Source organism: Crocodylus siamensis, chromosome 2, assembly GCF_052110815.1.
Source record: "Crocodylus siamensis isolate JL-2025a chromosome 2, ASM5211081v1, whole genome shotgun sequence".
In the NCBI taxonomy this organism is placed as follows: Eukaryota; Metazoa; Chordata; order Crocodylia; family Crocodylidae; genus Crocodylus; species Crocodylus siamensis.
In genome coordinates this window covers 67,070,835-67,125,791 of record NC_143396.1, presented here as the reverse complement: position 1 = coordinate 67,125,791, position 54,957 = coordinate 67,070,835, and the positions used below count along the sequence as shown (strand labels likewise).

General features: G+C 41.8%; 3 protein-coding genes across 8 annotated transcripts; 2 read left to right on the top strand and 1 right to left on the bottom strand.

Moving 5' to 3' along the window:
* The first annotated feature begins 1,617 nt into the window (after positions 1–1,617).
* On the top strand, positions 1,618–4,866 carry ANKRD37 (ankyrin repeat domain 37). Its single transcript, XM_090036095.1, has 4 exons — positions 1,618–1,933; positions 2,372–2,463; positions 3,185–3,414; positions 3,764–4,866. The coding sequence occupies exons 1-4, from the start codon at positions 1,769–1,771 to the stop codon at positions 3,784–3,786; spliced, it is 510 nt and encodes a 169-aa protein (XP_089892221.1). The 5' UTR covers positions 1,618–1,768; the 3' UTR covers positions 3,787–4,866.
* Positions 4,867–36,051, bottom strand: UFSP2 (UFM1 specific peptidase 2). 4 transcript variants are annotated; one of them, XM_090036089.1, is made up of 12 exons: positions 35,943–36,051; positions 32,396–32,474; positions 31,236–31,419; positions 31,080–31,146; positions 30,544–30,701; positions 29,315–29,507; positions 27,036–27,182; positions 17,235–17,399; positions 15,298–15,422; positions 13,052–13,128; positions 11,950–12,074; positions 4,867–5,181 (listed from the first exon to the last, which is right to left on the bottom strand). In XM_090036089.1, exons 1-12 carry the CDS (start codon positions 35,982–35,984, stop codon positions 5,095–5,097), a joined length of 1,449 nt encoding a protein of 482 aa, XP_089892215.1. In that variant the 5' UTR covers positions 35,985–36,051; the 3' UTR covers positions 4,867–5,094. The 4 variants fall into 4 exon arrangements, with proteins under 4 accessions (XP_089892215.1, XP_089892216.1, XP_089892218.1 ...); XM_090036090.1 differs by having other exon boundaries at positions 30,544–30,698; XM_090036092.1 differs by lacking the exon at positions 35,943–36,051 and having other exon boundaries at positions 31,236–31,417.
* A 127-nt stretch (positions 36,052–36,178) lies between these two features.
* On the top strand, positions 36,179–54,323 carry CFAP96 (cilia and flagella associated protein 96). 3 transcript variants are annotated; one of them, XM_090036085.1, is made up of 8 exons: positions 36,179–36,425; positions 37,316–37,486; positions 39,308–39,527; positions 45,355–45,492; positions 45,606–45,681; positions 46,731–46,910; positions 48,672–48,844; positions 52,380–54,323. In XM_090036085.1, the coding sequence occupies exons 2-8, from the start codon at positions 37,390–37,392 to the stop codon at positions 52,420–52,422; spliced, it is 927 nt and encodes a 308-aa protein (XP_089892211.1). In that variant the 5' UTR covers positions 36,179–36,425; positions 37,316–37,389; the 3' UTR covers positions 52,423–54,323. The 3 variants fall into 3 exon arrangements, with proteins under 3 accessions (XP_089892211.1, XP_089892209.1, XP_089892212.1); XM_090036083.1 differs by having other exon boundaries at positions 37,290–37,486; XM_090036086.1 differs by having other exon boundaries at positions 36,179–37,178; positions 37,290–37,486.
* The last annotated feature ends 634 nt before the right edge of the window (positions 54,324–54,957 follow it).

Below are 54,957 nucleotides of genomic sequence, written 5' to 3'. Positions count from 1 at the left end.
TGTGGTTGTCGAGCAACTGTGCTTCTTGGCAGCACCTGCTGTGTGTGCATGTGCGTGTGGGGGGAGGCAGGAACTCTCTCCGGCAATGGAGACAGGTCCGTACACCGAATGTGACTGCATGTATGTGCTCACTGTGTGCCAACATCTAAGAGTCTCAAAGGCTGTAACAGAGGAAGTGAAAGCAACAGTTCTGGTTCTGCAAGGGTGAGTTTTAGACGGCATGAACCTACAAGGGAGGAAAAGCTGGGATGTGCACAGGGGCAGATCTAGGGGCAGCATGGTGCACCCCTCTTTGATTCCTGCTCCACCCAAACTTTAAAACCAACTGCTTGAGAAGGGCAGTGACATTTCTATTCAGGGAGAACAAAGGAAGCCAATCAACTTCACAGCTCAGAAAAATCTACCTGCTTCCTGATAATGTAACTCCACAGGTATTAATGACCCTCTCTCTATAGGGGGCCATGTGTCCTCAAGAGCGCTGGTTCCCCCCTTGACAGTGAGTACTCCAGCTGGTAGGGGGGCACAGAGACCACTAATGCCCCTCCTGAAATTGGCTCCACCAGTGGCACCTCAGAGGCCCAAGAGAGCCAGCACTGCCGCTGCTGCTGGCAACCGGCTGCTGGGGGAGCCCCCCAGACTCGGGAGGCACCAGTTGCCCATGCCTCTCTCCTTTCTAATGGTCTTGATATTCCACTATCCTTTCTTCTTAAATTGTGCTATTAACCATTCCTGGGCACACCTCTCTTCTGTTTCACAGCCCTGCAGTCTGTTTTTAACTCTAGCTACAAACCTTAACTCAGGTGCCTTCACACTAACTCAGCTGCTGACCCGACTGACAGCAAATGCACTGCCAAGATGATTAGATTTTGTTTTACAAATCTGAATAAGAGAAGTCCATTTAACTGTAACGACTAGTTATACTAGGTAACTATGACACAATATCTGGGGGCTATTGTTTTTGCCTTGTCTGCTGCCTTTTTTTCTAACTGAATAATTATCTAGCAAATGAGTGCCCATTCCACTAATTTGGTTTTGCTTTGATCTTTAACTGAATAACACAAGGCTAGGCCGTTAGCATATTAGTAAAGCTTCTAGTTTCTCTTCTAAGGGGGGACAAAGAAGCTTGGGGTTGTCTGTGAAGAGCCCCCACAGCAGCCGCACTCTCCCTTTTGAAGTCCTGTATCCTCCCATGGCGCTGCAGCCTTCTGGGGTCCCGCCCCCCGGCACAGCCAGTCCAGCTTGATGGCAACTTTACCACGGTTTGGCTATGGATGATCCTGCCTCAGGCTAGGGGACTGTGCTGTGTCAGGGCCGAGGGCACTTTACGCAGAGTTTCAATTATGGCCCAGCATCATAGCGGGGCGCTGGCAGGGGCCTCAGGACGGCAGCCAACCCAGCCCCAGCTCAAAACAGGGCTGTCCCCAAGTCTCGCCCCAGCCCGGCTGTCCGGGGAGGGGTGACGCTGCCTCAGGAGGGGGTGGCTCAGCAGCCTTCTCCTGCCAGCCCCGCTCCTGTGCCCTCTCCCGGCTGCCGAGCAGTGCAACAGGACACAGCCCCCCCGCTGGCGGGGAGCCCGGGGCGGCGCCGGGGCCCACGGGAAGCAGCCGCCCCCTCCCTCCCACCCTGCTGCAGCTGCCCCGGCCGGGGTGTGCGGGACGTGTGGAGCCACCCGGTGCGTCATGGCCGCGCTGCTGCGGGCGGGCCGCCCCACACGTGCGCCTGTGCTCGCACCGCCCCGGCCCCGCCCAGCCCGGGCGCAGAGCGGGCCATGCTACCGCTCGGCTGCGGCGCGGGGGCCCTGCTCCAGGCGGGCTGCAGCGTGAACGCGCCCGCCGACGAGTCGGGCCAGTCCCCGGCGCACCTGGCGGCCCGCGGGGGACAAGCCTCGCTGCTCCTCTGGCAGCTGCGCACGGGCGCCGACTCCAACCAGCAGGTAGCCGCGGCCGACGCTCGCCTCTGCCCCCCGTGCGTCTTGCTTTGCTCCGGGTCAGCCTCTCTCTCCCCCCCGCTCCTGCCCTGCTTGCAGCTGTCCTCGTGGCCGTGGCGGGGCAGAAGCCCGGCGTCGCCCCCCGGCTGCCTCTTTCCTCGGGGCATGGGCTGGAGGCTGGGCGCGCCGGCAGGGCTCGATCCCCTGCGCTCCTCCCAACGGGGCTGACGCTTGAACCGTGTAAAGATGAGCCCTGAAAAAGTAAGGGGAAGCAGGAAAAAGGAACCGGCTTCAGCCTTAGCTCGCGACAGGCTTTTAGACCCTTTCTGGACTAATGATCACCCAGACTAGTAGCTTTAGATATTGATGGGAAAAGCTTGTAAGCGTTTCCTCCCTCTTAACAGAAGCTGTCTTCTTTTTTTGTTTTGTTCCTTCCGTGTTTAGGACTGCCTTGGGGAAGCACTAATTCATAAGGCAGCTAAAGTTGGGAGCCTGGAGTGTCTTGCTTTGCTGGTAGCCAGCCACGCCAGAATTGAGTGAGTAGACCGCTACATCCAATGAATTCATGGGTTAGCCTTCAAAGCACTTGTTCTGCTAGGGTCTCTAGACATGAACACAAAATGAATTTAATGCAGAAATTTCTCATAGATGTTTAGGGTCAGAAGGGACCTTAGTAGATAGAGTCCAATGCCCTTCCCTAGGCAGGAAAGAGCGCTGGGGTCAGACAGCCCCAGCCAGGTGCTTGTCCAGTCTCCTCTTGAAGACCCCCAAGACAGGGGAGAGCACCACCTCCCTTGGAAGCCCATTCCAAGTTCTTCTGTTCAAACTTTGTATTTGGTCCATAAGCACAAGAGCAACCTGCCTGTGCACACTTATGTTTAAAAAAGATAAGTAAAAAAAAAGTGTAATCACAGTAGCTGTTATATACACACATAGTTTAATTGTACTATACACACACAGTTTAATTGTACCTTTTTAGTTCTGGTTTAGAGGAAAAACCTCTTTGCCACAGCTGTTGGGTGGAGCTTAACCAATACATTATTCCTTTAGTAGATAAGCTTTGCATTCCATCTCCTATTTTTGTGTTCTCAGCCATTTTTTCTTCATGCCTTATACCTTAAATACTTTCCTGTTCCAATTTATCTGTAACTTTATTTCTGTTCCTCTCAAGATTTTAGCTAGGAATTATGGTGAATGCCTGGTCGTAGGCACTCTAAATTTGAATTGACCGCTAGCTGTTCATTTTATGTGTTTCAGCCTGTGCAATAATGATGGGCAGACAGCAGAAGACATAGCGCTGGCTGCTGGATTTCTGGAATGTGCCAAGTTCCTCACAACAATTAAACATACTCGGAACATGAAACTGAGAGAACAATCTGGCTACTCCTGCAGTGACAATTGTCGGTTGCCAAGAGAGGCTCCAGCTGGTCAGAAAAGAGAATCTGGAATTAATGGACCAATAAATAGGAAGAGAAGAAGATTAAATGGTATGTAGCTTATGGCTTTATCTACCTTAAATATTAAGACACCGTGGGCTAGGATAAACCCAAGTTTATACTTGCATGCATTACTAATTTTTGTAACAGATGTATAGTGGTGGTAGTGATGCTTAGACCTTTTCCTGTGTGTTTACACAAAGATGACTTAAGCTCTGTAGAAAAAATAAATGATCTGAGGAGATATTTCCCATAGCAAAATAAAAATGGTTACATGAAGTCTCAGGTAGCGATATACTGTTATAGAAGTTGTTTTATAGTTGAGGAGAAAGCTTACAATTCTGTGTTTTAATTCACATGAAGCCTTTTTTATGTAAACTTCTTAATTTTATTTGACCAGATCTTGTATCCGACTGCAACTAGGGAAACCTGCAACTGTGAAAGGACTCTTTAAGAAGAATCTGAAATCTGCAGACATGGTATTGGACTATAAACTAAGCAGCCCAATATAAACAGTTATGCTATCCCCTTCTGAGAAGGAGGAAACACTACTTTTTTTTTTACTTCTTGGAGAAGACCGATTGTTTTTCTAGAATACTTGTATTCATACAGCTGTAAATGTGTATATATGTATGTCTAGACTACTAATATGTATAGCATACTCTCTTCTTGGCTGTCTCCTTTAAGTTTACAATACTTAGCACTTAAACTGTTTTCCTCTACCCCTCCTATACAAAGCACTGTATACAAGGTAATAACAATTAGAAAAATAACACTGTGTACTATAGCAGCTCTACCATCTGTCATGTTTTGTGGTACTACTAGATGCTGTTGAAAAGTTGCCATACTTCACTATGGAGCCAAAGCTAGTCTACTCAGCTCTGTCCACCGTAATCAGCAACAGAAATATTTTTCATGTAAGTAAAGCAATGACAGTTCCTACTGACTCAAGAGCCACTTCAGTAATCGCAAGGAGACACCCTTTCTGTCAACTGTGGCAGCTCAAAGAGAAACCTCTAGTACAGGCCAACAAGGAAAATATTTTTAAAACCAATACACCTCTTCAGTGTTTACTAAATGTATGTATCAATTTGTCTTGAACTACTACAATTAAATAGCTAAATGTATAGTAATGCAGCCTCGCTGGTTAATCTATAACAATGCGGAACTATTATTATTATGTATGGCACCCCTAGCACTTGTACCATGACTGACAGCAATAGGTCACACATTCTATTATTCATAATTCTGGGAAAACCCTAGCCAAAGCATGCAATAAAATAGTTTTCAAGAAACTGTAGGTGATAAGGTAAAGAGCCACTTGCAATCAGGAGCTGCACTATATTATGTATCACTGCTAAAGGTTGAAGGAGCAGACACAGACTTTGTAAAACACTGAAGAATGCTTTGTGCTGAAAAATGCTTTATGAATAAGTTTCTCTTAGTCCAGCCAGGTGGAAATGGAAAGGTCAGCTTCTTAATAAAAACAGAATTAAATACAAATTATTTTTCTTCACTTTTTAAACATTTTTATTTACAAAAGCTTGCCTAATCTCCACAGAAAATATTCATATATTATTTGTACTTCAACTTGGCTTTGACTGGCAAAATACTATTTCAGCTGAAAAGAAATGAAGGTTTTCTAAAAACCTTGTGCGTTCATTTTAAACAAGCCAGCTCTAACTATATTGACTAAGAAGTCTGGCTTAACATGATTTTTAGAACTGGAATTTATATTGTTTTTGGTCTCTGAGGTAGGCACAGGTTATAATAAGCATCTTTGATCCAAAAGTCTGGACCCTTCCATCCACACCAACCCTGTAAAGAAAAAAGCAAAGTAAAATTCTCTGTAAGACAGGTTTACAGCCAAAAACGCCTTGTCATTATGTCTGAAAATTTTCATTATGCCTACACTGAATTAATTGAACTACAAAGTTTCTACTTTCGATTGGCCCAACAGCTAATAAGCTGATTAACCCCACTTGCTACTTTCTGTTCTGATGATGATGATTTGAAATGATATATTATGTTTCTTTTTTAATTCTGTATCAAATCAAGTACTGTCAAACTATGTTTTCAAAAACAGACAAGTCTACTTTGAAACTTCTTGGAACTTTACAGCTGTCAAAACTTACATGTGAAGTTACTTTTTATCACATGAACAGTTTTATTTAAGTTATTGAGACACCTCACTTTCTTAAAACTGAGCATGAGTAAATACCTGTGGGGCTGGAGCTGTAATTTGTAATTACTAATTACACCAAATGCAGAAATGGAGCCTACAGACAGAAAGCTAGGTACCAGAAAGACAGAAACATTAGGCATTTCAGACACCCAATAGGAGCGTCTGGTCCTGAGTGGAATCTAGATTCAGGGCACAGGAGAGCTAGGTACCTTAAAAAAGCATCCAAAGCAGCTAGTACTCCAAGTAAGAAGCCACCTTAAGTTAGCATGCTCAGTGTGCAGCTGATGACAGCTACATCTCCCATTCATATGCAAATCATGACAGCAGTCAGTGGTAGCCCCGCCCCCTGCTTCGCCCTGCCACTGATTCCCTTCACTGCCAACTGATGATAGACATGGGAAGCAGCTGAAGTAGGGGGGCATGAGAGTGCCTGATTTTACTACTAGGGGGTGTAAACCCACAATGTTTGGGAAATGCTGGTAAAGCAACAGTTGTAGACAGAATGAAGAGAAAATACTGCACTTCTCACAAACCTTGTTACTACTTCACCAAACAAATTCAGCTATTTGAATGCCTCTTAGGCAAGTGCTTTTCAAGGTAGTTCAGATAACCATGGATCTATTATATTTTATTATTTTAGTTAACTATGAAATGTTCAATACCATGACCAGACCAGTCTCGGGTCTTGAAAAAAGTCTCCAAAAACCTGCTATGCTAGTGAGGAGCAGCTATAAAAGGGGAATAGAGTAGTGTGGGTCTCCGTGACTTGCCCAAATTTAGCTTCTGGGTAGAAAGAGCAGGGTGGGATTCTTATCCAGGTGTTTTTTCTGGGCCCTAGTCAGGGCTATCCTGTTTTTTAACTTGAGCTCCTATTTAAATAGGTTTACTAAAGCTGAGACTGCAAAAAATATGCTCTCACTCTGTCTCCTGAAGTCCAGAGCCTTCTGATGCCACAGTGAATATACTACTCTGGAACCCTTCCATTCTCACAGCCTCCCATTTTTAAGATCCCTTTCTTACTGAATAGTTCCAATTCCTGCCCCTCCTCCTTGTAATTCTCTGGAACAACTACGGCGTGACTCACAGTCACCCAACCTGCAGGATGAACTGAAGTGAAACCCACTGATACATTTCACTCTGCTACAACTTGGCAAAGCTAAGAGAAACAGCGAAGACACCGAAACTGCCAGTCTGCAGATTCAGAACACTATTACATGGTTAACTTCTGAGATATAAAGACTACACAGTTAAGAGCCAAATGATACCCACAAAGTTTTGTGGGTACTTGCTCAAATTGGCTTTAAAAAGAAAAAGTCCTTCAAGTATTCTCAGTCTCTTATAATCTTCCAGTTCTTTTGCACTGCCTGAGAGAGTCTTTGAAGGTTTAACAGCTTCTTTCTCTTAAGGAAGGATGTTTAGCTAAAAGGCTTGTTTCATACCCCATTTCAACATGGAGGGGGGGAGGGGGCTAAAGGAACCTTTGTGGTTTTTTTTTCAGTTATGACTCCAAGATCCCTTTCTGGCTCCGTGCTCTCAAGAAGGGAGTTTCCCATCTTATAAGTGTGCTGCTGGTTACTCCTGCCCAAGTTCAGCACCCTGCACTTGTCAGTGTTGAAACGCATCCTGTTTATGTTAGCCCACTCCTGTTAACCTATCCAGGTCTTGCTGCAGTCTTTCCCTCCCTACTAGAGTGCTCACCTCACCCCAAATTTTGGTATCATCAGCGAAGTTAAACAGGTTGCTTTTCACCCCGTCGTCCAAATCGCTGATGAAGAAATTGAACAGTGCAGGCCCAAGGACCGAGCCCTGGGGGACTCTGCTGCCTACTTCCCCCCAGGTCAAATATGACCCTTCAGATTTTACTCTGAAGTAAAATTACATCTGCATTCATGGCAGATGTATGATCAGCTCTGTTGTGGTAGCTGTGAAAGCACTACAGAGTCAAGTATAAGATCTTAGGGGTATAGCTAAGACCCCTAAGATCTTATACTTAAGATCTAGTGGATATTTCTGACCCTAGTAAATGTCTTGCAGTAGCATGGAATTTTCCTTCTTTATTTGGTTACTTGATCCTAACTTTTTTTTAATCTCATCTTTACGCACCTTTATACAGATAAACAGAGGTCAGATGCAGATACTGATGCCCAAAGTCCCCACAATGAGAGGGATGTCATTAGGTATGACATGCCCACATGACCCCAGCTAGTGTACCATACCAGCAGGAATTAGACCTCAAAATGCCCAACTGCCAGACCATCTCCTGGAATCCTCAGCCCTGAGTTTGATGCCTAGGCTTGGAACAAGTTAGAAAAGCAAAATACCTGAAGATGCCCGTCACCCAGACCTGGTAAAAAAAAATCCTGCAAGATCCCAAATCTGGTAACTGATTTAAACCCTGCATATGTAAGTAAAAAGCATGTGACAAATGCCTTAAGAAACAGGTGTTGAGGTGTTACAGACAAACATTTGTCCACCATGCCCAGCATCCTGCTTCCAGCTATGACCAATCTCTGATACTTCACATGAAGCCAAAAAAAGGGGGGGGGAGGGGCCTAACTGCAGAAAGGAAAAAAAATCATCAGTCATTTCCTGGTAACTTGGGCAAAACAGTTCTCCTCAAGGCCAGGAAGGAAACAGATGAGCAGGAAAAATGAAATTCACAGATTTCAAAGCCATAAGGGATCACCAAGAACATCTAAGTCATCACTCCTTTCCCATTTTTTGTACATAGGGCAACAGTTTCTCTCAGAAGCCAGAATAAAGCACCTCTGTTAAGAAGGCAATTAATCTCATGTTAACAACTCCAAGCAACAGTTAATCTACTGCCTCTTGAGTAAGCTGTTCCACTATCTTATTACCATCCTAGGTAGGAAACCTTTCACTCTGAGGTTGAACATATTTAACAATTTCCCCAACACTGGATTTTCTTACCCTTTAAGTTGAGCTCCATAACCTTCACTCTCTGAGGCATGTTTTGTAGCTCTCTGGAATATTTTTGTGGACCTCTAAATGTTTTTTTTGGCCCACTCAACCTGTGCACTTTACTTCCCTACTCCTACTTAATATTTCTTTTTAATATAATTAGTTATTACATTAACCTGTGTTGAAATGATTTATAACAATCCCTACATCCTTTTATAAGTCACCATTTTCCAAAATGGAATTCCACCCTGGTCCACTGCACCTTGCATTTAATATTCATTACATAAAATGGATGGAATATAGTAGAGAAATTTCTATCCCATTGGGAGCAAGGCCCCATACTAGAACCCATGGCCTGCTGACTTCAAGAGCAGCATCCATCTCATTGAGATGCACCTGCTAGCTTCCTCCCTTCCCCCTGACCCCATGCATCTCCCTCTCTTGACTCCCCAGAGTGCCATCTTTGAATGGAGGGCTGGAGAGGTGACTAGATAATGCCTAGCCTGTGACATGATGGCTACAGGACTGTACTAGAGCACTGAGCAGTCTAGAACCTAGTTTCCTGCTTCCTGGGTGAGTGCCTTAACAATTAAGCTACTGAGATAAAGCATGGGAGAACACCCCCCTCAATACCTCCCAACACAATTAGTCATGAGGATTTGCCAAGCAGTATATTATGACTTATGCATGTCCAGTCTACACATGTATGTAGCTACATACCTGCCTCTCCAGTGGGCAGCTTACTGAACATATTCAGTAGCTGTGTGGACAGCTAAATGTCCATACTTTACAATTCTATTACTTGTGTAATATGCAAGTGCCAAAAACACCACTTCCATGTCTGGAAAACTGTCATTTGGGCCCATAAAGGGTAACAGAATTTTGTCCCTAGCAGATATGTTACATCATCATCTGGATTGTTTATAGAAGTATTAAATAATACAGAATAAATCCTAGGGGAACCCTAAATAGAAACAAATCTAACCAGTCATATTTTCCAATTGAGTTGCATTTTGAGATCTGTTAGTGACCTATCTATTGTCTACTTTATCTAAAGCAGTGGTTCTCAACGTTTTTAGACTCAAGGCACCCCTTGTTTGACTCAATGCACCCCACTGTAACTTTTGTGAATTGAGCAGTACTCCATTAAAAAAATTAGTTTATTACAGAGCATATCTCATTGAAAGGGGACCAGGCAGTGGGGGTGGGGAAGTGGCCAGGCAGGCAAGAGCCTGAACCTGCACTTACCTCCTCACACTTCAAAAGATCTTGTGGCACCCCAGGGTGCACTGGCATCCTGGTTGAGAATCAGTAATCTAAAATGTCCCCATTAATTCCCTATAATGCAATCTCCTTAATCAAAATGTCATATGGCATAGAATCAAATGACTTGGAGAAATCCAGATATAGTACTGAATATCAGCAGAATTGCTCTTATCAACCAGATTATTCCTGTCTGAACAAACAGGTTTGTTTGACAAGTTCAGTTTAATAAAATTACGCTGACTGGTATTAATATATTTTTGCTTTGCTTCTAATTTCAAAAGTGTGCCAAATGATCATGATTAACCTCAGATTAGCTGGTGATGACTACAGTTCCCTGGGTCATCACTTCTATTCTTCTTAAACACTGGAACTTCACTGGCAGTCCTCCATATTCTGGAATTCTTCTATTTTTCCAAGATTTGCTAAGTGATACATCAGTGGCATAGGGAGCATCCAGCTAGTTCTTTATAACGTTTAGATTAAAATATTTTTAAATGTTAGCAGATATAATTTTATATCCTTCTTTATTAAGAATGGTAATTTTTCTACTCCAGCAACAGCACTGTATTGGGATGGATACATCCTTCTTTTTCATTCTAAATACAGAACACAAATATCTGTTGAACCACTTCTTTCTTTAACATCACCACTTTCAGTGTTACCATCTACAGCTAACAATACACTGATATCTGAACTTGGACTTTTAAACATTTCTTATTATTTCTTAATGTAATTTGCCCTTGATATGTCATTGATTCTTTTGGCTACTTTTATTAGTTGCCTATGTATTTTAGGAACAAGGTTTGTTTTGGTGGTACCTTTTACTGGACCAATTGTAAAGTTGGGAGAGATGTTAAACAAGCTTTTGAACATAAAGCATCTTTCTTCAGGTCTGGTCTCAACCACTTGAATAGTACTCTCTCTCTCTCTCTCTATATATATATATATATCCTCTACTTTGTATTCATTGCCATTTATTTTTACCTTCCCCCTGCATCTTTTATTTTTATTTATATTTATACACACACACACGTTTAAAAATTATCTATGCTTTATATTATATATGCTATATATATTTAGTTTTATATATAGTATACACCCACACACAACATATATAATATAAAATATAACCGTAATAAGGCATTTATATATATGTGCACATATATAACATGCATATATATATAGTTTTATCACCGTTTCCACATCACCTTTTTTATTAAGGTGGCTCCTTACCAGTTTCTTGGCTATGCTTTGGTCATATCCATTTGTATTGGGGGACAGACAAACTTAATTGGGAAGGAAGGGGTGAGAAGCGATAGTTTTGGGTCTTTGAACACTTTGCTCTTTTTAAAAGTATAAATTATTTGTCTTAGTGTAAAAAAAAGATGGTTTCCTAATTTAAGGTAACATTTCTCCAAAAATACTGGAATTAGTTTGTGTATTAAATTATGACAGATCACACAAACACACATTAAAAATGTAGCAGCACTGGGACTGTTCAGTCTGTAGGTAAGTAAAGAACATTTTTACCTACTGTGAACTTAACTGTTCTAATCACCTCCACATTTCCTTTTGCCAATTTAAGCTCCAGAGGTCAGGAGCATTTAAACCAGTAGTTATCAACCTTTTTGTACTCTAGGCAACCCCTCACTGGACTCAAGGCACCTGCCTCATCCAGCGCTTATCTGCTTAGTCTATCTGTTTATCTCCTAACACTTTACTTATCTCCTCACATCTCATGGAACCCTTCAAAATATATGGAGGCACCCCGGGGTGCCCCAACATCCTGGTTGATAATTACTGGTCTAAAACTGTATGTTAAACCGGTATGTGTGCTCACCTGACCTACAGACTGGTTGTTATAGACAGGATCAGCATTTCCCTCACAGTAACAGCTCACTTCTCCATCTAAGTCTTGAGCAACCTATGCAGGGATGACTTGTACATAAACCATTTAAATCTCAAATTACTTCCTTTTCTGGCTAAAAAAAAAATTGCTTGCATGCAAGGATGTGAGAGAGAGAGATTTGTGTGTGTATAACATATAATAAATTGTAAATATATCTAAATGTTGTACACTAAAGAGTTTTAAGAGAAATTAAATTATTCTGTCAAAAACCTCAATCTCTTTCAATATTGGTCATATTATGTTAACATATATAGGTTGCAAAAAACCCAAAATGAAATAAAACAAAACAACATTAGGCTCTCACCTTTTCTAAGATAACAGTCAGATCTTCTGCTCCTGTGTAATGTGGGTCTAGAATCAAAAATTTTATGTTTCCTGTAATCTCATTCCATGCCACTCCCAGGATTGTGTGAGCCAAAACACCTCCACCTGGATTAAAAAAGTATATTAAATAATTCAGAACTGTATTCTTTGATAGACTTGCATTTTATCTTTTGCTTATCAATGTAAAGAGAGGTAGGTAGCTGTGTTAGTCTGAAGTCAGGCAGAAGTCAAAGTAGAGGTACACCTAATAGACTAACTGAATTAGAGATGCTTAAGCTTTCATGAGCGAGAGCTCACCATCAGATGCTATCATAATCATGCTATCACAGCATCTGATGAAGCAAACTGTGGCTCATGAAAGCTCTGATTCAGTTAGCCTATAAAGTGCAGCTCTACCTTGTCATTTGGGTATGTTCATGCTTTAGGTTTGCAGACATAGACCTAGATGCAGCTTTCTTCTCAAGGGTATTAAAAAAAAAATCATACTGAAACTATAAACATAGCCAAACTGAGAACAATATTGTACAAAAAAAAAAGCAGAGCTTACTACAAAAAAGAAATTTAACATATCACTAATTTGGTTTCTTAAAGTCTCTCCCATGTCAGCACTACCCAATATAACCCTCAGCAGCTCTATGGGATAAAGATAAGAACTTATCAAGTATACTTGTTTTGTCCAGTCTCTGTAAAAAGGGTCAGTTCTACAAGGGGAAACCAGCATGAGAAAGTTCCCCAAAAATAAATGCTAAAAATCAAAACAATATGATAATTAACAAATTGTAAGCAGTAAGAAAAAAAAGATTAAAAAAAAATATACACATACATATATATAAAATTGGAGCAAATATCATTGTGCACACACCATGGTTAGCTTTTAAACAGATTTAAGATGGTATCCAAAAGGACTAGTGTTAAAGCACCAAAAGGGAAATAGCACCTGTCCACCTCATCTCCCCACCAGGAGGTTACAAACCAGGTGACCAGCTTGAGGCCAGTGTGGAATAGAAGAAACCAAATTATATTTAAGTATTCATTTTCTCCTACTGACATTTGTGAGCATTCTTCATTATCAGTATGCTTACCAATCATAACTGGAGTTCCTTCAGTCTTGAAATGATTGGCAAGTTCTCTTCCCTGAGCAGCTAACTCAGAACCCTGGCTAGGTAGGGAACACAACATTATTGTTAGCATCCTTACTAGCATCTTATGTGCAGTTAGGTTGGGGGGGTGGCTGATGAGGTATGCATGGCCCTCTGCCACTCAGAAGACACACTGCCCTGCTTTACAGCAAATAATCTAAGCGTTGTAGCATCTACAGGAAACAGTCTAGATATTCTATTGGAAGAGTCAGATTTGCACTGGAAGTGGGTTGTTAGCTGGGAAAAACTGGATACTACAAATTAAGGACATAAAACACCCAAGAATGGTGAAGACACTGGGACAAGGAAACACGTTCAGGAGATCTGATGATTTTATCTAGATCTGCACGTTTCTATGCGACTAGTAAAGTTACAAAAAACCCGCAAGTCTAGGCAGCCATCTGTTTGAACCATCACATGTTCTGGAAGAGGTGAAGTTGTAAACCCAGACTGCCCACAAGGTAAGAGCTCTGGGAAGGGTGTTCTCAAGTTGGGTGTGGGCAGGTGATCAACATCAGTCTCAGGGCCTAAGGCAACTGAGCTGAAGCCCCATTTCTGGGAACCGGTAAAACAGCATCTAGAAAGCAGGCAGAGCATCTAAAGGAAGAACGAGTGCTACTACAAGATAAAGAAAACTTTACAGCACAAACTACTGAAAAAATGAATTACTTCCCTGACATTTAGAATCAGTACCACCATGCCCTTTTAGGAGAGCTGTAGTAGAAATCAGTCTAAATGGAGACAACTAACAAGTTTGTCTGGCTGGGGTCATCCTGCATACTATATTACTACAGGCATACCTAATTTTATTGCGCTTCACTTTATTGTGCTTCGCAGATATTGCGTTTTTTACAAATTGAAGGTTTGTGGCAACCCTGCGTCGAGCAAGTCTATCGGCGCCATTTTTCCAACAGCATTTGCTTCGTGTCTCTGTGTCACATTTTGGTAATTCTCGCAATATTTCAAACTTTTTCATTATTATTATATTTGTTATGGTGATCTGTGATCTTTGATGTTACTATTGTAATTGTTTTGGGGCGCCACGAACCGCACCCATATAAGACGGCGAACTTATTTTGAAAGAAGTTCTACTGTGGGTAAAATGCTATCAAACAGCATCGCATGCTAAAGAGAACTCTTTCGTGAAAGGAAGAGTCAATCAATGCAGCAAACTTCATTATTGTCTTATTTTAAAAAATTGCCACAGCCACCCCAACCTTCAGCAACCACCACCCTAATCAGTCAGCAGCCATCAACATTGAGGCAAGACCCTCCACCAGAAAAAAGATTACGACTCGCTGAAGGCTCAGATGATGGTTAGCATTTTTTAGTAATAAAGTATTTTTTAATTAAGGTATGTACATTGTTTTTTTTAGACATAATGCATAATTGCACACTTAATAGACTACAGTATAGTGTAAACATAACTTTTATATGCACTGGGAAACCAAAAAATTTGTGTGACTCACTTTATTGCGATATTTGCTTTATTGCGGTGGTCTGGAACCAAACCTGCAATATCTCCGAGGTATGCCTGTATATAAAAGTGGAATCTAGGGGAGTTTGTAGGCATGACAGTAATACTTTCATAGGGTAGTTAGAAGACTGTGCATCCTTGCTCTTTTCCTAAAATATGTTTAGTTTAATGCCAAATTTAGCCAGATTATTGGATCTAGAAGCTAAAGTTCTTTTTTTCCCTCTATTACACAAATTAAGGACAGATACTAATAGTAAGAACTATTCATATGCCCCTAACAAAACATGATACAAATTAGAAATGAAGAAACTAGCTATACAGATGAAAAAATAAATTATTTCTCATGTTCATACACTTACGCTCTCCTAATGACATTGCCAACAAGTGCATCTGTTGAGAGTTAGTGTTTGTGATGGAGCACTGAAACTAGACACACTTCCAGCTCATGTTATTTAGGTCACTAAACTGTTTATAGTAAATGCAGACTTAGGTGCTAGTCCTGCAGGAAGCACTTCACAAACAGACATCCTGCATTTAAACAGAACTCCCCTTTCTTCACATGAAGGACAAGAATCCTCCTCTGGATACGAATTCATGACAATGTAATGCAAGATTCAATATCTCACTATTCTATATTTTTTTAAATTAGAATTCCTATGTTACTTCCCTCTGAAAAATAACACCAACAAAATTAGTAAATAATGGTAGTTACCTGACAAACAGTATTTTTGATGTTACTCCCAGTAGCTGATTCAATACAAGCTGTACCTCAATAGAGCCAATCCACTGCCGTGATCCAACAAATGCTGCTGGTTTGTCTCCAACGTCAACGAGGGCCTTTATAACCACCACCAGAAAAAGAAACAATTTGTAATAGACAGTTCTTCAGTTTCTGTCTATATTACACACTTAATTTTCATATACCATAACCTTTTTGGAACCTAATGTGTCAAAAGCAAAAACAGCTATTAAATATGGGTACGACTGATTTAACAACAAAACATCCTGTTTAAATATAGTAACAATTTGTATTCCAGTCTGGAAATACTATGTAAACACCACCTAAGAACAACGTTGCTTAATTTCTACGTATCTATAGATTAGAATACCATCTTAAATATTAGACACAAGGTGAATGCTCCCTCCTCTCCCTAAGAAGATTTCAATGCATATTTCCCATATCCCAGACACACACTTCAATCACCAAATTGTAGGGTATTCTATGGTTAAGTTCTCACTATGCCCTTTTACTGGAGCTTGTTTATGTTGCAAGGACTAATTAAATATTCACTGAATGAGGGAAGGAGACAAAAAACAACTCCACAATACAGTGCAGGGGTATCAAAGATTCAGTCTGTGGGCTGCATCTGGTGCTGCCCCTGGGCTACAGGTGACAGGTCACACACACTGAATCAGCCCTGCATACAGAGCCCAGGATGTGTACCTTGCATGGGTGCTGCAGTTGCGCACTGGCCCTGCTCAAGTGCCCACAGGGCTAGCCATTCACCTTTCATTTGGCCTGTCCCACATCACTCATCCAGCCTGCAGGGCCAGATGAATGTGACACTGGGTATTAGTGATTAGGACCTGTACTAGTGAAAGAGACAGACAGGATTGGTTTTCTGCTTCAATTAATGTAAAATAAAATAAGGAAACAGTCAAATAGGCACATAGTAACTCAGCACTATCAAGAATGAAGCACTCCTGGACTGCTGTGCCCAGAAGAAGACATTTTGACAGAAATGTTAACTTTACTGGTTAAACAGGCTTCTATGAACTCAGATGCTGTTAGGGTTAGGAAGCAATTGAACAGAGATTTTGTACTTGAGTGTCTATAGGTGTAGGCAAGCATAATGTGAATCTCTTGCCTTCTTTCATGCAGTTAGCCACATGTTGCTAAATGCTTCTTACATACATAAATAAATCACAAAGCCCTACTTTCATGAGGCTGTAAAGACAAACGTTCAATGTGTTGCTTTGGATGAATAGTGCTACTTAAACATGTACTCTTTTCTCCTAAAATGCTTACACAAGCCAATATATCGAGACATGCATATAGATTTCTCTCAAACAGTGAGAGAATGTTAATTCCAGGAACATTTAAAAAAGAAAGTAAAATCCTCTCATGCTCAATGGTAGGATGAAAAGGTATCTTAACTGATTTTAACATGATGCATTTGCCCTTCTGTCCTCACATCTTGCAAACACTGCAGGTTCATGCTTTGCTTTTATATTACAATTTGAGCATCTAAGAGAATATTAACCAAAATAAATTAAATCCAAACAGGTCTGTTTTGAACTAAAGGACAGTTATTTTTATGCCATTTACTACAAATGCACACACACATATTTTAATTATTATCATTATTATTTTTCCCTAACTTTTGTAACAAAACTTTCTACAAGTAATGCTTCTGAGGTCTTACATAACCTGGTAAGTAACAAATATGAAAAAAAATTAGAGACCAGCATCACAAATTACCATCATGGCCACAATATCACTCCAACACTACCATCACGAATTAAAACATTTAAACATTCGTTTTACAGAGCACAATAAAAATGAATGAAATACTACTAACAAAAAATTCTATAGCATTACCTATAGGAATTATGTAAATACATGTGAAATGCAGCCCATTTCTGTACCTGCTGAATCTCCTGGTGTGTTGGTATCAGTCTGTCTGTGTACCCCTGGTGTCTGAACCACGAACAGATAGTCTGCAAAGACCGATAGGCACAACCCCAGCCATTATCATCTACCCGATCCTGCATATAATGGTGATAACTATACATACCATGTACCACACACACCTGTGCAGAAAAAGAATACATCACTGAATAACAACAAATAAGAGTCTGGGGAAACAGAAAATATTCATCATTTGCTTTAGGTTCTTGTGCTGTTGGTTATCAAACTAAGGATTAGGTTTCTTAGAAACATAATGAATGTGTAAATCAGGTGTAGGCAGACCACGTTCTTTGCATGAATCTGATATCTTTTATTAGACCAACTTAAATAGTTGGAAAACAATTATTAAGCAAGCTTTCAGGTTCAAAAACCCTTCGTCAGGCTAAGGAAGTTTCAGCAGTTAGTGTGTGCTCTTCCTGGACTGCTGAAACTTCCTTAGCCTGACGAAGGGTTTTTGAACCCAAAAGCTTGCTTAATAATTGTTTTCCAACTATTTAAGTTGGTCTAATAAAAGATATCAGAGTCACACAAAAAACCTTGTCTGCCTATGTCCTTAGACCAACACAGCTACAACCTACACCCCTAAATCAGGTGTAGGACTTTTTATTTTTCCATACTCTGTAATATCTTGGAGAGTTGTTTTTATTTTTTTTTATAAGAACATGCTTTTAGTATTTTTTTTAATAATTTAATATTCATCCTTTAAAATATACCATTGATCTTTAATGGCTACCTATCATTGAAATTTTAAACAATTTTCTGTAACTTTAGAAACAGTGAAGCATAGTTTTAGTTGATATACTAAAGACTTCTGTTAGAGGAAAAATTCAAACCTAACGAATTCTAGAGGCCAGTTAAGTGACAGAATAGGCATTTCTGATCCAGCTCTAGAATAAGGGTACCGTGTACCCTGTTCATCAAAGTGCTGTGCATTATCTTAACAGGTCACAGTTACACCTGCAGTCCTTTTTGGCCAATCATTATCAGTTGCTTGAATGTTTTATTTCATACTGTAGCCCCTATTTACCATGCAAACATTTAACAAAGACATTTAGCCAAGCATTTAACAAAACACTTGTAAACGAAAATTGTCGGGTAAACTTATAAATGTAAAATGTCAGCAGCAGAACCTGAAAGAGCTGCAAGATCAGTAGAACAGATCCATGCAATTTTCTTGCTCCTGCAGGCAACCCAGGCTCAACTGCAGCTACCACCCCTGCTCTCCCCAAGACAAAATGTAAAGTGTTTGTTGTGGGAGACTCCATCCTGAGGGAGACTGAGGGGGCAATCTGCTGCTCTGACCCCTTAGCCCGGGAAGTCTGCTGCTTCCCAGGGGCCCGCATCCAAGACATTGCGGAGAGGATCCCTAAGCTCCTCCAGCCCACAGACCACCATCCCATGCTCCTTATTCATGTGGGCACCAGGGACACGGCTCGAAGCTCTCCCAGCTGGGTCATGAGGTAGCAAAACCCGCAGTTTTTGTTTTATTGCATTCACTCCCCTTCCCCAGCCATTTCTGACTTTTTCTCTCCCTCTCTATTCCCCATAGATAAGTATAAGTAAGCTAAGATGTAAGATAAGCTTTAAACATTTTTATTTTGGTAGCAAGTTTTTGGTTTTGGATATCCACTGTTTTACATTATACTATTATTAGGTTTGTATTAATTTTACTGTTGTATATTGTATTACCATCATTTTTGTATTGATTTTTATTGTTTCATATGGATATTATTATGGTTGACCAAAGTCATGTCAAGTTTCCATTTTATATGTTAAGCCTCCATCTTCTATCCTCTGCCTGGGCATCCCATGTTGCAACAGTATGATTCACTGTACCCCTCCCATGTAAATTGGTTCCCTGATGAATGAGTGTGATTGGGAATCATTGAAATACAATGGTAGCAGGCCTCTACTGAATGGCCTGTAATGACTGGGCCATCACCTCGCCTTGATTCATCCAGGAACCACAGAGCTCACCCAGGAACAGAGACAAGACCAGCATTTGAAAGACAAAAGACCCTGCAGAACCAGCAACTCTCACCATTACAGACACCCGAAACTGCACATCCCTGCATGGAGCACATGTTCAGTATGCGAGGGGCTGACACTTGCCTGGGCATGCCTCCTGTCACCAGGGTCACACAAGGTCTTAGGGGCAGTGAAGACAGACCCAGTGGGGCGCCCCCTCCATCTGGACCAGCACCATGCCACACCACCTATCCACCCAGAGGCCTTGCCAGCAACTCCCCTTTGGACAACATCTACTGGACAAGACCCCTTTCTAGCCTGGATAGGTAGATACTACCTGCACACCTCCTCCTGCAATTTGGACTCTCTCTCTTTCCTCCTGGACTTCAGTGGACTTCAGCCCCTGCACCAAGACTCTGTAACCCCTGCTGCCATTGTGTGTATGTGTGTGGGTGCAAGGGAACCAATCTGACATTGTGTCACCATCTCCCCTGTTCAATAAAACCACTGTCATTTGCAACGCTGAGTTGGGTCATGTTTTACTAAATCCCAGTCCCTTCCTTATCTTAAATTCCAGCCTCATTCTCTCTCTCAGCTCTAGTCCCCACTCTCTGCTAGTTTCCTGATCTCCTCCCAATTCCATCTCCCCTCTTCTGCCACCTCTCAGCCTCCCCTGCTCCTACTGCCTTTTCCCTGTGACTTTCTGCTACCTTTCTCTGCTTACCTGCTGCCCTGCCACCTGCTGCTTTTCTGCTATCCGTCTCTATTTTCAGGCTTCCCCTGCACCTTCTGTAATCATCCCTGCCCCTTCCCCTGCAGCTTTCCAGCTCCTCGTGGCTGTCCTGCAGTTTTTTTCACTCCCAGCACCTACTGCCACTCCCTGCAACTTCTCTAACTGCCCCGGAGCCATCCTCTGGCTCCCCACATCCAGAGCCCCTCTTTAACACTCACATTTGCCCTTAGTCCCATTTCCCCCCCTCCCCATCTACCTTTTCAGCTCCCCTGTAGCTCTGACTCCAGTCCCAGACTCGGTGTCAGCATGCTTCCCTGTTCCGCAGGCTTTGGGCCTTGTCTTTTTATCAATTAAGACCAATTAAACTAAAGTTACCCCCAAGCCTCAGTTCTTCAGCCCAGGCCCCTGTAGTCTACTGGTTCTAATCCCAGTCCTGGTAATTTTTACTTTCTTACCTTAACTTTTCCCCAGGTATCCCAAGTACATACATGCATACATACATACATATCACAATACCCAACTTAGGAACTCACTTGTGTGTATGTGTAGGTGGGTGGTATGTGTGTAAATTAGTGAATACACACACACATATAGATATAGTTATTGTGTATGTGTGTGTGGTATATGAATTAGTAATCCACATATGTGTATTAAATGTGCAGGTGTTGGTAACTGGTAATTGATTCTGTCTAAATTTGGTGCGTGTACCCTGTATGGGCTTAAACCAGTAATAGGTGTGCATGAACCTAAACTAGTTATTTTAAATGTGCATGTATCTGAGTTGCGTGTGTGTGTGTGTGTGTGTGTGGCATTGTGTGCATGATATACAATCAGTGATCTGTGTCTAACTTTTGGGGTGTATAGTGTATATGCTTGAATTGGTAATAAGTATGCATGTGCCTAGGCTGGTTTGGATGTGTATGTGCCTGAGCTGGTAGTGTGCATGTGTATGTACCTGATTGATTTGTGTGTTGGTATATGTGCAATTGTGTTACACCCTCCTGTCTAACACAGCAATACTGAGATCCTGAGAGTTGGCCTGACCCCACAGGGCAACAATGAGGTGCTACAGGGATTTGGGTGGACGGCTAAAGGGTCTGGGGGCACAGGTGGTGTTCTCTTTGATCCTCCCCAGTCTTGGGGTATGGGCTGAGGAGGGAGAGGAGGATCCAGGTAGTAAACCAAAGACTGCGGCGCTGGTGTCATCGTGAAGGCTCTGGCTTCCATGACCACAGTCTGCTCTTTGGCAAGAGAGGCATCAAGCTCCTGGAAAGAGATGGCCTCCACCTCTCTCCACTGGGAAGGAGGTTCTTCTCAGCCAGAGTGGCTAACCTGCTCCACCGGGTTTTAAACTAAGCCCGCTGGGGGACAGGGGGACTACTGCCACTGCTGACCCACTGAGCAACCCTCGCAAAGCCAGCAGGCAAAGGCACTTAAGGGAGCCCACCTCTGCCCCAGCCCTGGTACAATCTGTGAGCAAGGCAAGAGCCCCCAAGATGACACTTGCCTGCCTGTACACAAATGCCAGCAGCTTGGGGAATAAGCAGGAGGAACCTGTCCTCCTGCTTAATACTAATAATTACGATGTCATAGGGATAATGGAGACCTGGTGGGACTCCACCCATTACTGGACCATGGGTATAGACAGCGATACCCTGAACAGCAGAGATCGAGTAGATAAAAGGGGCGGGGGTGTAGCTCTCTAAGTTAAGGAAAGCTATGCGTCCCTGCAAGCTGATACTGGCGACCAGGGCGGATGACTGGAGACCCTCTGGGTTAAAATCCATGGGGAACACGGCACAGGGGACACAATGGTGGGAGTCTACTACAGACCTACCACCAAAAGTCAAAAGTTTGACCAGGAGTTCGCCCAGGAACTGGCTGAGGCCGCATACTCCAGGACCATGGTTGTCATGGATGACTTCAACTACCCAGACATCTCATGGGAGGATCACTCAGCAAAATCAGAGTGGTCGCAAAGCTTCCTATCATGCGTGGATGACCTCTACCTGACTCAAGAAGTCTATGGGCCAACGAGAGGTAAAGCGCTTCTTGACCTGGTACTGGCTACTACGGATGACCTAATCGGCGACCTAGTGATCAATGGGAAGCTAGGTGACAGCAACCACAAGCTGATCAGCTTCACCATCCATCATAAAGCCTGGAAGTCAGTCAGCAACACTGAAGTCCTTGACTTCAGGAAAGCCAATGTTGACAAGCTCAGGAGGTTTGTCAGTGAGGCCCTAAGGGACCATGACCACAGGGAGAGGGGAGTTCAGGAAGAGTGGTTGCTCCTCAAGGGAGCAATCCTTAATGCACAAGTATTCCTATTCCATCTTGGAGGAAAGGCAGCAAGAGGGCACAGCAGTCCCCCTGGCTCTCCAGGGATCTAGCAGACCTCCTGAGGCTAAAAAGAAAGGCCTACAAAGGATGGAGGATAGGATTCACCTCCAAGGAGGAATATTCTGCACTGGCCTGGTTCTGCAGGGAGGAAACCAGGAAAGCCAAGGCTGCAATTGAACTCCAACTAGCTTTGAGTATCAAGGACAATAAAAAGTCCTTTTTCAGATATGTGGGGAGCTGGAAGAAAAGCAAGAGCAACATTGGACCCCTGCTGAACCAGATGGGACAACTGATGCCCAGGAAAAAGCCAACCTATTAAATGGGTACTTTGCATCGGTCTTTCATCAGTCCCACAGGATGCCCATGCCCACTACGGGACAGGGAGGTCTGGGTGAGGGAGATCCCCTGCTCTTGATCAATGCTGACCTCGTGAAGGAACACCTTAAGAAGCTGGATACCTCCAAGTCAGCTAGCCCTAACAATCTACACCCTAGGGTACTCAAGGAGCTGGCGAGCATCATAGCCTAGCCTCTGGCATGGATTTTTGAGAACTCCTGGTGCTCTGGTGTAGTGCCCGAAGACTGGAAGAAGGCCAATGTGGTACCTATCTTTAAGAAAGGGAGGAAAGTGGATCTGGCAAACTATAGGCCCATCAGCCTGACCTCTATCCCAGGGAAGGTCTTAGAAAAGTTTATTAAAGAGGCCATCCTTAATTGACTGGCCAACACCAACATCCTGAGGAATAGCCAGCATGGGTTTGTTGCAGGTAGGTCTTGCTTGACCAATCTCATTTCCTTTTACGACCAGGTCACCTATCACCTGCGCAAGGGAGAAAAGATTGATGTCATATATCTTGACTTCAAAAAAGCCTTCGATCTGGTATCCCATGATCACCTCTTGGCGAAACTGCCCAATTGTGGCCTTATGTCCACCACAATCCGCTGGCTGGGGTATTGGCTCCGTGGTCAGACCCAGAGGGTGGTAATAGACAGAAGTAAATTGTCATGGTGCCCTGTGACCAGCGGGGTCCCCCAAGTCTCTGTCCTTGGACCCATATTGTTCAACATCTTCATTAATGATGTGGACATTGGAGTCAGAAGTGGACTGGCCAAATTCGCTGATGACACCAAACTCTGGGGCACACCTGAAGACAGGAGGGTGATCCAGGCTGACCTGGACAGGCTCAGCAAATGGGTGGATGAGAACCTGATGGTGTTTAACACCGAAAAATGCAAGGTTCTCCACTTCGGGAGGAAAAACCTGCAGCATCCTTAAGGTTTGGCAGTGCTACGCTGGCTAGCACTACAGAAGAAAGAGACTTGGGGGTCATCATTGACCACAAGATAAACATGAGCCTGCAATGCGATGCTGTGGCTAGTAAAGCGACCAAAACGCTGGCTTGCATCCATAGATGCTTCTCGAGCAAATCCCGGGACGTCATTCTCCCCTTGTACTCGGCCTTGGTGAGGCCGCAGCTGGAGTACTGCGTCCAGTTTTGGGCCCCACAATTCAAAAAGGATGTGAAGAAGCTTGAAAGAGTCCAGAGAAGAGCCACGCGCATGACCAGAGGTCAGGAAAACAGATCTTACGACAACAGGCTGAGAGCTATGGGGCTCTTTAGCCTGGAAAAGCGCAGGCTCAGGGGTGATCTGATGGCCACCTATAAGTTTATCAGAGGTGACCAGCAGGATCTGGGGGGATGTTTGTTCACCAGAGCGTCCCAAGGGATGAAGAGTTTGAATGGTTATAAACTACTGCAAGACAGTTTCAGGCTGGACATAAGGAAGAATTTCTTTACTGTCCGAGCCCCCAAGGTCTGGAATAGCCTGCCATTGGAAGTGGCTCAAGCACCTACATTGAACACCTTCAAGAGTAAATTGGATGCTTATCTTGCTCGGATCTTATGACTCCAGCTGACTTCCTGCCCTTTGGGCAGGGGGCTGGACTCAATCTTCTGAGGTCCCTTCCAGCCCTAATGTCTATGAAATCTATATGTCACTGAAAAAACCTGGTTGAAAAGACACTATCAGAATGGACTGCAAATATTCTTAAAACCCCTTTTTCTTCAGCTGTTACTTAACCTTTAGGCATACTCTACAGCTTTGAAACATATTTGAATTAGTGCTGTTCTGAATTTAAAATAAAAAAGAGGAGAAACTATAGTTTCATAGTTAGTAGGGTCGGAAGGGACTTGAGCAGATCCATCAAGTCCGACCCCCTGCCATGGCAGGAAAGAGTACTGGGGTCAAATGACCCCAGTAACGTGACTGTCTAGCCTTGTCTTAAAGACCCCCAGGGTAGGAGCCAGCACCACTTCTCTTGGAAGTTGATTCCAGATCCTACACGCCTTGACAGTGAAGTAGCACCTCCTTATGTCTAATCTGAATTTACCCTCTGCCAGTTTCTGATCATTATTTCTAGTCACTCCTGGTAGTGCTCAGGGGAACAGGGACTCCCCCAGTCTTGACTTCAAAAAAGTCAAGCTGGTCCCCATTGACTAGTTTGTAACAGGCCACTAGATCTCCCCTTAGCCTTCTGCCTCTTGTGGAGGCTGAATAGGTTCAGGTCCCATAGCCTGTCCTCATAGGGCCTGCCCTGCTGCCCCCGATCATGAGAATGGCCCTCCTCTGGACCCTCTCCATATTGTTCACATCCCTCTTGAAGTGCGGCGCCCAGAACTGGATGCAGTACTCCAGCTGTGGCCTGACCAGCATCGCATAGAGAGGGACATGTGCCAGGATAATTCTCTCAAAAAGCTTACCAAGGATTGAGGTAAGACTAACTGGCCTATAGTTTCCTGGGTCCTCCTTCCTCCTGTTTTTGAAGATGGGAACCACGTTGGCCCTCTTCCAATCCTCTGGCACCGCACCAGAGCACTACGAATGCTTGTAAAGCCATGCCACGGGTCCCGCAATGACCTCAGCTAATTCCCTCAGCACTCTGGGGTGCAGTGTGTATGTATATATGTGTATATAACAGATTCTAAAAGGTGTGGTGTATCCTTTACAATAATGCTGCAGAGGTGCAGTTCCATCTAGTGCAATGGTTTTCTCCATTTTTAGACACAAGTTAACCCTTGTCAGGCTTACCAAAGCCCTAGCTAAACTCAGCACAGCCCTCAGAAAATGCCAGCTCTTTGCTTTCATTTGTTTTTTTGACTATGGAAAAAAATAACAGAGCATTTTTTCTGTTGCAAATAACTCAGATCACAAGTCAGAATGTTTCTAACACTAAGGATTCTTATTTGAAATCTCTTGGTTTACCCTGTGAATTGTGTTTGCACATCTAATTGTGCTAAATTGTCTGACATCTCACAGCACCCCTGAAAGAATCTCCAGGCACCCCAGGGTGCTGTGACACCTTGCTTAAAAACTGTTGCTCTTCTGACTGCTGCTTTTGCCCTGGATAAGAATTCTGGCCAGAGGTCAAGGGTCTCCAGCTTTTTCAATGTACAACCCACTTCATATGAGGGGGATTGTCTCAAACTTTAATCGGCTGTGGTTTCACATTGCAGAGCAGCGTAAGAATCCAAGCAGAGCCTCTTCCAGATCAAATGATTTGACTGTGCTCAGCTGCAGCAGCCAAGGGTAGCTTTTAATTGTAAACTTACACTGAGTTCCTCTATAGTTATTCCTATAAATTTACTATAATGCAGTTAAATCCATGCTGTAGGGGAAAAAACAAACTTGCCAAATATTTTAAAAATAAAATGAACTACTCCTTACTATGACTGAAAACAATGAGATTTTTCTAGGTTCAGCTTATAATTCCAATTTGTGAAGCTTGTCAACCTACATAGAAAAAACAGCTTATATAGAAAAGGTGAACAATGACGAGTCAGATTCTGCATTATTTTAACTGCTTTGCCAGATTAATTTTGTTTTTTATTAGATATCAAAACATTTCAGCCAACTAATCAGATAATCAAGACAGACCACATGAAATGAAAGCAGGGTGGATAAAAATCAACATTTTTTTTTAAATTAAAAACCAGCTGTTTTGTTTAAAATCAGAATGTTTTTATTTAATTGTATTTTTTTGTCAAGTTTTTTTTTTTAAAAAAAAAAAACAACCCACCCCTATATATAGTTTTAATTTAAGATTTGTTAAAGCTCAAAGATATCATTATGGAATAGGGATTATAACTTCTAGCATATACTATCTGAGACAATATATTCATGTAACCTTTTTAGAAAAGTTTTATAAATAGGTCACAACAGGCCATGAACTATATTAGGAGCCTAATCTTATGGGGTTTCCAGAGATTCCTCTATAGATTACTAAAGATCAGTGCTCAGGTCGAGAACATCCCAGCATCTCTGTGATGCTTAGTTTCAGTTCTCAAACTGTGGATTTGTGTCTTGAGAGATAACATCTTAATTAACAGCAGTATATGGAGATGAGATAACAGACCTGATTATCTACCCATCAGCCCTCTTGTATCTCTGCAAGTTTGTGTATAAAGAGTCAAGCCCTTACATTTCTCTAAAAGTGCAAAGTTCCAAGAAGTTAAATGAATAAAGGATATCAAACAACAAGAATAGACTTTTTGTAGAAAACAGTGATTAAATTGAGGCTTCCTTACCACTGATTTAAATCAAATCCACCCTGAATGAAAGTGTAAAGCTGAGCATGATACTAGTTTTGTAATTTATTTGAGTTCGTTCTTATAACAAGACTTATAAAAATAAGCATTTTCCTGCACAAAACTCACCAGACCGGACTCCAGACCAGGTGGATGGAGATGCACATGTGGATTTCTGAGATACCCATCTTTATATGGTTCATCTGGAAAGTGATAAGCATTTGCTCTTCTGAAATATGGCCTATCAGATGGCAGATTGAAGAGTCCATGCAATTCCTACATACAGGGCAGAATCAAAGTAAGTCTATTTATTTTTTTACTCCAAATAAGGATGAAAATTTTTAACAAAATAATATTTTTAATATAACTGGTTAGTCATTTTTCATATAAAAAACTTCTAAAATGATTAGTTTTGAACAAGAAGGTTTTATACTAGTCCCCTCAATACTGCAACTGTCATATGTAGACTCAGATACCAGTGACAAGAGGGAATACCACAACCATCCAGCAAATGAAGATCCGTACTGTATTTAAAGTACATTTTTATGCAAATCATTAGAAATACAGACTCTCTTAGACTAGGGACAGAAGTTATATATAAACTGGTTTAAGTGATCAGAAACTGGTTTAAACTTGTAACAGAACAGAAGTTCAGTGCACATAAACCAGTTTCAAAATGGCTGAAACTGGCATAAGATAAACCTGGTTGAATGTAGTACTGGCAGTCCTTGACTTACAATGTTTCGAGTTGCAACACTTTACACTTGCAACATTTATAAATTGACACCCTGTTTCAGCTTTCTGATGTCAGTTTAGGCTTTACAACACTTGATCTGACGTAACACCACACTAGCGAACAAGTTCGCTGTGTTGCCCATTTCCCTGGAGAACATCTATTCCATGAACACTTTTTTTAAGAAAGCAGACAAGACTCCAGAAAAATCTGCAGCCAAGACTCCTGAGAAGACACGAGCCAAGAACCCTTCAAAAAGTCCAACCAAGAGCCCTTCAAAAAATCCAGCAAAGTCACCTGAAAGAAGTCCTGCCAAATCAATATGATTGCTATTTACTATATAAATACATTAAACGTAGCTATATTGCTCATCTATAATTGATTCAGTACAAAATTCTAGGGGTTTTTTTTTTGTTTTTTTTTAAAATAGGGTATTGGGCCTTGGTTCAGGAACAAATTCCCTATTTACAATGTTGTTTCCAATGGGAAAATCAGTTCTGAGTTATAACGTTTCGACTTAAGACGCGATTTTTCTGGAACCAATTGTGTCCTAAGTCCGAGGATTGTTTGTATTAGACTTAACTCATTTGAGTCAAAACTGGTTTATGAAACTCCTGTCCCAGACCTCTTCCTGGTTTAAGTTAAATCAGTCCTGGCCTGGGCTGTGCCATCTGCTCCAGAGAGCAGGGCTGGCCCCACCCCTCTGCTCCCTAGCTGGAGCAGTGAGGGCTAGCTGAGGAGATGGAGACTACAAGCACAGCAGTCTCTGCCCGTCTTCCCCCTGGCACTCAAAAAGGGATCTCCCCCCTTCCCCTCTCCCACAGCATGGACCCTAAGCTGGCATCTGGTCATGATCACGCGCCACCCCCATGCTAGCTAATGCTGAGAGGTCTCTGTGTCTCTCTCCAGTTTCACTGGGACAGGCAGACAGAATAGTGTCCACTTAGGGCCTTTTTGGAGTTAATCAACAGGTCAGCTGGTTGATGTTCCTCGTTCCTTCCTTCCATAAAGCTGTTTAAGAAGAGCTTTAACTAATGAGAAAGGCTTTCGTTTTCTTGATGGGCTGATAAACTTTGTGTTATCAGCCCCCTGCTGGCTCCCTTGCCTGTCAGGTTTGCTGAAGACAGTTTGCTGAAGAAGGGAGTGCCTCAGAGTGCTAGCTGGGGGCTGGGGTCTAGCAACACTCCTGCCCCTTGAGCAGTGAGCTGGGAAAAGCCTGGTAGCTTCTCCTTCCCCCTCCAGGCACACACTGGGCTGCAGACTGTGCAAGCCAGGGTAGGAGTTTAAATCCCTCCCTTCTCAGAGCATCCTGCCAGGACCTGGCCACATCCTCCCTCAGCTCAGCACTGTACAAGGGAAGGAAGGGCTGCTCTAGCACCCACCAGCTTCTACCCTGAGCCAATGCATGCATGTGCCTGCATCTCTTCATTTAAAGTGAGTGTCTATCTACCTTCAAAATCAGTTTAAGCCATGCAGGTTAAACTAACCTACAAAGATTGAATCAATTCAGTCTCAGGCTTTTTGAATGCCTGTCCCTAGCCTTTATGAGAAAGCATCTGATGATCTTGCAAAAACATGTTTCAAAAATCTCATACACATGTATTCAGTATTCTTTATAATCAGAAATTGGGATCTGTCTGTATTTGCTCTACATCAACTAAATGGTAGGTTTTACCTTTCTATAACTCTCCAGTTGATCATCTGGAACACCCATTGGATAGGAAATTGTTACAAGATGTCTTGTTCCTGGCAACATGAAGTGAAATTGTTCTGGTACCATAATAGATGTCGCCTTCATATATTTCATAATGCATCTTTCCATATCGGTTAGTTGTTTATGAACTGCGTTAACTAGGATATTTTGTACACTGTAAGGTATAAGGGAAAATATTTAAGAACTAGAACAGCAGCACTGCTGATTTAACGTTATAGCTCAACATCTTTCACAACCAGTTTGGTATACCTGCTGTTCTCATTTCTCTTTCAGCCCACACTAGCAGATCTGGTTGTAGCCCTGTAATGCTCTGTTCAGTTTGTTTGCATGTGGAAGCTACTCTTCAATGATTCAGTCCTATGAGCCAATTGTTTTAAACCATTTATTCATGCAAGTAAAGCTAAACATGTGCTTTGCTGGCTGCAGTCCAGAATTCTGAGGACCCTGCAGAGTCAAATGCCAAAAACAGAAATCTATGAGTCTGCCTCTGTACTCCCCTTCATCACCACCTGCAGACCAGCAGTCCCTACACAGGATTTTGAGACTGTTAATCAGAGTCACCATTCCTCACTCACACATGCAGCCCAGCATATATACTATCATTAAAAGGAATCTGGTACATCTTTGGAATATTTTCTGGCATGCTCTGTTTCTTGAAAAATGATAACAAGTCACCTTTTCCTCAGTCATTATACATGTTAAATGCTTTTTAGGGTTTTTGGAACTAATGGAGATGGAACACTGTGATGTTGGATAATAACAGGATAATCACAGATTCACACAAATTTAGGGCTGGAAGGGACCTTGTGAGATCATCAGGTCCAGTCCCCATGCACTGGGCATAATAGAAACCTTTAAGTGAAATAAATTGTAAGTATTACCACTTCAACATACCAGTACATTAACCCAGCATAAAATTGACTTTATTGTAGCTAGTGGAGATTAGGTGTCATAAAGTAATGCTCATCAAAACTAAGGAATATCTATTAAAAGCTTTCACCCAGCGTGAAGATTACAAATATTACTTCTTAGTTTGTCACAAAGTATTGTACGGTACTTTATTAACAGTTGCTAATAACCAGATAAAATCGTGGATAATGAAATTATATTATTTAAAAGCACCACTCTCAGGAAAGAAGGGAAAAAAAAAAACAAATTCACAAATACAACTCCAGAGGTAACATACTTACTTTCTCCATGTTTCTTCTGGAGAAATAGAGACAACAACATCAACTGGCAAGGTCATGCTAACGTAGTGGTGTTCTTTATTTTCCTTTTCAATGACTGGGCCTAATGCAGCTGAAGGTGATGTCATTTCCAACATAAAGTCTACATTTACTACCTGCTGCTGCAAGGAAGAGAGATGGTTACATGAACTAGCAATGCATATAGGAGATGTCCAACAATATATACACCAAGAAGGGAAAGAAAGGATAAGACAATTCAGAAGTCTTACGAATTGTTAAGGGTTTGTGAAATGGCTAAAGATAATTGTTCAAAATAAATTAAATTATTTATACATTTTTTGAACAAAATCAGGGCCAGTAACAAATGGCTGAGATAGCTCAACAGCATTAAAGACCAAGGCCCCATTCCTACATACTGGTCTATGCAGATAAGCCTGAGGATTCAATTAATTTCTGCATGGCTGCAAAGGTCCACTTGTGTGATGAATTTTAATAGCATTTTACTTGTTATAATCTGTTAATATAGAAGGAAAATATACCATGTCTTGTAATTTTTTATCCTTCTTTTTAGTAAGTTTGCGTTTGGTTTCAGCTTCCTGGTCATATCTGAAATATCAACAAAAAAGAAACAATCTATAATATAAAAATTAATCTATTAAAAGAAAAACTTATTCCTAATGTGTAAACATACTTACTGAATAAATCGCATTATCTCCTTACAAGCAGAATCATCAGTCAATTCTGAAGGAATTGTATTCATGCCACTGTTAGGCCATATGTACACTGAACTATGGCAAATTCTTAATACCATAACATTTGAGGACAGTTTGTTTGAAAGGTCACTGAAAACATATTTTAATGCCTTTTTTGTTGATGCCTCTAAAACAGAAGAAGGATATAGTTATTGTTCAGGTAACCCCCTAACTTTCACTACAAGCTACAAAACATAACAAAAACAAAAGTGTTGCATTTTGTCCTGGATGATAAGTTATAATCAGAAAAACAGCCAGGTAAATACAGTGAACATTCTAACTCCTTTGAATTAAATGGAAAAAGTACTCATTAACTTAAATGGGCCTAAGATTTCACTGAGCTATTTATTCAAACCTTTGCTCGAAGTCTTCAAAATAATTTCTGCTTATGCCACAATATCAATTTTTATGCCCACGAGGCTTTACAGAGCCAAAAATACTATTAAAGAAAGACTGAACTCACTTTTATTTTGGTTAACAAATAAGTAGTAGAAGTACTATTAAACAAACCTCTCATTCCAGACACACTTGTGCTCAGACTTATCTTTACTTTTCTGAGCAATTCCTGAAAGCCTCAAGCACACAGACAGATACTGCATTGATTTCAATGGGACTATTCATAAGTATAAAGTTATACGCATGCTTAAACCTTTACAAAATCATTGCCTATATTAATACAACAACAGAATCAAATTTTGGCCTCCATGCATCTGTGCAACCCCGTGATCCTTAATGGAATTATACAGAAGGTGACAAAGACAAAATACATATTTTGGGAGGCTTTACTGCTAATTATAATGCATCACTCAGAAAGAACACAGATTGATACCAGTGGACAGTAAGCTGGAGGGGCCCTTCCACCAACAGGGGGAGGGGGAGAAGTGGGGTGGGAAAGCAGCAAAATGAAAAATATTAAAGGAGCCACTGCAGGGGGGCACTTCTGGTATGATTTACAGAAATCCCTACCTATGAGACCAGGGGAGAAATCCTTAATTTTGGGGGAGTAAGTAAAGAAATAATTAGTCATGGTGTGGCTGGCTGATTCTTTTCTATACAGATTTCATGTTCTTTGAGAGGATTATGTAGTATTCATATAGACACACCATCAGTAGCAGCAAGTTGAAATGCCAGATCCAGGCCCCCTCTTATTCTAAAAAGTATGTCCATGGCTTCTAGAATCACCTGTGGGGAGAAAGGAAAAAGATATATTTAATAGAAACAAATGGCCTAAATGTTTATATTACTTAAGTCCCTGCAAACTTCAAGTAAGTACAGCTCACTAGGGCAGGATTGCTTTAAGAACTGGTTATAATTGATCACACCCTTTAAATCTAAGAAGCAGTTTTGAATACCATGTTAATGCCTGTTATTGCTTTAAATGACATGTTATGTTTCCTATCTTTTGCAACTGTTTCGTAGCTAAAGGCAGGACTGTAGCTGCTTTCCTTCTGCTGAGCTTAGCAGAACATACGAGGAGCTGAGTGCATCAATTTTCTATGCTGGGACACTGCAGCAGACAGCAAAAAATTGCCTCTCTGCTTGTATTGTCTCTAAGTGTTCATTTTAGCGGGGAACTTACAAAACAAATAAGGAAAAGGAATTCCAAAATCTGTGGAGCAGAAAACCAAGGAATGGCCAGTTAGCTGCTCCTAAAGAGTTTCAAAGAGTAGTCAGAGGAAGAGTTTTTAACACACTTCTCTTGGCTAACAAAAGGCTTGGCTACAAGTCTTTTGTTCAGACAGCAGGGAAGCAAACACACCCACACGCACATTTTCAATATAGCATCTCTATCAGCAGGGTGCGCAGAGAACTCAAGGAGGCACCAGCTGTTAAACAGGCCACAGTAATTCACGGAAAACAGGTGCATCCATCTGTTTGCATGGCAGAAACCTTCTACCACTCACAGAGCTGGTGTTTTTATGCCAGCCAAGAGAAGAGGTTCTTCTATCACAGGGAAAACCCATCACAGGGTAGCTGCAAGTATGGATGCATTTACAGATCTTCTGGCAAAACTGTGTGGCACAGACCCGATCAAAGCACTGTAGATTTACAGAGAGAATATCAACCTTGTGTCTTGGCCCTTCCAGTTCCATTTCAATTAGTTTTGTCTCTCACCTGAGCTGATCAGCCTTCAGCAGCAACACATACTATGGCAGCTACTACAAAAAGCAAAATTGTGCCAAGATTGAGGGCCAGAAAGATGAAAAAGATGAGTATAACTGCAGCTTCACTGTTAGAGCACTCACACCACTCATCTGGGAGGCTGGAAGCCTGAGCACCAGCTCTTGATCCAAAGATTGTGTGCATTTTATCCAATAAACATTATATATAAATGCAAATGAAATTTTACAGTATAAACTAAAATCCAGCCCCTTCTTCCCCCTGCCCCCATTCTACGTGAGTCCTACCTTATACTCCACCTAAATCCTCCTGCTTTAGGTACACAAATTCTTTTTTGGCTCTTGGGCATGTGTAGACAAAGCGGGGGACCTAAATTGAAGTGGTGGGTTTTTAAAAACACCGCTTCAATTTAGAACAAAGTAAACCCGCGTCATGTACACCTGCCTCTCTGGCGGCAGGGAGGGGAGGGCGAGCTCCCAGAAGGTGAAGCAGTCCCTGGACTGCAAGGAGGGGGGCTGGTGTTTCCCTGTACAGCAGTGCCCCCCCCCCGTGGCACCTGTCTTCAAGCACTTGGCTCTGGAGGTCCTAGGGGCACCATAGCCATGGAGGGAAGGACTGGGTCCCTACACAACTCATGCAGGCAGGCAGGTTCAGCAGCAGGGGGAGGGAGGGGGAAGGATCAGGCTCACCACTTTTTTTTCCTCTCTTGGATGGAGCCTGCCTTCCTGGGCTGCTGCCAGGCTGCCTGAGAAGCCCCTGAGCCATAAATGGAGCTCAGTGCTTCACTTCACAGCTGTACGGCAGCAAAACTAAAACTCCTCAGAATTGTTTTAGTTTGCTGTGCTCCAAAGTCATTTAAGGTGCATTATGCTGCTGAATGTGCTATAGGGGCTGGAATTAATGTGCAATACACTGCTAATGTGTGCAAACTGCAACACCACTGAAGTGGTTCAAAAGCATTTAACCCGCTTTAAAGTGCTGTGTACACATGACCCTTGTCTAGTCTATGCACACCCCTTGTCATCAGATTCATTATACAACCAGTCATTTGGGGATGGGGGGCAGGAAGGCCCCTAAAACATTCAAATTCAACCTTTAATTAAGCTTAACTATTATAATTAATGAAAAGCAAGATCTGCTCGGTGGTATATTTTACTGGAACAACTAGTTGGGAGAGAAATTAAATAAGTTTTTGGACACTAAAGGCCTGTCTCTTCAGGTCTGGGAAAACAGCATCAGCTGAAGCAGAGGTGACTGGTGTCTCCTGGGTCGGGGGGGGGGGGGGCACAATTTGTGGGTGGATGCAAGCCAAAAGCTCATATCCACTCCAGTACTTCTGTGCCATGGCTTTAGTGCCAGCCCTTCCCCCCTTTGCCCACACAGCATAAGAACTGCCCCATCCTGAGCGGTGCCAAGTGGGAGGCCAATTTCAGGGGGGGGCATGTGCCCCCCCTCCCTACCAGTTGCTTGCGAGCTGAAGTGTGATACAGCTCATGAAAACTTGTGCTATCTGTCTATATAGATCTATACACAAACACACAAACATAAGAATTTGGCTAGTTGGAGGTGCAAATCTATCCCGCCTTCTACTTGACTTCAGATTAACACAGCTAACTATCATGCTTTTAAAGCAGCTACAGCCTAAATGAAGTATTGGACTTCTGTTTCACTCCATTACATAAATGAAAACAGTCAGGGGAAGAGAGTGGTGAACCTGTGGCACACAGATGTGATCACAGACCAAATACTAAAATGGAGAAACTAAAGCGCTGAGCTAACCCCTCTCCTCCTCACTGCCCAGTTGGTCTGGTACAGGCCACCACCAAGCAGCTCTTGCTTCTTGCACCTTTCCTAGACCCTTGAGGCTTGACAATGCAAGGGCCACGGTTTGAATTACACTTTGATTCTTTTGGAGGGAGGTCTGGAAAAAAAATTAGGCCGCCCATCACAATGACCCAATAAAACTGGATACCTGCCCATGTTATGATTTTCAAATCTTACAGGGGGGCCCTTGTCTATTATGGGGGGGCACAGTCCCTCAAGCTCTCCCATAATTCGAATCCTGTCGAGGGTGTAAGTTGCACATGTCTGAAGCAAAAGAGGTCGCTTTAGAGGCCAAAGTTGCACATGACCCTCAAACCCTGCTAAGGGCATTTAAATAGGGGAGTCTGCACATAGATGCTGTTAACTTGCGCCCAGTCCCTTCAGGGTCTCAAACTTCGGTCCGCCCAGGCCAGCGCACTCACGTTTGGGTGACTCCAGCCTGCTCCAGGGAGAGAAAGCAAGGAAGTTGTAGTCCCCCAGCATGCACCACTCCCAGCTCCCCCCTGGCTCCCAGGCAGACCCCTGCGCCCCAGTGCCCCAAATGCAAAGAAAGGACTGTTTTGCTACTACTGGATGTAGTTGGTCTAATAAAAGCTGTCGCCTGTGAGCCAGGAGCTGTGGTGAACAGCTGCCCCAGCCCGAGCAGGGGCTCCCGGGCCCCCAAGCCGGCTCAGGGCAGTGCAGGGCAGAGTAGGGCGGACTCACCACGTCCGTCAGCGCCGCATGCGGGGGCGACCCCGGCTGCATGGCCCGGCCCCTCCCCTGCTGCACGAGCAACCCGAACAGCTGACGCGTCACTGAACCGCCTGGATAGGTCACGTGGGCGGGCAAGGAGAGAAACTACAATTCCCAACTCGCACCGCGGCATAGCGTAGGCGCACGTGGCCTGGGCCGTACCAAGGTTCAGCAGATGGGGGGGGGGCGTAAGGAGGGGTTGGGCTTGCCCGAATCCTGGGCGACCAGTGTCAACAATGAGGCCTGAGCAGCCGGGGGCAGGAGCGAGCGCGGGGGCAGCGGCGCCTTGAATCCTCGCGTTGTGACGTTACGGCCTCCCGGGCGAGCCTGGCTCCGCGCGGGTCGGGGGGCAAGCCGGCAGCGGCCGCGCGGCTTGGGCACGGGTGCGGGCGCGGTGTGCTGCAGGGCTGGTCACGGGCAGCTGCTGCCCCTTCCTCCTCCCTCCCTCCGGCTGTAAGCGCATCTCCTTAGCCACTGAGCCCTCTCAGCCCCGTGGCACTTCGTTGCCAGCCCTGAGACCCACCAGCTGTCTTCCTTCTCCAGGCCTCCCTTTTGGGGGCTGCGGTTAGAAAGCTTGATGAGGGCAGGTAGCAGATTGGTTCAGGACAGCCGCCAGGATTTCTTTGGGTGAGAACTTGTCTTGGACCATTAAGGCATATAGATGGGATAGAGTTAGACACGCCACTGTCCAATGCAAGGCGTTCAAAATCTTGGCTAACTCTACCCCACCTATGCAGTTGATCCAAGAAAAGATCTCACCCAGAGAAACCCTTGCCTAATTTCTGGAGTGTCATGGCTACAACATCACTCTTAACGCTGCTGTATCATTTTTCTGGTAGCTGTTTGAAAGCTGCTTCCCTTGGGATGTTTCAGGTGCGCTTCAAGGGAATTGCATTCAAAGGAGACAGAGTTTGCATGCAGTTAACTAGAGGGCAATTAAAGTAGATAGGGGCTGAAACATACCATGTAATTAGGCAGTTGTTGTTGTCATTCATTGAATTGGTATGTGCATAGCAGAAGTTTGATAGGATGTAAACAACAGAAAACAAATTGGGACTGACAAAGCATTATGCACTTTTATGTAAGTAGGCAGCATTCATATTGGTACAGTATGCTGAAATTCTGGCTTTATCCTGACTAGCCCACTGAAGACCCATTTGTATTTCCTCTACTCAACCTATGACTTGCTTTATACAGAGTTTTCCTGTAAGTGCAGTAGAAAAGTACCAGTAAGGAGTGCTAATACTTTGGAATGACAGAAATTTGGTACCAAAAATGGTAGGTGTTGTTTTTAATAGTGAAGTCTTTTTGTTTCAGATTTTGATGGTAACTTCATTTGTTAGGCATTTGCAGTTGAAGAAGAGCACAAGAAACATCTGCATTACCTAGTCAAGTGTGCTGTCACACAGAACCAGCCATGCCTACAGAAGGAAAAACTGATATGGAGAGGATTGGCCTCTTCAGTGAAATGGAATATGTTACCATTGGTGATAAATATGCCTCGCATTATATGCGTACGTATGTTTCATTCACTATTCACCAGAAAGGATAAGTTCTAGCATGTCTGTCTTTATACTGATTTTCCAATTTACTATTTTCCTATTGGAGATAACTGTATCTTTTAAGTCTTGTTCTCTGTCTTCCTTGCATAATCTATTTTTAACAGACACGTGTGTTGTAATAAATATAAAACAAAGGAAAAACTGGCAAAACTGAAAAAAATGTAGTTTAATAACAATATTGGTTGCAGGACTGTTCTTTAAGTTACCTATACATTATAATACTGAAATTACAAGGGTGTATTTCCTTACCAGCTGATGTGGAGTAACTCTTGCCCCAGTGACTCCTCCCCTTGTTTGTGATAGCTGTGGGAAGTTCCAATGGCTTTTCCCCAATACATTGGGATACAGGGTGGTGGCACTGATAGTTCAGCGGCTCCTTGTATGCTGATATTGCAAGTGGACTTATTTTACATTAGCAAATTTTATTATTTGCATCAGCACTAATTTAGTTTGTACAGTATTGGGTCATTCTTTCCCTTACAAATGTCAGTTTGCTGAGACTGCCAACCTCCAGGGCTTGCATGTTCAAAAATAATGCGTCTTTTTTTTATATTGGTAAACCCTGATGAGTCAGAATACAATTAATAGCTGTGAGTTTTGAGCTATGTAGACATATCTTTATAACATTTGGTAACCAGGCTGCCAGTTGCAATTTAAGAAACCTCCAAGATACACCAGATAAAGCAGGGCTGTCCAGCTTCAATATGGTTGAGGGCTGCATGTGGCATCTGTGTACAGTCTCCAGGCCACATGCCATGTGGGTCATAAACTGTGGGGACAGGTGTCAGCAACCCTTCCCTGGCTGTGTGGGAAGCGCCAGAACCACACAGCACTCCTTGGGCCCTCCCTGGCTGCGCAGGGGCCTCCAGTTGGACAGCCCTGAGGTACAGCTAATACCTATATTACTTTACATTGTAGGATATAAAATAAGTGTGTGTGTGTGTGTGTGTGTGTGTGTGCATGCATGCATGTTCTTCCTCTTTCTCTCATATATACATAGTATATATATAGAGAGAGTGAGAGAGAGCACAGACATGGGTGCACACCCATAGTATTTTAATATTTCTGAGTTACAGCCTTATTTCTGAAATCAATAATTTATGAAATTAAGACCCTTTAAATCATTTGTACATTATACTTATAGAAAATAAAAAGTTAGTTTGCTATTTTTTGAAAGTAGCTCATTGTAAATTGTCTACAGTATTTAGAGTGTCCTATTGGAGATGTTAAAAATGGGTAGTATTTTTATTAACGTGCAGTTTTCAGCAGAAACTTATTTTGTAAGATTATACTCTCAGTAGTTTAAATTGGGGATTACGTTTTATTTCTCTGTTCTGATTTGACCTATGTAGATGAGAGAGAATGTTTTAAAATTTATGGCTGTTTCTTTCTTTACTGTGTTTGTTCAGTAGAGTTAATCATGAATACTCAAAGTATTACTTGTGATGGTAAAAGGTAACATTTGACATTTAGTATAATTCTGCTCTTTTGAAGTGATGTTAATACAAAATAGTTATGGCCTCCCCTGAAAAGTAGTAATTCCAAAAGGTTTTTTTGTGTTCTGGACATGTTCTCTAGAAACTTGACTGAGTAGCCTTCTGTCACTACCAACTTACCCATAGGATTGACAGGTGAAAAATTCTGTATTGCAGTATCAGTTCTTTTGATCCATCGAGATGCACAGTGTTTCTATTTAGAACATTTCATTTTTAAATGATAACTGAAAAAGTGTATAGTTGAGTTAATATTTATGATCCCTTCTTGTCTTTAAAGGTCCGTTTAATGAAGCTGCAAGCAAGAACAGGCAGATATTACCTGGAGGCAGCAAAATTTTATCAGCTCTTCAGGCAGGTTATTTTGAGCCCCAGTTTGTGAGGGTTTTTGAAGGTGAAGCCTATTCAAACCCTGTTCAGCTAAGGAGACGATATAGATTGGCAGAATCAAAGAAAAATTTGGGCAAAGCTTTTCTTCCCAGTAATGGAGACAAATTGCCGTAAGTGATAGAAAAGGATTTTAAAAATCTTTTATTTCTTCCTACATCAAACACATTTTTTATGAAATTCCCTATTAAAACTTTTAATGACAGTAGAGTATCATTTTTATGGGCAGATATCTAGAATACATTGGAAAGAAGAAACATTAAAACACAGTATTGGGACATTAAAGTTCTGTGGTGGAACGTTATATGAAGCCAGCAGTACTGCTGTGCAGTTTTACATCCTGGGGAAGGGGACTGACAGAATCAGCTTCCTTGAAGTTTTCTATCTTAACTGGAAGATTTCCAGTACCATAGAATTTTTAAACACATTACATATAAATATATAATAGGTCTTATCATGATTAGTCTTTACTGTGTATGATGTTTTGATGAAAACATTGATTTCTCTGAGCAAAGAGCCCCTCTGAAACTTCACACAATTGAAGTTGAGGGAAGGATCAGATGCATGCAGAAAGCAATTTGTGAAAAGAAACCTGTTTTCATGCATCTTTATGTATGTATGCACCTATGCTCAGGAGTTTTCCTGCATTCTGGTATTTTTATTTGTAATAAAAATAAAGACGGGTAAGAAAAAGGGTTATTTAGATTTAATAAATATGTTAGATATTTTGATCTTTTAAAAAAAACCAAGGATTGTCTTACAGCTATATTTAAAAGTATGGACCAAACTCTGACAGAATTTTGAAATAACACATAATGTCCCCCCACCCATATTGTGTGCTCCAAATACCCACTGTTCCAGATACCCATTAGTACAAAAGCAGCACTGAGTGCCCATGACCTAGATGGAACTTAGTGCCACAAGGAGCCTATATGCACTTTATTCTTACTAGCATTAGAAATTATCTTTGAGGCTGAGCTGTTTGTGAAAGACATTACAAAGTCAATAAGTATATGCAGAATACTAGGGGTGCAATGATAGAGATTTTTTGGGCTGATACTGATGGGCGATTTTTAGTGAGCCATATTGGCCAATACTGATCCAATTCCGATATGCAGCCAGGCAGAATAGAAAGTGGCATGCAGCTGGTAAGTCTGCTGTGGGGAAAGGGCTGAGGGGAGAGGGAAGGACATGGGAGGTGCAGATTGAGGCCCCTGTGGTGAGGGAGGGAGAAGGGCTGGGGCAGGGGCAGGTGCTGCCCAGCTGGGGTGGAGCACAGGATGGAGTTGCAGGGGAGGTGTGCATCTCCTGCGGGGAGTGTGTGGCTCCACATCTGTGTGCAGGGCAATGGTGGGTTGCTGCTGCAGGCTGGGACTGGGGTAATGCTGAGCTCTTCCTGGTGGTGGGGGTTGGACTGGGCTGTGCTTGGGGCAGGTGGTGGCACTGGAAGGTGGTTATGGGGGGGTGCAGCCACCCCCAAATTTGCTGTAGCCCCTGTTCCCAGCACTGCTGCTGCCCACCCCCAGCACAGCCTGGCCCAGCCCCCCACCAGAAAGAGTCTGGTTCCGCCCCAGCCCCAGCCTGCAGTGGCAGCCCGCCCTTGTCCCACGTGCAGATCCGGGGACACACGTCCTCATGCTGTCCCGGGGTGTATGCAGCAGCAGGAGCTGCCCACTGCCCTGCACCCCTGGATGAGCCACTCATAGCCCCATCCCATGCCCCGCCCCAGCTGTGCAGCGCCTGCCCCTTCCCCAGCCCCACACCTTCCCTCACTAGTGGGGCCTTGATCTGCCCCCCAGCATCCCTTCCCTTCCCCCATGCCTTTTCCCTCACAACAGACTTGCTCTCCATGCTGCTGAGCTGTGCTCCTTGCCATCTGTGTGCTGCGCTGATGCTGTGCGCATGCATGGGACAATTATCAGCCACATCAGCCATAAAAAGCCAATTGCCTATACTGGTTCTTTGGGTGAATCTGATATCTTTTATTAGACCAATAACATTAAATATTAATTATTAATATTAATTATACATATTAATATTAATTAAATATTTGGAAAACAATTATTAAGCAAGCTTTCAGGTTCAAAAACCCTTCATCAGGCTAAAGAAGTTTCAGCAGTCCAGGAAGAGCGCACACCAACTGCTGAAACTTCCTTAGCCTGACAAAGGGTTTTTGAACCCGAAAGCCTTCTTAATAATTGTTTTCCAACTATTTAAGTTGGTCCAATAAAAGATATCAGATTTACCCAAGGAACCTTGTCTGCCTATGTCCTTAGACCAACACAGCTACAACCTACACCCCAATTGCCAATACTGTCACTTTTCTTCATATTTGTGTCAATCCGATATGGGACCACTGTATTAATGCACCTTTACAGAATATCATATTTTCTCACATACAAGACGTACTTTTTTGTTAAAAAACTGCTGCTGGAAATTGTAGTGTGCATTACATGTGAGAAGTACAGTAAAAACGGTTTCTGCACATAACTCACTGAGTCACTGTTTCTGCACAGTTTCTGCACATGACTCACAGAACACTGAGCAGGCTCTGCTTCCTAGCTGCTGTAATTCAGTTACTACAAGGAAAGGTCTTTTTTCTTTCTTTCTACCTTTCAAAAACAAGGTATGTATTATATCTCAGGCATGTTGTTTGTGAGAAAATATGGTAATATATGCCAGGTGTGCCTTTGCTCTTTACATATTGCAAATGAATTGCCCTGAGCCTGGGATTGAACAGCCAATACCTTTAAGGATGCTCCAGTTTCTGCTTCCACATTTGTAGTGCCTTCTGGATATCCTGGTTCATAGTTTTATTTAGTTTATATTCTGTCACCAGCAGGTTAGAGGTCCCTTGTGAAACCATTTCACTTGGGGTTCTTTTGTAATTTGTCAGTCACAGATTTATTGCAGCAGGTTTTGCTTCCCTTGTGCTGTTTCAGGGCCAAGGTGGAGCAGGCAAAGCCTTATGGAATAGCTTCTGAAGTGTGCACATTATATTAATCTAGAATTCTCCCACTCTGCCGGCTATGGTGTGCTATTTCTTTTTCTAGACCAAAGGGATACCCTCTGCATCCTATGATGATCATTATGTTCATATAGGTATTTGGGTAACTGTGAGAGTGTCTACACATGCATTTATGCCGGCTTAAATTTACTGTACAGTAAGCGGGAATAGGCCAGCATCTACACATGCAGGCATCCTGGGACTAAATTTAGTCCCAGATTAAAGCACCTTGCCATGTGCTCCTGTGGCCACTGGCTACATATCTGCCAGCTCTTGGGACTAACTAAAGTTGAAGCCAGGAGAGGCAGCCAGCTAGGAGCCCTGGGGCTAGGATCAGTCCGACCCCCTAGTGGCTGGGCAGACCCAGCAGAGAGGCCCCCTCAGTTACTGCATAGTAACAGGTCTACACATGTATTACTGCGCAGTAACTAATCAGGCATAAATTTGATACCTGCATGATCCTTGGCTTCCCCACATTGGAGAGAGAAATATTTGCACTAAATTATGAACTCCATTTCGTATTGTGTTTTGAACACATTTAGACCAACTATCACATGTAAGAAGGAATGCAGGAGAAAGGGTCAAAGAAGTTCTATGCAGCCTGATACACAGCCAAACTGGATGCAAAGTAGGAGTGAGATCAGGCTAGAAAGGCTGTGCCTTAGGACTCATGTTTGTTTTTAAAAAAATCAACACTCCAGTGGTTTCATGAGTAAAGTGTCTGGAATTCAGTTCCTTTGCTAGGCCTGTGTTCCTTGCTTTTTTGCTGCGTTGTCTGCAAAAGGGGCAAGTCTAAAAGCCCAGAGTGCTCACAGTCTTGGTGAACTGACTGGACACTTGCAAGGTCTGAGATACTGGTTTCAGGGTCTGAGACATTTAGATGGTAGAATGCCATGTCCTAGGCAAAGGTTCATATAGAAGTATGAGTTGGTGAGTGTTAGCTAGAAACTCAGAGCTAGAAGCGGTGATTAGTTTCTCTTTTCTGAGGGTCAACTGGCTTGGAAGCATGTGGGACTTAGCAGTTGCATCTCCTGTGCCTGTGCAGATAGGGACTGAGCTAAACTATACTAGCCTAACTAGGACCAAATCCTCAACCAGTTTGATAGAGCTATGCTGATTTGTTAGCTAAGGGCTGATCAATAGAAAATTTTGGATTGGGGTTATATTATAAGTGTATTATATAACTTGCAAATATACGAAGATGAGCAAGTAGTCAACCTCTGGCTCATGGAGCCATGTCATCCATTCCCAGGACTCACCCTAGGTCTGGAAATTTGGCGGTGTGGGAGTAATGGTAGTGTTAAGTGCTGCTCCCTTGCTCCCAAATTTCCATGCCTACAGGGAGCTCTGGAGGGCCAATAAAGTGGTGCTACATGCAAGATTGGTCTAGTACATAGATTTGCTTCGCAGCTGGATTCAGGTGCAGGGGACTCACCCGCGTGTGATTGCATCTAGGCATGCGGGTTTGGGCCAGCACATCAGATCTCACCCGTGAAGCAATCACCATGCGGGATCTGACTCATAGGCTGACCCCGCATGAAACGGCCTATGAGCTGACCCTACATATGGGATCTGGCCCACAAACCAGCCCCAATCCACTCTTCAAGCTTGTGAGACTGGAAGGTTGAGCACCACTGTTTAAGACCATTTGATTTCAGTATGAGCAAATTAAACTTCCTGTAAGACTTCTGATTTTTTGTGTGTGTGTGTGTTTAAATCTGTAGTTTAAATACCATATTAGTTGGGATTAGGTTTTTGTTAAAACCTGTGTTAGATGTTTTCTACATCCTACATGGAACTATTTGTGGGTGGACATAGATAGATGCAACAATTATATGAGATGAAAAAGGGGGAGGGTGGAGGGCTTACTGTGGGTTAGCTGAATCCACTGTAACTATTTCACCTCTGCTATGTCATTTGGAAAGTTGAAGCTAAACTACAAAAATTTATCATCTGCTTCATTCAGGGGTAACTTGCTTGGTTTAGCTTATCACAGGGTAGGAGCAGACAGACAAAGCAGTTACTACAGATTGGCAGACATGCTTGTGTTCCTTGCCTCCTCCTAGAAGATAGATAATTGTTCATTGGTTTGAGCCCTATAACACTCTTTCAAAAGGTAACTTTAGGAGGCGAAATTCAAAATGAGTATTTATGGTGTGTTGGGTGGTAAATGACATGTAAGATAATGAGAGAGGTTTTTTCACTTTTTAAAAATAATTCCAAATTTTCTTCCTCTAAAAGCAAAATCCTAAATGTTTGCTATTGCCTTTGATTATAGGTAGTGCCTTTCACTAGTTTGGGGAGTGTTGGGGGAAGCGTATATGTATTAAGATATGTTTTTATAAGTTTATAAGAACACACATGGCTGAATGAACTGTTGTAAAACATGCATCAAAGCCTACAGGCTCTTTGGCAAAATGCATCTTAGGGACATGTATAGCTGAACTTAATTCCTTGCAGACTTCCTCATGCAAGCTTGACAGCATTCTCCTGAATGGGTAGCTGGCCCTGGGGATACCTTGAAAACTTTTGGAACAAACTGGATTAGGAAATTCAAAGACAAAAACAGAGTAACAACTGTAGATGTCTAACAAGGAAAATCTTACAAAACAAATCTGACATTAAAAAAATGAAAACAAGGTTAGGTTAAAATTAACAATCCAACAGCCAAGACCTGCTAAGTGTGGACATTTATTATTAAGTTACCTCAAAACTTTAACTCTGTCCGCGTTTACTTCTTTTGTATGCTTCTGCCACACTACACACTAAATCAGCATTGTACATGCAAAATGCACAATTTATTTGCAAGATTTATTTGCTTATTTTTCACTTACTATAATTTCCTCATTTTCAAGCCAGAAAATACAAAATATTTGCTAATTATTTATGAAGTATAAATATTAATTTAATTAGGTATTTATTTTATATTTCAGATGTGGACTGGGTAGCTATTTTGGAACCATAGGAGGTCCATTTCCATATTTCAGTGGTCAGCTAAAAGCCGTAGAGAGATATGTTCCTCCTGGAAAGAATTTGTACACAAATCCTGGAAAGAAAGGGACTGGATATGGGTAAAACATTCAATATTACTTCCAGAATGGTATTTCATTAACTATTTCATAGTATTTAAAACCTTTGAAGCTTTTGAGCTATGAGATCCTCATTACTAATTTTCTTCATACAGATATCCAAATCTTACTATAGGTAAACAGTATCCACACTCAGCTGACGTATATGAAATAGGAAGGATAAATGCAAAGGTAAAATTACTTTGTGTCTTTCTTTAATTGTTATTTGCAAATCCCAAGGGATTGCTTTTTATCAAAAAGTGAACGGTATTTATTTATTTGCAAACCAGACCACAGATAATTGGCTTTATTTTTTTTTTAAATTTCACTAAGAATATGATTGTTTTCCTTTCCCTTTTTATTATCAGGAAACATTCCAGCGTGTGTCCTATCATTCAATTTGAGCCAAAACACCTAATTTAGGGAGACACAAATTAGTTTTTATTAGTATTATGGTACCCAGGCTTGGATCAATACCTTGCTTCTTTCAAACTTTCTGCAATGCTAGTAAAACACAAAAGGGAAGTGCCATGAATGGATTTGAATCTGAGGCATCTGCCAGACCTTGAAAGATAAACACTGCGTGCTAGTCCCTTGGAGAAGCCCAAGAATCAGTAAAGGGCCTCATCCTCTTGTACTAGATAGGGTTGCTGTGATGGTCCAGGGAATGTGAGAAGCAGTATTTGCTTGCTAATATCTCTTGCTGAACCAGCTATGGGACCTGAGAGGTGACTTTTTATGACTAAAAGCTTGTGTAATATCTCCAGCAATCTAATAAAAGGTATTAGTAAAAATCTTGCTTCTTGCTCATCCTTTTGGGTTATTAGTATGGAATCACTTGAAAGCTCTAAAATTGATTGAAAGATGTGTGACATCTAATAGATAGCTGCCCTTCCTCTAATTATGACCTTGCTTCATGAAACCTGTATAACTGCATTACCAGTATGGACATGGGTAGAGATTATGTGCAGCCCTTTGGTGAGGTTGCCTGGTGGTTGGCTTTGCAAGCAGGACAGATAGGCCACACAGTGTAGAAAAATCTTAAGTACTCCATTGTTCCATAGCATGTTTTATGCTTACTGGGTTGTGCCATTATGAATTATAGTGAACCCTCTGATTTGTGAAAACCACTGCAAACCATTAGTGGAGGAAGCTATAGCAAGTGTTCTTCAAGACTAAATTTAAATTTATTTTTTTTCCTGAGGAAAATAGCGAGAGTAAAATCATTATTTATGTTACAGAAAGCCCATGAAGTACATCAGAATTTAGTTAAAGGAGGGCCTTTCAAGCTCAGTCTCTGTCCGCGGGAGTATTTTGATGTGAATCCATATCACGATGACAAACCTTTGCCCCCAGTTAAGAAGCCACCCCCAGAAAAGCCAATTGCATCACCCTTTAAACCAAGTTCTCCTTCTAAAAAGGTGAGTTTATTCTCCACCTACTATTCTACTATAAGCACAATACAGAAATCCAAATATTTCATGCTGTTCACATAAAAAGTTTTGCTCGTAATACATAGAAGATGCGAAGCAACTTCTTGGTCTTTTATTGCAAATGCTTTTATGTAGTGAGAGGCAAGGATTTCTTAGGGTGGTATCTTTTATTGGACTAACTGCGTAGTTGGGATAGAATTAGACAAGCTTTTGAATGCAAGCCATTCATTTAAGTTGATCCTCTTTGAAGTGGGTTAGGTGAAGATGGTGTTTAAGTGAGGAATGTGCATATTCTTTATATAGTGAGGTATGTATATATTCCTCATATATGCAAGGTATGATGGGTATACTGTATCAGCTATAATTCCAATTTATGAAGCAATGAAAACCAGTTTGATCTTACACAGATACAGAAGCTACTAATAACCATTTTCCAAACAAAAGATTAAAAATGAAGGGCTATATGATAGATAGAACGAAGCAAAATTTCCACAACTGAAAGAATGTTACTGAAATTCAAAAGCAAATTACATCTTTGTGTTCCACAGGCAGTAAAAATCAAGTATAAATGGTCTTACTCCTATATATTTATACTTTTTTTTTTCTTTCTGCAGTGGTATATACCTTGAGCCCAGTTTACCCCTGTTTAAGTGTCATTGCAATTTGTGCTAGGGCAGGGGTGGGCAATTATTTCAGCTGGCAGGCAACTTTATGAGTTAGTTAGCTGTCAGGGGCTGCAAACAACATCTTTCAGGAGATATCATTTTAACAAATTTTAGTTAAAAAACAAATCACATATGAAGAATCAAACATCTACTATAACATATTTTAATTTCAATAAATATTTTTGTCCTGATTTGTTTTTTGAATAGTATATATAGAAGCAATTGCATAATAGATCAAATAAAGTATTGATTTTTTATGGGATATGTGGGGAGCGGTGTGGGGGGTTAGTGCGTTGGGGGATATGGAAGGGGAGCACTGCAGGGACAGCTGCGGGCCAGATGCAATCAATAGGCCCACAGGCCATATTTTGTCCAGCCATGTGCTAGGGACTTGTTTGACATAGAGGGCTATTGGCCATTAATGGTTTCAAACAGCTTCCAAAACTAGGTGGCTGGGCAAAATTTACAAACACTGACTTAACATGGGAAATTTTAGTTAAAACGGCAATTTCTGTAGTATTAGAGGGAGGACTTATACAAACAAGCCAGTGGTGTTTCTTGTCTTGCTGTGGGCATTGTTAGATAACTTGAGATGATGATAATGTTTGAGCTTTGCGATATGCTGCATTTTCTACTATTTATATCACAAGCAAGGTTGTACTGCTTCAAACCAGTAGTGACTTCTGAGTTTTCATCTTTACCACAATCTAACCACACATTTTAATGTTTTTGTTTTTTTTCAATTCTCTTTCTATATTTAAGATTCTTTACTCATAATCCAGGTTAAATAAACATTTGTCTGTGACAGTCTGACACAATACTACCTTGAAGAATCCGTTAGGACCAGATAGCCTCTGAAAGGCCTCTGCAGCTCTATTTTTCCATGATTTTCTATGATTATCTAAACATTTTTTAAGTTATAGCTTAACTTCAAGCACCTGTGGTGCATATTTATCTTACATTTACTCAGCTGGATGTGATCTGCCAGGCAACGTTCTGTGTGACTCGTATTTTAAAAAAACATTAATTATAACAATTACTTTAGAATCTAACACTTGGAAACTTTTTTCTTTTTTTAACACAGCCAGGTGGCATGAAAGCTGGCACGTTTGATCCTTATCCTTCCCATTCTGCTGACCCCTATGTCATCAAACGTTCTAAGGCCATCACAACCAATAAAGAAGGACAGATTTTTCACCCTTCTCCTGGACCAAAAAGCAGACCAGTTACGAGTATAATGGCTTTAAATATAACAAGGTTTGTGTTTGACATGTATGTTGATATTTAATGCTTATTGTCAAGCAACAGCAAAACAATTCACTACTACTTAAAATAGTTTGGTTGCCTGTTTTTAAATTATTACACTAAATACATGTAAACAACTTTTTTCTCTCTCTTCTAACCAATGGGCTAATGACAAAAGGATAGGAGACCTACAGAGGAAATTAATTTCAGGATTTATTCCTTGTATCTTTGATATGCGCAGATTAATTTTAAAATGAAATATATACCCCACTGGCCTTAAGAATGATACAGTATATATGCCACTGACCTAATGATTTTGACTTTTTTTTACATTCCCTGCTATATATAGTGTATGGAAAACCCAGGAAGTGTCTTACTAAAACCAGACTTGTGTTTTTACTAATTTTGTGTAATAGAATTGGCTCCCTCTGGTGGCCAAGATGCTACCTGTAGTAATAGTAGCTAAGCAAAGTCTGTGCGGTTTAGAACATAGATAGATTTTAGGATCTGGTAGTTACTAGGTTAAGAGTGCTTTACTTTTCAACATTAACACCCCTTTAGCAGTGTTTATGTATACCTATATATGGGTACACCCCACTCAGTGTACCTGTGGATGTATCCTTTTTTTTTTCTTTTAATTCAGGGCTTTTTATATTTGGAATTAATTTTGTCTCCTAATTCTTATTTTCCAAAATTTCAGGAGCAGTTACAGTACACTGGGGGGACAAAATTAGATTGTATCCTTTATATTTTTTTCTTTAAGAAAAGATTTTCAACTGCAGACCTATAACAATATACACAAACCACTGAACTGCACATAGAGTTATAGCTTTTGCATACTTAGTGGAATCTGAAAGATGTGCACATCTTACCTGCTTATCATTTAAGAACTTGACACAAAGGACTCTGCGTCAGATCTGTTGTTTAGATTTTTTTTTTAAACTACATGCTGAAAGCATATAATCTCTTGCTCCTCAGCACTGTTCTGATTACCATCTTTTACTACTATGTGGCTGGTTGCTGTAGTTAAGCAGCATTTTTATGGTTGCAGAGCTAAATTTAAAGTTTTGATTTGTACTGGCAAGGCCAAACTATAAGCCATTTGTTGCTCCATATTATCTGTTAGTCACTGAAATTAAGGGCTTAGCTCAGTGTATTTTAGGGCCACACAAATGTTGATTGGTGTTAGTGCTAGCTTGGAGTTTGAAGCAGTCAGACCCTTAGTCTAGAAATCTTCTCTGGCTGTCCCCTACCTGCATGGCTGTAACTTGTCACTAGAAGCCTGGTAAGCAGGGGCAGGACTAGGAGCTGTACTTGTAAGTTGCCACTACAGAGCTGGTGAGCTAGAACAGGCTGCTATCCCAGTTCATGCTGCTATCCCTGTTTATGAAGGTATGAGTAGGTGGGGGGAGGAGGGGCAGGAGGGTGTATGAGCATGGGCGACTGGTGCCTCCTGAGTTGGGGGGGGTCACATGCCCCCTAGTGGCAAGTCAGCCGATCTCATTGACTGGGGGGGTGCCCCCATGGCCAATCCTGCCAACCCAGAAGTGCCAGCAGCACTTCTCCTGGAGCCCCCATTCCCTGGCTGGTGCTCACAAGGGGAGCACCCTGCCCATCGCCTAAGTGAGGAGTGCTGGCTGTCAGGGGGTGCACCAGCACTCTCAGGGAGTGCACGTGCACTCCTGTGTACCCCTACGCATTGCCACTGTATATGAGAGATCCTGGGATACTGGAGGACTTTTGACTTGGATGGACACATTTTAATGGAACAGGAACTGGGTAGTGCAGATCAGAGATAATCCTGCCCTGTAGTGGCATAACTTTGAGCCGTTAACACGTAGGGGGTGCACATGGGTGCATGTGTACCCCCTGAGATTGGCCATGCACCCCCTGGAAGTGCCAGGCATGAAACTGGAAGTGCCAAAGGAAGTGCACTTCTGGTGTCACTGGTTTCACCGCTGGTGGCGATTCTGAGCTTGGCAATCGGCTGCTGCGCCCCCAGACTCAGGAGGCACCATTTGCCCTTTCTTTGAGTCGCATAACAAGTGTTTAAAACCACTTTAAGGTGTTGATGTGTGGACAATCCAGGGGTTAAAAGCCCCAGGAGCCACCCAAAATAAGCAAGTAGTAAGGACCATAGTCAAAAAAAACATACTGTTTTAGCTGTACCAATATAGTTCAAATGGTAGAACATCCCTAAATGTCTACTCAGTTATATAGGTGCCTCGATACCAAACCACCTATATACCGAAAGTAGAAACAGGAATAAGATATATTGGCATAAGGCATCTTTGTAATTAATAGTGTGTTTACAGTAGAACTTGTACCAGTATACTTACTTATAACTAATTCATGTTTCCAAGTGAAACTTACTTATTGATATAAAAAATGTGTGTGCAAACTAGGCCTTAAATTTGAAAGGGGGGATAACTGGTAGTGACATGCCAGTAACTGCAGTAAGAGCAGTCATGATTTGAATCATTTTGTATACCTAAATTGACCGAATGGATTCACAAATCTGTGATAAGCCCTGCAGAGGAAAATGGAAAGCAGTATTTTTCAGACCTCCCCCCACCCCATGACATCCCTTTTAAGGAATTCCTTAGGATTTTAAACAATCAAATTTTAGTTTGCCTCAATGTGATTTCTCGAGTTGTATTGGATAAGTCTATTGAACCGAATGTATTTTAAACATGGAAGTCATAACTCATGATCTTTAAGAAATGTGATGAATACTTTTTTCCAGAACATCTACTTTTACAATGCTTTACAGCACTTCACAATTTTTATTCTCTGCAAAACTTATATGCTAATATTCAGACTATGGTCTGATATCCTAGAATGCTTGTAATCATGTAGGATCCTGCTGAAATAAAAAGGATTTTGCATATAGGACGCTTGCTATAGTAGATGCAACTGGAGGACTAGTTTGTTGTGTTTAAAAAAAGTTCTCTCTACAACTCAAACTCATATTTTGCACAGTGATATTTGACACATTGTTTTTACGCCAATTCAAGATGACCCTCAATAGTTAGCTTCTATTAGATTTATAAATTTGTTATAATTTTCCATGTATAGTGTATAAATATTGGAGGATCATCTTAAATTTTCTTCCCACAGTGCTACAGCAGGAAGAGCAGTGGGAGGGGGGCAGACAATAGCAGGGGAAGCAGAGGAGAGGCAGTAGGGAGGGTGAGGGAAGGGGTTGGGGGGCAGGCAGTGGGAGGGCAGTGAACAGTCAGATGGTAGGGGGTCAGGGAGTGGGATGGGAAAGGGGCAGGTTGAGGGGAGAGGGGCAGAGAAGAGACAACAGGGTAGGTAGGGGGGAAGAGGTGGGGGTGGGTGGGTCACAGTTGTAACTCAGGCCACAGCCCTGGGATAGGGCCAGATCCAGAGCCCCTTTCCTTTTCTACCCGCTACCCCCTGCTGCCTCATTCTCAAATCCATTCAAAAGACATTTTTCCACATATTAAATGGGGGGGAGAAAACTTTGTCAAGCAAATATGGTAAATCTAATGGAAACTTCTTTTCACTTGACTCATTTCAGATCATTAAACATAATGAACTACAAGACTGCGCATCTGACATAATATTAGCTCCCAGCAGCATGATTACCCTTCTAAGACTAAACTAAGAACACCCTTCTAAGACTAAACTGTAACAATTCAGTAATTAATGAATATATGAAGTAAATAAAAGTTTTGTGGAAGATGGAATTCAGTCAAATAAGGCAACACAGCGTTTACCTGCATCTTGTTTGAGGCTATATTTTATAAATTTATAAACAAAAATGCATATGTTATTTACAGATGTTTATAAAGTCTGTAAGGAAGTTATTTTGATATAAATTAAGATCTCTGGATGATATAGTTTACTTATATTGTTGGGACAATTTGTATATGTAATACATTTTTAGTGTGTATCCTTTAGATGTTACATTTGATCCACTTCATGATGGTGGCAACCATAACCAGACATTGCCTTTTCTGAAGTAATCATCAGTATATTAACCAAGGAGAAGAAATATTATTCAAGGTGAAGATAAGGTCAACATTTTCCTTTAGAAATAATGAAGTTTGATGTGTATCTTAAGGATGCCAAAACGTATTATTTGATTTGTTGCATTTTGATTGCAAAGCAATGAAAATGGTTCGGGGGCTGTGGCACATGACTTCTGAGGAGAGGCCGAGGGAACCGGGCTTATTTAGTCTTGCAGAAAAGAAGACTCAGAGAGGATTTGATAGTAGCCTTCAACTACCTGAAGGGTGGGTCCAGAGAGGATGGAGCTACACTTTTCTCAGTCGTGGCAGATGACAGAACAAGGAGCAACAGTCTCAAGTTGCAGCAAAGGAGATTTAAGTTGAATATTAGGAAATACTTTCTCACTAGGAGGGCAGTAAAGCACTGGAACAGGATACCCAGGGTGGTTGTGAAATCTTCATCCTTGGAGGTTTTTAAGACCCGGGTAGAAAAAGCTTTGGCTGGGATGGTCTAGTTGGGGATGGTCTTGTTTTGAGCAAGGGGTTAGACTAGATGACTTCTTGAGGTCCCTTCCAACCCTAATATTCTATGATTCTGTGATTATCTTCAGAAATATCTGGATATATCCTCAATTAAGACAGCTTTCTCAAAAAGATCACCCACTGTTCCAAAAGGGATTGAGACCACAAACTTTTCTTAGTAAAGACTGCCAGTAGGTCCCTTAATCAGTAGTTCACGTTGTTCTTCTTGGGCTCCTGAGGGCATGAAGTTCTGTCATCTTCATGAAGAATCTAATGTGCCTTTAAAAATAGCTCTTCTAATCTAGGATCTTGAGTACAAATACAAACCATAACTCCCATCCTAAAATAGAAAGGCAGTTAGCTGTGCTAGTCTGAAATTAGAGAGAAGACAGGGCAGGGTTATATAACCCCCCTCTGCCCTGACTTCTCCCATCTAATTAGTTCTTTATCAAGCACTTTATGAAGTTGAAAGTATTCAGAGCAGCATTTTGGTATATCGAGGTTAAATTAGTATAAAAATTCGCAAAATGCTCCATTTTGAACATTTAAATATAAAGTAATATTACATTAAGGCAGTGTTTTTGTATCAACTTTTATTAGTGGACTCATTTTAGTACCCATAGAGATTCTAAGAATGTCCTACCACATGGTTTTCACCAACTGATTGTCAACATTTGTACTAATATTCTGACCAAACACCACATTTTTAAATATTTGACAGTATAGAAATGAGAATCAAATTATTGGCAAGCTCTTAAAAAATTCCCATTGAGATCAATAGAGATTTTGTCTCCAAAAGTTACTGCAAAACGCCCCCAGCAGCATATTTTTAAAATGTATTTGGATAATAGTTTTTGTGCTCAACCTTTCTAAAGAGATTTATTTTTCTTTTCTTAAATTCTCTGGTTTTATATTGTGAAATAGGTATTGATGATTGTACTAACTGATGTTTTGGTATCTTTTTCATAATAAATACCAGGGAAAAAATATATATACACACAATAACTTCTGTGTGTTCTTCATTGCTGAACTCTCTAGATTCAAATTACTAGGTAGCAAAGCAAACTGTGCTGCATTTCTTCTTGCCTGCAGTTCTAAATCTTGACTCCCTGAGTGATTACAGATATAGTACAGCTGAGTGAAATAGTGCTATAATATTTCTTGAGGTCCTTGTGCATCTTCCCTTTTTGTAACTCTTCCTCTTCTAGCTTCTTTTGTATTTCAGCAATCTTTCCATTTTCTAACAAAGCGGAAACATTGGAGACTGTAAGTTTTCATTAGAGATTAATGTTTAAAAATTCCATTGGACTTTGTCAGTAAAGATCGGTTGTGTGGATCAGCCTCAATTCTAGTCATAAGAGGTACTGATTTCTGCCTAATACTATAAGTTTTCTGTGGGAGAAAATGTGTCTTTGCTTGCCTTTGTATTAGCAGAAAGTAGTTATTTTTTATTGTTATTATAATGGGGCCCAATTATGGTTGGGGTCTTTAGGTGCTACTGGCTTACAGAAAATAATATTTCTATTGCTGATCTTTCCCTTCTTTTCTCTCCATTTTACTGAAATGGTAGAATTTGGAACTTTCTCAGAATCTGCCTTTAAATATGGCTTCATTGTTATCCAG

Bases quoted from the DNA above. Each gene is read 5' to 3' on its own strand.
- UFSP2 (XM_090036089.1), bottom strand. From the start codon at position 35,984: ATGCAGCCGGGGTCGCCCCCGCATGCGGCGCTGACGGACGTG. The intron at 32,475-35,942 runs GTGAGTCCGCCC...TTCTCCCCACAG, and splicing joins ATGCGGCGCTGACGGACGTG to GTGATTCTAGAAGCCATGGA. The intron at 31,147-31,235 runs GTAAGTATGTTT...TTGATATTTCAG, and splicing joins GAGATAATGCGATTTATTCA to ATATGACCAGGAAGCTGAAA.
- CFAP96 (XM_090036085.1), top strand. From the start codon at position 37,390: ATGCCTACAGAAGGAAAAACTGATATGGAGAGGATTGGCCTCTTCAGT. The intron at 46,911-48,671 runs GTGAGTTTATTC...TTTTTAACACAG, and splicing joins CAAGTTCTCCTTCTAAAAAG to CCAGGTGGCATGAAAGCTGG. The intron at 48,845-52,379 runs GTTTGTGTTTGA...GACTCATTTCAG, and splicing joins ATGGCTTTAAATATAACAAG to ATCATTAAACATAATGAACT.
- ANKRD37 (XM_090036095.1), top strand. From the start codon at position 1,769: ATGCTACCGCTCGGCTGCGGCGCGGGGGCCCTGCTCCAGGCGGGCTGC. The intron at 2,464-3,184 runs GTGAGTAGACCG...TATGTGTTTCAG, and splicing joins GCCAGCCACGCCAGAATTGA to CCTGTGCAATAATGATGGGC. The intron at 3,415-3,763 runs GTATGTAGCTTA...TTATTTGACCAG, and splicing joins GAAGAGAAGAAGATTAAATG to ATCTTGTATCCGACTGCAAC.